At 37.3% G+C, this 72089-nt stretch overlaps 1 protein-coding gene across 8 annotated transcripts; it reads right to left on the bottom strand.

Moving 5' to 3' along the window:
- Window positions 1-32374: 32374 nt before the first annotated feature.
- On the bottom strand, window positions 32375-59168 carry SLC35B3 (solute carrier family 35 member B3). Of its 8 annotated transcripts, none has more exons than XM_062569983.1 (10): window positions 59068-59168; window positions 53820-54098; window positions 52332-52453; window positions 49257-49411; window positions 47845-47952; window positions 42830-42927; window positions 38510-38602; window positions 38005-38116; window positions 33553-33622; window positions 32375-33265 (listed from the first exon to the last, which is right to left on the bottom strand). In XM_062569983.1, exons 2-10 carry the CDS (start codon window positions 54018-54020, stop codon window positions 33115-33117), a joined length of 1110 nt encoding a protein of 369 aa, XP_062425967.1. In that variant the 5' UTR covers window positions 54021-54098; window positions 59068-59168; the 3' UTR covers window positions 32375-33114. The 8 variants fall into 8 exon arrangements, 6 of the variants coding, with proteins under 6 accessions (XP_062425967.1, XP_062425964.1, XP_062425965.1 ...); XM_062569980.1 differs by having other exon boundaries at window positions 58958-59152; XM_062569981.1 differs by lacking the exon at window positions 59068-59168 and adding an exon at window positions 57382-58093.
- Between the last annotated feature and the right edge of the window lie 12921 nt (window positions 59169-72089).

The raw sequence follows: 72089 nt of genomic DNA, 5'->3' as shown, positions 1-72089 counted from the left end.
TCACTGCCTTAAATGCAGCTGAATTGGTTAATACCGGATGAGGATACCGGATAAAGGCCCACTGTACCCTTGCAAACCAGCTTGCAGTGTTGCTCCTACTGATGAGCCACTGCCTCCTTTCCAGTGCTCTTACCCCGTGCCAGTATACTGAGAGCAAGCACGAAATCTTTGCACAGAGGTCTAAGGGCACTCTGAGCTACTAAATAGTACTTTAAACATGGTCCTGTAATCATTCACGAGACTGCATCTCGAGCACTGTGTCTGGTTTTGGGCTTTGCAATACATGGAAGACACTGATATACTGACAGAAGTCCAAAGGAGTGTGAACAAGATGGTTGGGGGCAGAAGCACATGAGACGTATGGTGAGAGGCTGAGGGAACCTGATCTGTTCAGCTTGGAAGGAGGAGGTTTTCAGAAGAGGGTGAATATTATTGCCATTTTCTACTGCCTGAGAGGATACAAGAAGGAGCAGCCAGTCTCTTTTTGAAGGTACATAGTGAAAGGATGACGGGCCCAAGCTCCAACAAGGAAAATTCTGATTAAGGGTTAGGAAGCCATTTTTCACATTAAGAGTGGACAAACGCTGGAACAGGTTGCTAGAGGGGCTGTACCCTCTCCATCCTTGGAGATATTCTGAACTTGTTTGGCCAAGGCTTATAGCAGATCTAGTTAGACCTGCTTTGTGCCAGGGGTTGAACCCTGTGACTCACAGAGAACTCTTACATCCTAAATTATTCTATGCCTCTGTATAAGTACCTTTCATCTCAGAAGCAGCAATTTGCTGTAACAGAATTTTTCACATATCTTGCATGTATAATCATGAATTGAAATAACAGATGTTTATCTGGTGGGCTTTCACTGGGTTCAAGTTCTGTTTAAGTGATTTTCAGTGCATTTTCTTAAGAGTAGCTAGTATTGTAATTAAGTATTTCTATTCATTTTTTACTGTGCCACATGCAATAAAGTTTTCAAAGAAAATAGAAGAGAGTGTAAGATGTGAATTGATAACTGTTGTGTATTTTGCTTATGCACAATAAAAATGATTCAAAAAAAGCAAGCATACATACAATGCTGAGCTACATATTAGGTGAAACAAACCAATGTTAAAACTTAAGACTATGGAATGAAGTGCTCTTGAATTTAAAAATACTCAAATCAAGACAGCCTATGCAGAATTAAAATTAAGAGCATAATGTTCATCTAAAGGGAAGAGGAAATTCAATGTAAACACATGTAACTGGCATGTGAAAAAAACCCAGCACAATACTAGATTCATATATAAAATGATGGGCTCTGAGCTGTTTATTATCTCAGGAACAAGATCTTGTGATTATAAAATCAATGTTTTCATGAAAAAACCCCAAGAGTTTTTTTCCCCCAAGCCCCAAATAATCAAAGAAATCATCCAAATGTTAGCACTAGTAAGAACTAGACATGAAACCAGAACCATGAAACCATGCTATCCTCTGTAGATAGCAAGTTTGTATCTTGAATACCGTGTGCAATTCTGGTCTCTACTTTCAAGAATACACAACAGATCTGGAGGGTCTCCAGAAGAGCACAACACAGGTGATAACCTATGTGATGGACAGTCCATATAGGGAATATTAAGAACCCAGTTCATTTGCCCACATGTAGGCATCAAGTAGCAGTTGAGATGCCTTTGAATATCCAACACATTCACACATTGCTGATAGACATAATACAGAACTTGCTGTATCCTTTTGGTGTGGCAGCTAGGATATGTGTAACAGGACATCTCAGGTGGCACTAGAAGCCAGTGAGAGGGCAACTGAATCAAGCCCAAGTTCATTGGTCCTGGAGCTCTATTTAAGCTTAAGCCAAGACACCCAGTCCCTACCTGAACTACATCATAGGCATACCTGTCTCCAGTCTTATCTCTGGCCCTGTCACATGGATGAACCTTGGACCTACACTGGTAGCCTTGACTCCAGTCTCATCTCTGGCTCTGTCCCCTGCCGCTTCTCAGTGAATCCTCTGGCAGGATTGTGCAGTCTCTTTCCTTGGAGGTTTTCAAAACCAGGCTGCCTAAAACCCTGACTAACTTGGCCTGACCTTTGCAGAGGATGTTGATCTAGATGGACTTCTGAGAGCCCCTCCAACCTGCATTACCCTGTTAATAGAGATTGGATAGAGATTGATTGTTGACCTCCTCTTCCAGTACAAAAATTAAGAGAGTATCAAAGGAATCTGGCAGATGGCAAGCTCAAAACAGAGGAAAGGTGTTTTTTTTTTTTTTTCATAGAATTTCTTGTGATAGGATGTTGTGGAAGCTTGCAGTTTACATGGATTCAAAAACTTGACAAGCTTGAGGAGGAGAAATCCTCTGAGGATTTCATATCCAGAAACCACTTCTGAATCTGGATGCTCCAGAGTTCCAGATTTTTGGAGCCCGGAAGGATACTCAGGGGTACTGCTAGTTTGTATTTACTTCTTTCTTTTCCCTATGCATGCACTACTGGTTGCTGTTAGAACTAGGTTATTGGTTAGATGGACTTTGGATCTGACTCAGTATAGCTGTTCCTTTGATCTTCTTTCTTTTTCTGGCATGTTGACAGAATTCTCTGCCCTGCTTTTGGCTAGAGCATGCACTGCTCTCTGGGAAAGGTGCATGTACCTCTTGGTCAGTGTATAAGCCTACATAATGCAGTCAGACTCTTCAGAGACTTCAGCTGCCAAAATCTTTCAAATTCTTGACAGCAGACTTTACAGGAGGTTTATAGAGATTTAAGATTTGATCAAATCTGTGCTAAAGGCATATAGCTAGCAGCCCATTTTCAGATGGGCACTAGGGCATAAAATGTGCGCCATCCTTATTAGAATCAGAAAAGCATATTTTCCCCCACAGATAACTAGCCATCTTCACTTTTAAAAAGTCAGTGAGACCCAGAAGTTTGCCCTGAAAAATTTCAACTTCACTCCAAATAATTAATTTCTAGCAAGATGATGAACAAATGGAATAAAAAGGTTTGCTACTCAAGATGTTCGATAAGTTTAATGCTAGGTGCCACTTGTTACATATTCCATTGCTGTGACTTCTACTGTCTTCTAAAATAGATAAATTAGTGTGGACTTTCAGGGCTCACAAACTATACAAAAGAAAGCATTTCAACTCCCAAGATACAGAACAGCACCAAGGCACTGGGATAAAGAAGCTACAGAGGAAGAAAGAAGAAAAATAAGGGAAATAAGGAAAAAAAGCTTTTAAGCTTTGTGCTGTTGGTCGCTATCCAGTAACCGTTGAATCATGGCCAGTTTTGGACATATTTGGCAGCATAGGAGAGATACTCCTATGCTAGTTCTACATAATACTTGCCTGGGGGTTGGGGTTGAGAGGAGGAAAGAAGACTTTGTGAATCCTCTGAAGCTATTTTTTTGGACTACATTCTGTTGAGAAGCTGAATGATTTATAAGCTAGCCCAGAGCCAAGAGACCCAAAGCAGTCTGTCAATCAGCATATATGGTACTGACCAGCCAGTCTGCACCCCATGGGTTCAAATTTGTCACAGAAAATATAGATTCTTTCCCAGCCTGCAGGCCAACCAAAGGGAGATGGAAACAACAGGAAAAAACTGAGGTTACTGCAGTTGCACAACATGACCCAATGTGATAGGCAACCAGGCTTCATTACATCTGTTCATCATGAAACTGCCTGCTGCTGAAAGACCTTCGTGGGGTCCTGGAGAGTACATTTAAATTACTGACTTTTTGAGAGTTTTCTTGCATTTATGTCATGCAAGAATGATAACACTCAATTTCTCTTAGTTCTTCTCTTTGTGTCACCAACCTACCGGGTTCCTTTGTACCAGGAAATAATTCTTAATAGATTTTCATTTTGCACATATCACATTAGGATGTTGATTTCAATTAAAGCCTTTATATACAACAATAACCCAAGTAAATTAGCAAATATGTGGTGCAGGTAACATTTTGGGTAGGTGAAAGGGCAAATCAAGCAGTCTGATCCTATATTATTTAATTAAACATTTCCCACTTGGGAGGCATCTCTTGATGTGCAGTTCCTGTGGCCCAATCTTCCAGGCTGTTCTTTGTGAAATGCTATGAAAACTACCGGTCATCCAGTCAGGCGCATGGAAGCAAACATTTCGCAGAACAAGGAACAATTAAAAACTGTTTGTAGCACTTGTTTAGAAACAAGTATTTCTCTTGTTTTTACTTTGTTTCTAATTCTGCCAACCGTTAAAATGAGAATAGATTTTGGTAGTGGCCTACCATCATTCATATAAAAATAACAAGAAAAAGAGACATTCAGTTTGTTCAGTTCTCTACCTCTGGATCCCAGTTTCCGTTTTCAAGGGTTCATCTTTTGGTCTGCAAAACAAAAAGAAATTGGACAAATTATGCCACACCGGAATAAGTCTCTGTCATAAAAAAAGTATTCATAGCATAAAGTGAGAAATATGTTAAAACTGGTATATCCAAAGTGTCCGTGCACATTCCTGAGCTATATATCTATACATTTTTTTTTATTATTAATACTAATAAAGGCAGGGCACGGGTGCAGCAGGCCTTAGTTTCTGTCTTTGGGGACTTTCATCTTTAATATAGTCTCTTAAAAATACATGCATTGCTACATTTTTCATTACCCTTAATTTTTTCATCAATCACGTTAATTTATACAGGGGGCACTTAATAATAGCTAATTAACACTTATGACTTTTTAAATTAAAAGACCTTTGGAGAGATTACTGCTGATTGCGAAAGGTTTTTGTTCCTCCCATTAAAAAGAGGAAGAAAGAAAGACTGAAGATCTGGCTTGGGCATATGAGGGGAACTTCTCTTTTGCTTAACCGGTCATACAACAAATGAAAACAGCAAAGGCCTGCACAAAAGCAGTAGTGCTATTAGCCTCCACTCCTGAAAGGTGCCATTATTTTAACTGATTATTAAGCAGCGTATATATTATTCAGAGTGACCTTTAAATAGCTGAAAATTAAATTATAATTTACTGGTGAGATATCTAAAACCATGTAGCTATTATTACCAAAAAAAGGGCCATGTGCTGGTACATTCTTCTAAAAATATATTTTTATTATTAACAAATGCAGTGAGGAGAAAAAAGCATTGAATTCTGACAGTCAGTAAGAGGGCTTTCATGGATATAAATAATATTTTTGAGTAAAATCTCTGTTCTTACAGTGAAAACTTGGCCATGTCTAATTTTCAGTGACGTTCACTTTTGCATATATGAAGCAGTTGTTCAGGTTTACACTTCCTTCCCACTCTAGTAACAACGGCATGATTTCCTCCTTGGAAAAAACAAAAGCATATCTCATCTAATGAGCATATCTCATTATGAGTCCATCACTGTGTTTGTGGGTTAGATGTGTGAGTATATGTGTTAAACACTCACCATGTTGCCTAAATCTGTAGGACAGTGAGGGATTATTTTTATTGTTGTTGTTGTTGTTATTATGTCCCACCAGTAGATATCTCTGTTTCCTGATGGACTCCCCAGAAATACTCAGCCTACCCAACATTGTACATAAGTCTAGTGATGATGGGAAGGAATGTGTTTTGGAAAGACAATATTCCACACCTAAAGTAGCATCTTTCACCTGCTTTTGATTCTGCATCAGTATTATTGCTCCAGAGCCTGAGGGAAGGCTGTTTTATGTGTTTTGCACTTCCTCCTACATCATCCATGGCCATGATGATTTTGCTTGGTAACTGTGAGAAGACACAACTGTCTACAGCAAATAGCGATTTTGGATATGTTTTCTGGATAATGTGAAGGCAGGTCTCTGTAGGATAAAAAGGCAAATTACTCATGCTTAAGAATCTCCCAGTTGTTCCCACCTTTTTTTTTTTTTTTTTTAGCTGTAGAGCAATATGGCACCTTGGCAGCAGCATGTTGTAGTCCACATCTTACATTAAACCCCGTGTTTTACTGCTTCCTGTCACTAATTCCAGTCATGAAGAATGTCTTTCTGTTACAAATCAAACCCAAAATATCTAACCCACAAAAGCACTGATGGACTGTATGAAAAAAAAACCCCATAGCCTATGTGTTTATGAAGTTGCTTGAGTACAACAGTGTTTGTTTAATAACCTTCTGTGAATTGTTTGGGGGCTTTAGAGTATCACTTCGGCAGTTAACTACAACTGCACAAGTCCATACACTATCAGAGAGATCAAAATCTACGTGTACAGTCAGTCTACAGTGTCGATGATCAGCAGTCTAAAGGAATGATTAAGAAAATAAAAAAATACATCCAGCCTAGCTATAGACATCTTGCTCCACAAAACTGGTAAAGTAGCTATCCATTTAACTGCAGATGCGAGTACAAGTGATTTTCAAATTGAAAAATACTTTTTCATTCCAGATATATCTATGTTTGTTTTGAAATGTGTGTATTACTTCCACAAATTAGATTTGTCCTCTGAAAAAGCACAGTGGAACTGATAAAAATTAAAATCTTATGTCTTTAGAAAACTCTTAAACCAACCTATAAAAAGTAGTTTAAATAATTCAATATTGAACCTTAATTTCTATTGCATTCCACTAAAATATGTAGGAAATTCTGTAACAAAAAATTCTAAAAAAAAAAAAAAAAAAAGGTTTACACTGAGAGTACTTGCTTTTCCTTTATCAGAACAGTATTCATTACAATTGTCCAATCCACAGTCATCTTACCACTAAGCATGATGGAAATGAGTCCACTGATTCCTTAAGACTGTTTGTAGACTTAAACCAAAAGTAGAACCCAGGCTAATCTTACCTCTAATTTTTGTAGAACTTTTAAAATTCCGGTTGGCACTGGCTGACAATAAAAAACAGTTGAAACAAGAAGTGACACATTTTATTGATGAAATAATTTATAATTTGTAAATATAAGACATAAGTACATTCTGAGGGAATGTCTAGATATAAAATTCTAATTAGATAAGGTTTTTAGTGAGTTATTTACTCATTTAGAAAGGAGAGGTGACTCTACATGCACAGAGAACAGGATTCAACTTCAGGCACATTTAAACAATATTATAAAAAAACTTTAGCTGAACCAATATTGTTGTATGGTTTACATTTTCACTGAAGCCCACAGAACTCACCTGCTACACAGTGATCAATTTTCTGCCTCATGACTAATGACTCTTGCAGATGCCTATAAATGTTTGTCAAAGACACAAAAATACCTTATCAGAAATAATATGCTAATCATTGTAATAATGTGAACAGATAGTCAAAATCTGATATAATACAGGTGAAGCCTAATAAGTTTGCAGCCAAACCCTTTAGCACAAATGGTGAGAAATATGGTAGGTTTTTGTTCTACCATTGCTTCTCCACTGGCACCAGCTGACTTTGGAGGAGGCCCTACGGGCTGAACATCCCAGGTGATCATGCTAGGTGTGATATTCACTGCTTACCTGGAATAACAACCCCCTTACCCATACTAGTTTCAGGCCCTTTGAGAAGATGCTCTTCTGTGACTCTCTTAACCTTTGCCACAGGAGGTGACATTTCAGCTCTCTCACAGCACCGATCCGGAGAAAGAAGCTAACCAACAGCAGTGCTGTGTTGTTGGTGCTTCTGAATACCGCATGTTTTCCCCTTCCAATTAAGATTTTCTACTGTAAGGAAATATTGAGCCATTGAACAACATACAGGGAAATGTGTCTCATATCATGACAATTTTAGAGCTGAGGGAGCAAAAGGGAGCACCAGCACTATCAGAAGTAATGCTTGCTAGTATCTTTGAACATAGGGGGGGGATTTGCTCACCTCTCACCAGCGGAAGCAGGTCAGTTTGCATCAGGAACCAGCACAGCACAATGGAAGAAACTCCTCTGATGGAGCAGCAAAGCAGTGCAATATGACTTTGAAATTGCTTAACATCCTGATGAACTGGAGCAGGATTTACATATAAATGATGTCACATGAGTTTATTCTCCATAACGCTTTGCCAGTAACTACCTCAGCATTATTCATTTTGATATCACCCCATGCTGTGACAAAGCACATGAACCAAGAGAGTTTTACGATGTTCTGCTGAGTAGAAAAAATAATTATAAATAAGAATAAAAAGCAAACACTCATTATTATATAATGGCAATTTACTTGATAATGGCAAACACAGTTACAGACAACATTCCTCATGTTAGAATTTCATGCTACAAGTGGCTGCATAGTTTAAAATAAAACTACTGTGGCATACTGTGTTGAATTACCAAATATCTGAATCATATTAATTAAAAAGGAACTTGAAAGAGCTAAGCTCAATTTACAATGATTTTCAGTGGAACAAAGCAATTTTAAAATCTATTTCTGTAAACCACATGTCTAGAAGGCTACTGATTTTTCCTCTCCCTACCACAGAGGGTAAACACTTTAACATCATTATCAGTAATAATAAATGATTCATATTTACTTTATTCTCTCAGAAGCCCTCAAAATTTAAATCCTGATCCTGCAAATAACCACAGGCACTGTAAACGCTATTCCTAAATATCAGGAGGAAGGACAAATGTATAATCCCTTGATTTTGTATTTACGTGAAAGGCAATAGCTCACGTAACTTGAGATGACAAAAATTCACAGGAAGTTAAGAAAGATTGTACCACAAACCCTCATACACCCTAAAAGTGGATAGCATATGCTTTTCACTTAATTCCTGCCATATTCAGACTGAGGCTTGAAGAGGCAGAGAAAGCATACCATTATTTTCATCTGAGCAACTGAGGAAAGGCCAGTGGTAGTTTGCTCTCAAAGAGAGAAGAGATGTTTCCCCAGAGTGTTTTTGTAAGTAAACATTAGAATCAGTTTATCAGCTAATTAATCTACTTACTTCTCTATTCAAAAATTTTAAATCATCCCCAATTGCTTTTCACATGAAAGCAATAGCAATGGTGAAGCCCCTAGCACATTTCATTAACTCTTTGGCAAGTCTTCCCTTTTGGGGAGCAAATATCTTCTCCAATTCTTTTGGGGAAGTGGGTATATGTTTAAAGTTCAGAGTGGGTAGACATTTGAGATTCAGGTGTTCAAACTACATGTATGACTCAGAGTGGAAATGTTTCTCAGATGGCTTGGCAGTTCTCCCTAAAGACTTAACATTTGTTTCATCTCCTTTGGAAGACTGTCCAATTGTAGGAGCTTCTTAACTGAAGCTGTCCCCAGCTCTTATATGCTACTTCTATAGCATATAAGCTTTGTGAACAACCTTGTCCCAGAGGAGCACAGCTATCATGGCAGTGCATAAATCAGAGCTGGAATTTTGATGTAAATGGGGCTGAATCCATTAATTGCTTTAAAAGTCTCTTGATTTGCATTGTCCCAGAGGACTTCCAGTTATAGTGGTTCAAAGATCATACCATGGCTTTGATGTTGGCAGGGATGGATTCATTATTGCTTGAAAGTGGAAGGACAAAGCTTTATGTGGACATTGGAAATGGGCTGGGAGCCAGTGGTGGGGTGTGATCATTCTCCTGAAGTGCTCACATCAGGCTGAACCGAACTCTGAAAAGTCACAGCTATATTCTGTGCCAGCTTCAGTCCCGTCACATTTTCTACACTCGGAGGTGATGAGCTTCAGTTACCCAAGGGACATTTGCCAGTGGCCAGACTGTCAGACGGCAAATGGGAGAAAATTTTCCCTTTAGCTTGAGGGTGAGGGAAAGCCCTTTTGGAAACAGGTACTGTTTCCTTTTTAATGAGCTTAATGAGCCTTAGGAAACCCCAGCAGTTTCCTGACGCGTGGGAGTTGGTTATTGCTGGCAGGAGTGGACTGAGACTGTTACCTGGCTTCAGCTAGAGCCAGCATCTTCATCCTGAAGCTACCTCTGGGGAGATGTTCTGACATTTGAGAAAGGCTTAGGTATTGCTAGCCTTTGGCCTATGGGAGAATCGCATGTGGCCAGTTTACTAGGCTATGTGGCTGCTGTTACGGTCAGATGGGCTCTCACAGCTTAACAGGCGCTACAGGTTGACAGACGTCCCAAATAATAGGTATTTACATTGTACTGTCAAACTCCATGTCCCACAGGAAAACTGTATAGGGCCCAGGTCTTCCTGCACTGTTTTGGTTATGGTTATCCATTGCTTTTCTGGATAGCTGGCAGCCTGGTTTGCAATGTGTCAGAAATAACAGCTACTGCACAGGTCTGAATTGCTCACTGCACACACGAGCTAACCACTCTGTGCATGCATCATTTGTCTATCTGGAACTGTCAAAAGCCTCCGTTCCTCAGAAACTACACCCAGACTTCAGAGCCTTAAGTTCTAGTGTATCTGCAAATTTTAGATTAGCTCTGTGGATCAGCAAAACAAATCTACTAACTTTGTAGGATGAGGAAAATGAAGCTGACTCCGTATCAGTCAGCACAATTCCTCTTATATAAAACCAGTGGAAGTTAGCAAAAAAACCCAGTGATGCAGTGATGCTATCACTGTAGGATGAGCAGTTTCATTCACTGCTTATAGAGCTCAAGTACCTGTATGGAAGAAATCAGGGATTTTTCTCAAGAGCTATACAGAAACAATTTTAAAATACACAACATGGAAAAATAGGCAATATAATAATAACAATACAATCCATAATATTAATAGTAATTAAAAATTCTTTTCTCTTTTCCTGATCAGGCAAGGAAGAGTTAAAACAGTTTGTACCAATTATTGACTAAAATATCTGCAAATGATTGCATAAAATTTCCAAAATATGCCTGCAAGCTTCTATTATTGATGTTGTGCCCCGGGACATGCACATATGGATTTAATTGTCTAAAGTGTTTTATTAATTAAATTGCTATGATTTACCTCTCCCATGTTAGCATTTACAGTTTATGAAACAGCTCGTAATTAGGAAATGACTATACTGATGTTGCTTGTTTACTTTGCAAGCAGTACATAATAGCACCACATTCCTCTTTTAGACCTATCCTCCCAGGCTACCTTTTTTCGAGCCCGATTAATAGGCAACTGCTGCTGGTGCGTTAAATTGCTTTTTGGATATGTGCAGGGGGGAAGATATCAGTTAGGGTTACTGTTTCTGTTGAAGTGCACTGTAGCATTCGTTCTCTTAGACCAGAAGCTCGATCCAGAGCCCCCCAAAGTTGATGGAAATCTTCTCACTCACTTTAGTGAGTTTTGAATTGGTTCCAACAAGCGAAGATCAGGAAATTTCTCTAAATACAGTAAAACTAGTTGATTGTGGAAATCCCAGAACACTCTATCCAGGCAAATGCTACTTTATTTTCATAGGTAAGGGTCTGAAATTTCTTTACTGACTATCATATAGGGTTTTTTAAAATACTTAAAGCTGGATACTCTGAAGTTGTGCACAACTAGATCTATTCAAATTACAGAAAGTGAATATATTTTATTCATAACAATACTTACTCTTGAGTAGCTGTATATTGCTGAAACAAAAGGTTACTGAACTGATCTAAATGGTAACTCCTCTCTGCCTGAAAATTATTATTTAACCTATAATTAATTTATTAGGTCCCAAATTTTGTACATGTTTTTTGCATACATGGAGAATGCAGGCACTGTGTGTCACATGCACACATGGAGGAAGAGAGAAGGAGAGAATATTACAGATGATAGATTTTAAGATGAGAATGAAAGAGGATGATCTCTTGAGTAAAATATGTCACAAAATGTCACTCAGTAATTCCTATAAATATTCTTACTTTGCTTCCACTCTGCTGCTTTTCACATTGGGATAAGATCTTACATATTCATGACATCTTACACTCCCATCAGTTCCAAAGAGCTTTACAATCTTTGCTAATAATGCCTATAAACTCAGTGCTCTACCCTCTCCAGCTTCTTACTGACTTCAGTGAGAGCAGGAACAGGCACAGTGCAAATTAAGGCATTGACTCAATGACAACATGTGCTGGCTTGTTTGTGAGGCAAACTGAAACCTACCTGTATCTTTGGTTTAGAGTTGCATCTTAAAAACCCCCAAGTAACTGGAATTTTGCAGAGAAAACAAGAATGAATGTACCCAAGACTTGAGATGTTTGCTTGGGAACTGATAATTCCTTGCAAAAAATCAAATTCACACTTTCCTAAGTAACAGAAGTCTTGTCCAGTTTAAGACTTAGTTTTGCTAGTCTAGCAAGATAGGGCATGTCTGGAAAATGCCACATCTTAGCTTTCCTGCCAATGTAATGGATGGTTAACAGAGGGCTTTTGGAATGCAAAGCAGCCTTTGGGATAACTACCATAACTGGTCTTAGAGTCAAAAGCAGCCTTGGACTATTTTAGTGGTTTTGGTGAAACATGAAGTTGTCTTACAAATATTTCCTGCCCCTGTAGCTTATTGAGCATTGGTGTATAGTTAAGTTGTATTTCAAAGAGGTAAATTGATAATGGATTTTTACATATAAAAGCTCTTTGGGGAGAGAGCATTAAATGTATATAATGTAAATATCAGTAAACTACATTTACTGACACTGTTGCATTCAAGGCTTTTGACACTGTCTCCCATAACATCCTCCTAGGCAAGCTCTGGAAGTGTGGGTTAGACGAGTGGACAGTGAGGTGGATTGAGAACTGGCTGAAAGGCAGAGCTCAGAGGGTCGTCGTCAGTGGCGTGGAGTCTACGTGGAGGCCTGTGGCTAGCAGAGTCCCCCGGGGCTCAGTATTGGGTCCTATCCTGTTCAACTTCTTCATCAATGACCTGGATGAGGGGACAGAGTGCCTCCCCAGCAAGTTTGCTGATGATACCAAGCTGGGAGGAGTGGCCGATCCACCTAAGGGCTGTGCTGCCATTCAGAGAGACCTGGACAGGCTGGAGAGGTGGGCAGAGAGGAACCTCATGAGGTGCAACAAGGGCAAGTGCAGAGGAGTCCTGCACCTAGCGAGAAATAACCTTAGGCACCAGTACAAGCTGAGGGCTGACTTTCTGGAGAGCAGCTCTGCAGAGAAAGACCTGGGAGTGCTGGTGGATGACAAGTTGACCATGAGCCAGCAATGTGCCCTTGTGGCCAGAAAGGCCAATGTTATGCTGGGGTGCATTAGGAAGAGTGCTGCCAGCAGGTCGAGCGAGGTGATCCTGCCCCTCTGCTCAGCCCTGGGGAGGCCTCATCTCGAGTCCTGTGTCCAGTTCTGGGCTCCCCAGTATAAGAGAGACATGGAGCTACTGGAGAGAGTCCAGCATAGGGCTACGAAGATGATCAGAGGGCTGGAGCATCTGCCCTATGAGGAACGGCTGCGAGAGCTTGGCCTCTTCAGCCTGGGGAAGAGAAGACTGAGGGGGGATCTTATCAGTGTGTACAAGTACCTGAAGGGAGGGTGTCAAGGGGACGGGGACAAACTTTTCAGTTGTCCCATGTGACAGAACAACGGGCACAAACTGAACCACAGTAAGTTCCGCCTGAATGTGAGGGGGAATTTCTTCACTGTGAGAGTGACGGAGCACTGGACCAGGTTGCCCAGAGAGGTTGTGGAGTCTCCTTCTCTGGAGATATTCAAAGCCCACCTGGAAGCAACCCTGTCTAACATGCTCTAGGTGACCCTGCTTGAGCAGGGGGGTTGGACTAGATGATCTCCAGAGGTCCCTGGCAACCTTATCGATTCTATAGTTCTATGATTCTATCTGATGAATGAGTGAGGTCACGTTCACCTTCAATTTGATTCACAAGTTGTTTTCTTTCTCCTTTGCTCTCTGGGTGATAAAAACAGGGTATAACTGTGATGTAGCATAAGATAACCAAAATCAAATAAAAAGGGAGCTTGCAAGGTAGGCTTCTAGAGCCTTAGGTAAGCTTCCTCTAGACAGCCTTATAGTTTTCAAAAATATTTATCCAAGCAGTTCTGCTTGGTTCTATGGGACCTAGTAGGCAGACAGCACCTTCAAAAACCAGATGCTTTCTCTAGGTGCAACTATATGGACATGAGGATGCTGAACAAAATATCTTTGTTCCTTCAAAAGCAGAGTTGTGTGTGACACAGTTATTCATTATTCCAGACTCAACTTTTCAAACATCAAAATGTTAAGTCTGATTCTGTTTTACTAGTGCAAGTATAGTAGTACTCTTACTAGTACACTCAAATTAAGGTAAATGAAGCATAACTCCGTATCAGTCAGCATAGTTCCTCTTACATAAAACCAGTAGAAGTCAGCAAAAAAAAATAACCTTCTCTGCCACTTCCCGAGTTGCAGTGAACTACAAAACCTTGGACTTGTCTGTTCTTGGGAAATGTAAATGCTGGCTACTACCCTTCTAAAACACTTTCAAGAGTATGCAAGCCACCCTGTTGAGATGTTTCTCCTTATGCTTTCTCTTCGATTGCTTGATGGGGACAGATAGCAAGGTAATCCAGAACAGAGGCCTTCCCTCAGTCTAGCTCTTTACTGTGGAACCAGGGAGAGCATCCCTCAGCCATCACACTGTCTTCGATGTAAGCAGCAGTTGCCAATATTGTGCTTGTCTGTTCCAGTCAGTTCTGGTGCAGAGACATCAGGGGTAGAGAGACCAGCAACCTGGTCTAGCAATAGGGTTTGTTAATAGTCTTGCCTCTTCATAATACTAATTGATTAAATTTAAATTGGTGACATCAGTGTCAGCATGACATCCTCAAATCCGTGCTATGATTTTCAGTATGTGTACAGAGCAAATGCTGACTGCAGGAGCAGGTGAACAGCCCCTGGCTGGTGCAGAGCTGCGTGATCAGCTGTGCTCGGCTGCCGTAAGCCCTGAAGTACTTCCTCCTTATGGAACAACTCACTTTTGCTCCTGCATCTATCATGGACCATGCAACCAGCAGCCATTTCTGAATTTGGGTAATGCTGCTGTGCACTCCAATGCCTTGTTGCAGCTGTTGAGTTCTAAACTAAAAATGACACAGGAAAATTAAGGAAGTATGTATGAAAAGAAGATAGTTTCTGAAGGCATGCATGAGAATCCTGCAAGCAAACTATGATGTCCTTCACTGTGGCCATAAGTTTAAAAGACGCTCAACCACTTATATGCAAGGCCAGCTTTTCAGAAATTCTCGGTTTGCATATAAGGACCAACCTAAGTAACTTGAGCCATGAAATGAATCCTCAGATGACACATATTGTTACAATTCTGCCATAGTATTAGGACAGTATATGCCTGCTGTGGACCTGCCCCAAAGCTTCTAGATTACCATACCACATTAGGTGCATATCGACTTTGAACTCTTTCATAGGTCACAGCAGAAGCTGGCTCATTTCAGATGCCTAGAAACATAAGCTGAGCCCTTTCTGTGAGCCTTCACTTCAAACTTTGGCCCCATAGACCATGACTGTCCGCCAAGTAGCCCCAAATTAATACTGTATTATTAGTGAGATTGTGGGAAAAGTGGGAGCCACACTTGGCACCCATGAAAAGATAAATTTATGTCTTTTTCCTTTTCAATTTTATCTCTTGTGACAATATTAACCAGCCCCAAGTGACATATTTTATGATGGCTTTTTTTTATTAAGTGCTAAGCAAAACCTGTATTTCTCCAGAGCACTAAGGGGCCACTAGTGTGAATTTGTCATTAACATGCTAAAGAGTTCTGCTCCAAGAATAGTGTGACCTGTTCGTTTGTATGTTAATAGAACTCGCGTCTAGAAAGATTTGAAGGCAACCTTCCACCAGACACAGATTGCTCATTAGAAAAAAAGAAAAGGGCTCCTGTGAAATAATAATAATAATTAATACTTTTCCACTTCTGTCGCGCCTTTCATTCAAACAACTCAAAGCACCCTGCAAATTAATTAGGCCTCTCAGCAATTCTGGGAAGCAGTATCCCCAACCGATCTGTCTCAGGAAGTTAGAGGGTGCAGATGGAGAAAGAGAACGATTTGCCTTAGACTTCATATGAAGTAAATGGGAGAGCTCTGAATGCAAATTAGAGATCTGGCTTGCACTCCCCTGTAGCCTGACTATAGGAGAACATGCTGTATACAATGCAAAGATGCACAGTGGTTTTCAAGATCAAGAAAAGATGCATCAGTTAATATTTTTCAGTCTGTATTCTTGAAGTTAGCTTCTGTACAAGCATTGAAATAAAAAAGTGGACTGATCTGCGGTGACACTGACCGCATGCAACTAAACGTCAGCTCAAATTTAGGTACCTCAGTATGAGTTTAGGTACCGGATTGCAGCCATCTGAGTTTCAAATGGTTAGCAATATAGTGTCTTAGGAAATGGAAACTGCGTTCCTGGCTTTTATTTGGCTGTGAGATTTTTGTATCAACATTAAGGTGTAACACATCTAGGTTACGCCTTCTCACAGGACCATGTTCTGAAGATGTACTTCTGACAGAGAGACAGACTAACAAGAAAGGCTTGAAAATGTTGGATGCTGAAGGCTATGGCTAGTAACATATTTCTCCAGGAGACATTTCGTAACTTCCTCACAGTCACACTGTCTGCACATAGAAAGCTATGTAGCCCCACACAAATTCATGGAATTTTTCACTTTTATATCAGAAGTGAATTTAGCTCCTACATTTTATCCCATCATCAAGGAATCACCCACCAGAAGTTTTCTGTGTGTTGAGATGGCCTGTCAAAGAGAGGATGACATGGAAATCAGGACTGGAATGAGTGTCCCTGCACCTTCTGATCTTCCATGCCTTTTCTGTGATTCCTAATCCTATGCACCTTGGGAAGAGTCACCTGAGTGCAAGAGTGAGAGGTCCACACAAATACCTAGTAACTATTTTCCCCACTGACTGAAAAGCCTAAATACTTCTGCTAAGCATACACCCTTGCGGTAAGAACATCTGTTCTATCTAGCTTAACCACTACAGGATTTAAATAGATATATAAGTTCACTCCTATCAGTTCTATTAAACACTTCTGAAATAAATTCAAAAGGCCCATTGGAGAGAATGGAAAAGGTTGTTTGTCTGCCTCTTCCCCGGATATTTGCTTATCATCTAGGTAGAAGTATGGGGAAGGGAGTGAAAAACAATTGCTTTTTCTCATTGGGTCCAGATTTTAAATGCATTTCTCCAGCAAAGCTGCAAGTTGTACATGCTCAGCTCAGTCCATATTCTAGAGAGCTTTTCCTATCACACGAACTGTGTAAATGAGCTCAATTAAATTTAGTAGGTCAGGGCAGGATAATAAAGTTCATCTTGCAGCTTTTTTTGCTCTGCCTCCAGTTTTGCAGATCAAGGAATCTTTAATTCCCTTTGTCAGACATTCATGCAAACTGATAAACACAACAAATTAATTGCATGTATACAGTTGAAACAGCTACATATTTAATCAGAGGGAGAGTATGTGGCCCGTCTCTGTACCTGTGCTTATTTGTGCATTTGCTGTTGCCTTGCAGTGGACGTGGCACAGACCAACAGGAACAAACAGCATCTTTGCCCTGAAGATCACCTGATCTGAGGGACACGGAGAAACAACAAATCAGACATGTAATTACTTTCCCATAGGAATGGAACAGCTTCAGCTGGCAAATTACATGAAAACATATTTGAGGGAAGAATTTATGGGAAGGTAGAAACTTGCTTTACTGAAATAATGGCAGGTACATGGGAACAGAGACATAAAAAAAGACTAAAAACGATTCTTTAGATAGGATTTGGAAAAGGCCTAGAACATACCAAGGATTTTTTCACTGGCGGGCCTCTCAGGAATACACTGATGCCCTTTCGATTTGCCAATATTATCAAATTAATTGTGCTTTTTGTTTGATCGGTGATTTTAGCTTGCCTTAAACTTGCAACTTCAGATGAAGCCAGAAGTTAACACTGTATAGTAACAAGGTAGATTTTTTTAAAAATCAGATGGGAAGAGTGTAAGTATCTAAAATGGATGTATATTCTGTAGTTCAGGCTCTCATTTGGGACAAGATTTAACCACTTCATGTAGAAATTCTATTTTTCTTAAAGGATTTCCTATCTTTGCAAAGGATTAAAGTTGTCTGTTGCTCAACATAATATGTTGAATGATATCACTTATCTAGCAAAATAAATGTCAGACAATGCCCAGAAATACCACTTGGTAAATTATCAGTGAGTCTAATAACCACAAGGATTTTTTAAGTTAAAAGAAAACAAAAAAGGAGAAGAATAGAAGGAATTGGGTAATTTCTAATTGGTTCCCTTTATCATTCAAGCAATGGGTTGGAGTTTACTTGAGTTCACGATGGTAAAATTAAACAAATCATATTCTGTCTACATGGACTGGAAACTACACATCCACCAAAAGGGGAAATGTATTGAAAGCTCAAGAAGTTTGAAAGAGAAAGGAAGCATAAAAGAAAAAAAAAAAGCATAAGGGAGGAGATCCAGAAACTGAAAACTGGGAGAGAACACAGCATTATGGAGTGGGCTCTCTATAAATCAATGCTTTTTGGGGGGGGCATCTTGCCTTATATCCATGTTCATGTGATACTGAGTTCTTCCAGATTAAGGATTGTAGCTATAAACAATTTCAAAACAGGGAAATTTTGAAAGGCGTTCTACTAATTACAGCAGTCAGTTTCCCATTAGCCATGCAAGCATATGTCACATTAGTTTATTGTAGGTGCCTCAGCTTAATGGCAAAACTATAAACAAACTTTTCTTAACTGATAGTGTCATGCCAAAATCAGCAATACACCACTTATTTCAATAACTCAGTTTAGAATTGATGGAGCAGTCAACGGAAAGTTAGCATTAGCTCACAAAAGTGCTTACAACCTGTGTCCAAATGGCAATGACAGAGCATTCTGGTAAAAGAATTAATACAACTTAGAGTTGAAAGTGACTCTGGGAATTACCTGTCAGCTAAAAGAAAAAGAGCTGCTATCTATCTTACTAAAATTCAGAAATGTAAATTTTGTTGTAGGTTGTGTGTGTGAACTTATTTCCTTATGCATTCTTTTCCTGAAAAAAAAAGTATTTTTACATTATTTAAATAGCATGTAATTAAGTGGCAAGGTTCTCTTCTAGCTCAGAGAGAGGAAAAACCCACAAAAAGCCCCTGCCTGTTGCGTGTGCCAGGCTCAAAGGGCTACACAGAAGCACAGCGAGTGGAAAAGAGAAGGCAGGACCCGATAATGTTTAACATTCACAATTTGTCCACAGCTGATAATTTATTGGAACTCATCTGTAACAAGGCCTGGCACTGATTTATAAGTTGATTTGAAAAATAAATACAAGTGATAGAAACCTGCATTTGGTTTTAATGATAGACTGTTGCAGCGTGAAAAGTAAGGATATGAAACATTACAAGGAAATTAGATATTATGCCCTGAAGACAATTGCAGCTACTAGCCCATTAATTGTTAGATATTTATTATTAAAAATTTCTTTTCATGAGTGACTGCAGAATATTTGCGCTGCTACAGTTGTTGAGTTCTGACATGAACGAAGCACATGAAGCTCATTTTCTTACCGTGGGTGCGTGTTTGTGGAGCCGACAGGTGACCGACCACAAAGCGTGATGAATTTCTACTGCACAAACGCATGCACGCAAGTGCTGCCTCGAAACTGGTACCGAATGGGGCAGGAAACGCTCGGATGCTTGTTACCGTTCTGCATCTCCGTAGCGAGGGGCTTGACAGTGCCCTGAACACATCTCTCAGGTAGCAGAGGGCCCACTTCTGCTGCCAGTGCATCTCTAAGGAGCTCGGACAGTGTACAGCAGTAGCTTACGTTTTTATCATTTCTTTAAAATATAGAGGAAATGATAAACTCCAAACCAAAAAGCGTTCAAAGACAAGACCTCCGAATATGTCCTCCTGCTTCTCCACACTCAAACTACAAAATAACCAGCAGAGCTGGTTACGGATGTCGTTTCTAAGAGAAAAAGCATGCGTGCGATTGAGGCGTCTCCAGCATGGCACGGGGAGCTGCGCGCCCGCAGGCTGGTTGCCACGTTGACCTGTTGCGTTGACTGTGGGTGCTGACTTGTCTGTAGAAATACAGGCAATAACACGCCGTTTCTTTTAAAAGCACATTGAGGTCAACTAATGAAAATGAAGATGGGAAAAAGGGAGAGAAAAACAGCGCTATATTGTTACTATGTGGTAGTTACACTGCAGTAGTGTCTGGTGCTACCAAACATTGCACAAATGGGCCCTGTCTCAAACAGCCTGTGATATAACTCTCTCAGACTTTGGTATGAATTATTAATAGCTGTGATAGTAATTACGTAAAATGATGTGGCTACAGACACATAACAGAGAAAGACCAGACTGATTTAAAACGTTTGCTCTTTGGCTGTCTGAGGCAAAGATAACATTACCATCTTACACTTGTACAGTGTTTAGATCATAAATGGGAGCTCTTGACTCCACTGCAAGCAAAACAACACACACATCCTTGTTTCTCTTTTCCCTTCCAGATTACATAAAGCAGCTTAACCCCATTTCTCTGTCCTAAGTTCACTTGGAAACTCTGTCTCTGTAAATCCACTTGCACTATACAAACGAGATTTTCAATACCGGTGCAGGGATGCGTTCAGGTCATAGTCAAAAGTCTCTGGTACTTCAGCTGGCCTTCTGATATGAGCATCTCTTTCTCCATAATGAAATATAATTTACAGTCTACATTAGCGTTTTTTTCTCATAGGTATTTCTTTGGTGTTTCTAATGATCATAAAATCTGAGAGGCCACATACTTCCTTTTCAAAACACAGATTTAAACAGGGGAACATTTTATGGAGCGCAAGGAAGACAGACAGCTATTAAAGAAGATTCACGGTTATTGGCTAGTATATTAATGGTGGGGTCGGCTCTTGAAATGAGAATTTATAACATGCCTTAACCTAATCCCTCATTAAGATAATTTATTCCCACCCTCAAGGTCTCACATCACAGCTAGCACTAGGCAAATAATTAGAAACAAACAATTCATTTGATCAATTTCAGCTCTTCTTTTTTAATGAATTGTCAGCCAACACTGTACAATTTTCTCAAATATATTTATTATTCAACATTATTTGCCAATGTCTGTGATGAATCTGTAGTCTGTTGTTTATCTGGGAGGAGCTGGGTTCTGTATGGTAACTAGTCAAGGCATTTTTAGTGGATGCAAAGTCACGTGGTATAATTCTGGTCTCTGGCTGGAAGGTGGGATGTACAGAATGAGTTTTATGTTGTGAATACCTAGGCTTTCAAAATTGAAACTTTATTTTGCCATAATTTATTTTCCATATTTTTCTGCCGCAAGATAGCATCCTGGCACAGAGAAGGCCACAAGCCTCTGGGCTACGTCAGGCCGGCTCAGGAGTTCCTACGTCAGCAGCACTCACTGACGAATCTCCAGCGAGCACCCAGGCACATTCTGGTGACATCCTCACTAAGCTCTTCGCGCAAGCACCCTTCTGCCTGCTGGGGAAAAACCCGTGGGACTCTACTTGGTAAACGTGGCAGCTAGAGGACTACAAAGCTGTGAAATGAACTGGGGTTTCTGACACGGCCGTATCTGGGCCACCAGGGCAGCCCTGGAAGGTATTTTTAAACTAAGTTTCCCATGTCACATCAGCGAGAACGAGAGCAGCCTGCAGGCTAATGAAATTCTTACATCCCTCTGTCAGCTGACGGCAATAAGGCCACGCAACACCATTTCCTAAACCAGCAGCATAAAACCCACCAATTAAAAGCTCAACCTGCAAGACACATGAAGAGAAACACAGAGACTGAAGCGTACAGGCAGGAGACGGGGACCCACGAGGCCCGTGCTATGGTGACCCTGGGCAGCCTTGCAGTGTCAGCTCTCCTCTCTGTCGGTGAAATGCAGAGAAATGTTTGTCACTTCATTTCAAGGCAAGGACAACTTCTTACTACATGGTTGCCTAGGAATCAGTGAGGCAGCGGTAGGTATTTGCTACCCCTATACAAACAGCGATAGCTCGGTTTAAATACTGTCTCTAAATCAAGTACCGTAAATCCAGAAAAATTCAATTAAGGTTACACTTACAAGAAAACGGAGAGCAAAGCAGAGAATGTCACTAAAGCTCTCAGCCTCACCTCTGCCCTGGAGTGATGGAAAGCTATAACCAGTCAATGACAGCAAGGCATTTTAGTACTTGAAATTAAGCACTCTTTAAACGATGCAATACATTTTCCTCCAGTGTTTTATCCTCTGCATGTCTGATTCAGGGTTGAAGAAGGTGTGTGTGGGGTTTATTGGGAGGGAAAAGCTGCAAGCTCTACTGCTCTGAAAGGGATGGTTAGGACTTCCTTGGAGAATTTATGTTTTTTACATTACACTATCAAAACATTAATGTAACTTTAATTTTTGGGGGCTCAGGCATTTTCTTAAGATAAACTATTAAAAATCTGTTGTACAAACATCTGTTAAGAAATTAGAGTAGCAGCACGCAATATTTCTAATGAAGCCATCATTAAAAAATAAAAAGACAACACACCCACACAGCCCCCAAAAGTTAGACATTAAAGAAAACCGTGTTAGCATTTTGACAATCTTTTTTTCCCTTCAACTTGCAACTGACTCACTTTTTTAGAGGATTTTTAGAGTGAACAGCTCTCTAAAGGGTGGACTAAACAGGATCCAGTATTTCTCCTCTTTGAGAATACACTTGTGACCTCCTCCTGAATTCCTGTGACAACATTACTTTGGAGGAGAGACAGAAATGTTAGGAACAGATTCTCAAGTATTGATGCATTCAGCTAGAATGCTGGGGAAATGTAAAAAATGAACAGAATCATTTGTAAATGTTCTGACTTAATTTTGTATTTATATATCCCATAAAACTGGTGAAATATGCTATATCTTCTATAAAAAAGCCGGAGATCTAGTTCTATGGTTTTTCACTTTTCTCATACTTGCATCAAAAATGTCTGAGTAGATTTTGCTATACAATGTGGTGGGACAGTGCCCCTCAATCCTTCCTTCCTCATACCACAACATACTCTGAAAATTAGTATCTCTGGCAATGTTATAGCCTTCTCAAGACAAAGAGATCTTCAGCAGCCAAGACGACCGGTCTGATAACTAGACTCCTGGATTAAAGACTCCTGCTCCAACACCTTAGTGCATCTAACTTGTTTCTTTTAGCCCTTTTACATTTTTAGTTAATGACACCATTAAAAGTCATTTTACATCAAATGCATTTTTTTTAATTAAGCAAATTGTTCTTCCTCAGGTTTTGTTTTTCAGGAAAAAACCCCGTCTTTCCTACCACCAAAATTCTTCCGATATCTCCCCCAAAAAACAAATCTGTCTCCGCTCAAGCCAAATACATACACTTAAGTGTTCCAGTTTGGCTGTTGAATTTGAATCAGTTGATATTTCTGAAACTCAGTCTTAGAGAGGAGCAAATAGATTTCCTTTTGTAGTAACTTGTCCATTTTTGCTTTTCAAATATTTCTAGAAACCATAGTTTGTATTCAATTTTCTTTAAAAATTATTAATTTCTGCTAATTCTTCTGCACAAGAACCCAGTTGTTTCATGCATATTAAACACATGAGCTCATGGTAGTGGCTCCGTCCTTCATCTACTAGGAAAAGTCATCTCTTCAGGAAAGATGAGTTTTTTTGGCAGCACAGTACCGCTAGCTCTTCTGTTTCAACAGAAAATCCAAAGGGCAAGAAGGCATTACTTTCGTTCAAAGAGAAGCGCTCCTTCATCTTGGAGTTCTGGGGTTATGAGACTACAGAAGTATTCAAGGAAGTATCACTGCATTTCTCTGCTCAGTCCCAGATTTACTCTAGCTTCTTGTAAAATCCTCACTCATAGATCCATAATGTGTTCAGATCATAGACACATCAAAGTTATGGCCAGGCAGGAAGAATGTGATCTTACAGGGTCAACTATTCCACAGTAACAACCTACATACTCAATACATACAAGATCACTTATGCTTTTTCACTGAGAAAAGTATGTGCATACAGGCAGTTTCTATGGAAAAGCTGCCACATGGTAAGTTCAAAGCCTCACATCACAGAAATTTGTGTATGGACACAAACTCTTAAGCATCTAATACTCATTTAAAGTAGATCAGTTGGAACAAAATGTTTATGTATTTTAGGGGATCTAGTACTTACTATCTTAATAATTCAAGACTCTCTTTGCTTAAAAATACATACAAAAATGTGTATTTCCTTTCCCCAAAAGGATAACATAGGAATAAGACTATGAACACTAGGTACTTGATGAGAGGAACACAAAATGACAGGAAAATTGTGTAGTATAAAACTAGTAGTTAGCATAATACATTTTAAATTGTTAGACAAAAGGAATGAAAAAGAAAAGGCCGTGGACAGGCAAGAAAATATGGAGCTAAAACTATAAGCAACACTCTGGGTTGCTCATCTAACAAGAGGAATAACATTTTTGTGTAGGCTCACTTTTTCATGTAGCTACCTCAGCTTTTTTTCTGCTGCTGCATTACAACATCTGTGGGTAGAAATGTTAAAGTTTTTGTGGTAAGTAACAGAGGTAATGGATGGGCTGCCAGTCCTCCCTGCTGTGGCAATTTTGAAAAGATGATGCGTTATATGCCATCCTATTGCTGTTGTGACGAGCTTCGTACTTCTAACATTATTTATTACATGAGACTGAGAAAATACAAGTCACCAGTTCTATTGAGGAGAGATTCTAATAATAGAATGGACAAATGGATGAAGAGATATAGAAAGCTCTTTTTACAAGCAAGCCTCAAAAAAATACTTGCAATACTGCAAGTTATTTACAAAGAATCCCCTGTCCCACAGAACAAGAATTTTACAAAATGCAAAGAACAGGGAAAAAAAAAATCAACCTGAAGCGCTCTCCAAACTGTGCAAATACAAATATCAGTACTTTCTAAGAAGTATTTTAATACTTTAAGTCATTACTTAAAAGAGAATAGTGGTGCAGTTAAACCGATCAACATTCAGAACTCTGGAAGACAAAATCTAGCAAACTGAAGAAACCATGTTCTACAAACACATTCTTAACACCTTGATGTCAAAAAATACATTATTGTAGGGTAATGAGAAGAAAGTTAGCTGAATGATGCAAGGATGCAAACACTAGCTGCTTGTATTTTTGGAGATACAGTACGAATAGTTCACATACAAAACTTTTTGGAACTTGAATTCTTCATGTTCACATCCTATACGGTTTCCTTCTTCAGCCAGCTGCACATCTATCAAACCTGACTCATTCATTTTCCCTATGGCACAGCTATTCTCAACTTTGAGGGGCTTCCAGGGAAGACGACTGACAGGGACCATTCATGAAATCTCAGCATGCCTAAAACAAATGTCTTTGTTACTGTTGGTCTGTCGATCAAGGTACGTACTTAGGATGAATCTTTCTTCACAATGAATCTCCACAGAGAGCATTTTACCCAGTGAGAGGCATTCTCTCATGCGGTGATTGAATTTGTATTTTCAGGATAGTGAAGCAGTTAAGGCTCAATAGAATTTGGCTTGTCTTAGATTCTTTTGAAAAATCCCTGTCCTGATTCCTAGTATGATTACTGAGCTACCTGCTTTTTATCTGTTGTATTCAATCTTATATAGTGGAAAAAAATCGGCTTGCCAAAAATTAAACCTATTGCTGGTTCTTCTCTAGCTCATCCAGGTTTTCTTTTTTTCTCCTTTATCATTCCCTTTCCTCACCCCACCACAGTGCACTTCCTTCACATTCCTTTTGTCTTTTTCTTGGCTACAGCCAGTAGTGACACAGACTAGCACTACTACCTAAACTGTCAACACTGGACATTCTGCTACATGTCTATGAAGAGGAGGAACAAAACAGTTGTTATTCAACCCAGAATGACAGAAGAGTCAGGAAGACTTCAAACTGATGTTTATAAGGTATGCTTTGCAACCAAAACACTTATTTGTATATATTTTCACAGAACGCTCATATTCTGCTGAACATAGGTAATTCATATGTATTCACGCTGAAAATGACACCGAATTGTCATAGATTTTCACCCTTGTTCCACTACAAATTTGTCATTCTATACATTAATATTAAACAGTAAAGAAGTTTATTCCTCCAAATATTCAAGGTTACAAATCCTACAGATTTTTGAAGATTTTAAGAAAAGCTTGTCCAAATTTATTATTTAGCTTCTCTACAATCTACTGAGATATTGCAATTCCAGTATTATATTTAGAAAAAAGAAATACGATCTGGGAAAAGACACTGCACCTTTTAGGTACACAGCTACAACCCTGTTGTCCACAAAAATTTCTCCCTCAACACAAAAAAATGCTATCTACCCCAATTAACAACATTTCTATTTAGAAACCAAATGTACATAAACTTGTACACAGTCTATGCTTCAAGCTGTTGGAAACAAAATCAGGTGTTATTTGGGAGTGAACAGCTGATATTGAAGCTGTCCTGGAACGTAAAATTAAACAAGTCTAAGATGGTGAATCCAATCTTCCGTTTGGATGCCTGGGGATCCAAAAGCATTAAGCAATAGCTGGTCTTACCCCAGGCAAACTGCAAGCGTGATTTCTTAATCTCAAACCATTTTAATCCCAGGAAAGATGGAGCTCGCAAACCGAGTTTGTATAGCTGGGCATGAGTCATTTATTAAGGATGAGGAGTCAGGGGAAATCAGGTGCGATTCATACTAGGGATTAGTTACTCTCAAATCACTTCTTACCTATGTAGTTAGATATACAGAATTTTTGGAGGGTTTTTTTCGGTTGTTGTTGTTTCTTCTTTTTAAAGTATGCAGCCTCATTTCAAGGAGCATGAACAATCATTTAGATTTTACCATTAATTGCACTGCACAGAATGGTGTAAACTGGGGACAGAAGTAGTTAACTTGAACTATATATTAAGGACATTTTTTAGCATACTTCTCACTAAAATGATTTTACAGTATCAAAATTTGGATAGTATGCAGAGTAAGTAATCCTAACTTTAGGCTAGAGCAAGAGAAGATTAAAGGAGTGTTAAAGCCTGAAGTGCTTAAATTCCGTTCAGTTGCTGCCTAAAGCCTACATAAACTCCATTGTACACATTAAAGTCTTTCAGGGGCCCCAAATCCTCTTTGTGGACATGTCCACAATTGTCCAAATCTTTTGACTGCAACATCAAATCCATCAAGTTCAAAAAAATAGAAAATATCTTTACGTGTGTTTTAAGAACAAGCAGATTTGCTTGATTAGACAGGGGAATATTATTATAGCAGGCTACGTGTAAAGACACACTGAGTGGACATGTCATTTCTATCTTTTAACAGCACCATTCATCATTGGATAATATGGCTTCTTTTCTTGCTTCAGTCACAGGAGTCAGAGCCATATGTTCCTTCCAAACCTCTTCAACTACTTCGACTTTTAAGCTACAAATGATTCTGAAATTCAAGATGGAGCACTTGCAATTTCTAGTTCCAGTACTGCTTTGCTCCTGGAGGAACAATTAGTTGGACCTGGTCATTCAAATGAAGGCTGAGATGGGTTTGAGCAATTTGCCTACCTGCAGACCACTGCAACGGTTCTCACATAATGAGACTAGTATGAGGACTTGCAGATATGAAGACATGGAGGGTACATGAAGAAGTACTCCTGTAATATGTGGCAAACAATATCACCTTACACGAAAGACTGCGCTGTAGAGCTTTCACAATGCTTGGTCACTGAAATATCACTGCTGCCTCATTCTTTTCCATTAGTTAAGAGGAAAAAAATCCTCACATTTTCTTAAGAACCCTAGGGGCATTTCCTCAAGACAGACTTCACAGGAAGTAGGCACAAACACTCTTCTTAAACCACATCTAAGATTTGGTTTTGTAGTTCCTGTTTCCTGCTAGTGCTATCCACAAAATTCAGTAAGTTAAGGACAGACAGACTTGCCTTAATAGAGAGTAGAGCAGCCATGCTGACACCACAAAACCAACTAGATTTAGAGCATATGCAGAGTCTGTTGTCTTGCAGCTCTTTCCCATACCTGATGGGATGCTTGACACAGGACATGTCACCAACTTTATTCTAGGAGACAGCTTGCAGAGGAAGTCAGACTTACAACATCATGGATTCAGATGTGCCCTATTAATAGAAGCACACGGGATATTTGATTTCTCTTTCCTGCTGCAGTTACAGGGGAAAAAAAAAAGAGCTTACCATGTGACAGATAGATTGTAAAACAGTTACAGTAGCATCTATTGTCAGAAAATAAGCCAGCATACTTTCTTTGGCTTCAGTGGAGTAACCACAGCTGACCCAAACTGAGATACTAACTCCACGCATGTTCATGAATGCTCAGAAGCCAGGAGAATTAGTGGCAATATATGAACCTGGATAGGGAAAGATCGTTAAGTTCTAGGATTATGATTATGTCTTAAGGAAAATTACAAGCTAAAAATTGACATGTAAAATGAAATAGTAAGAGAAAAGAAAAGAAAGCTGAGAAAACTAACAAAGATAAAAAAATATTTAACTAACAGTGCAAAGAAGCAATATATAACTATCATATCTCAAGAATAAGCAGAACTGATCCAGGTATAGAAAAGAAGTGTTAAGTCCATATTATCTTCTACGCTAACTCAATATTCACACATGGATATTCTTTATTGCTTTCTTTATAAAGTTTCTTTGCTTCATTATCAGGGAATGACAGAAGGATGTAGCTCTGGCACGACAACATTACATTCAGATGACAGTCCTATATAGCTACCAAATGGCAGCAGCTTTTGACCATTAGCAAGGCAGTCAACATTTAGAAGAGCCATCTGAAAGTGAATGATGTTATGCTTTTCCTGTGATGCTTGCTTTTTTTGTTTCATTGCATAGCACTGTTCACAAAAACCAGAACAAATCAAAAAGACTCAGATAGTGTGACTCAGACTGTGACTATAGTAAAAAGAAGCTCAAACAAAATACAGGAAGCCTACTCTATGGCTGTCTGGATTTCCCTTTGAGTTATGCTAGCATAGAACACAACACAGAGGCAATTTAAAATCTCCAGGGTAAAAGAAAAACAAGTTGATGTTGGTATTGTTTTGTTTCCGGTTAGAAGACCTCTTGGACTTTGGTCACAGGACAACTGAGGATATTACCGTCTATTCCCTGTCCATCACAGACTTACTAAAGCAACTTTGTGCAAGTTACCATCTCTGTTTCATCAGTGAAATGGAGACAGAATTTTTCTGCCTCACAGGCATGACTAAAATTAATGTCTATAAACTGCCAGAACAGTCAGGAGTTCTGTATTAAATATTAAAATTAATACAAAGCTTTTTTAAAATAGATAAAATATAAAAACTTTTCTAATAAAAGTCAAGCTGTTGCCTACCTATACTGTATGCAAAATCCTTTTGGAAAAAAGCATGAGTAATTCATTTAATTATTTCACTAACTTGTGAAGTTTAATTTTCTTCTTATTTCCTGTCCTCCAGGGTATAAATGGAGTTGTGTACATCTTTTCAGAACAACAAAAATCTAAAAAACTTTCCATGACTGAACAAGCAGTGGCCAAACATAAAGAAGGGCTTGCTTGTGGCTGGGAGCACAGGTGGCAGAAAGAAAGAAAAACAAAATAATTAAATCAGCTTATTATGGAAGGCACTCAAAGAAAAAGGGCACTTGCAGTAATTTATTTCCTCTTTCTTTAGTTCTTAAAGGAAAGCAAAAGAGATGAGAGATATTCTGTGAAGATGGAATGAGGTTAAGGAGTTAACTCAAAAATGCACTTGGCAAGACTTCTTTCAAAAATATGGGAAAGTACAGAAGCAAAGAATTTTGGGGAAGTGAGGGCGGGAAAAGGGTTTAAAATAATCCAGATTGTCATAACTGATATAAAGCAAAAAAAAAAAAAAAAAAAAAAAAAAAAAAAAAAATGGAATATGGCCAATTTGTAACAGTATGATATGAGCCCTTAAAAGCAGGAACAGAAAGCTGAAACAATTCATAGTGCTGGATGTTAATAACAGAAAGAGTTAGCATTCAAGAAGTAATGAAAGACAAATGCTATACACCTAAATTTTAGACTAAAACACTTAGTGAATAAGCTCACAGCATATGAAAAGAGGAAAAAAAAGACTAAAAACATTAGTTTTTTCACAGCTGCATTCACATACAGATATTAGAATAATTAGCAGTTTGTTGGTACTGACATAATGACATACTGAAGTAGTCCACTGCACAGTCAATTATTTTGGTACTCAGGAGTGCCAAGTAAATGCAAAAATGCAATGTGAAAACAATTGCAAACGTGCTAATCTAGGCAAATAAAGCTCCCTCAGTCCTCCAAGGATGAAGATGGAGGATGTTACAGAGAAAACTTGAACAGCTTTAAATTTTACTGTGAACTTCAGCCCCATTGGTAGTCATTGCAACTAATTCTTCTATCACATTTTTTCCTGGTAGGAGAAGGAAGTTGTGTAGTATGAAAATAAAAAACAACTAATTCACAACTCCAGTATTTCAGAATTAAAGAACTAGGAGTTACTTTGTGGACAATTCCTTACTCACATTTAATAGACAACACAAAAACAATATACACATACAGTAGAAAAGTTTCTATAACAAAAAATTATAAAAGAATACTTGAAGGTTTGTAAGTTTCTTTTTATTTGCATAAAGATTATTGTGCTATAAAGTGTATTATAAAAAAAAATACAGTGATTCACTGAAATTTGTTTTCTTAATGTCTCAGTGAAAGCATGAAACTGCAAAGACCATGACAGGTGACAAATTATGGACTTCTTGCACTTCTGTAAGTATTTTCTTTAACATAGTTGCATATTGGTGATTAACGAGTATTAAACTCACACCTATGAAAATAAAAACTTGACTCTTAAATTTATGCTATTAACAATAAAATCTACAATATTGGTTTGTCTATAAAATCCAATTTTTAAAAATTTTTTAGAATACCTATAAGACAAAACAAACCTTTCTGTAGTTAAAATATATCAAAATTTTGCTTACTGTATACTCCATTAACTCAGTCTTGTATACATTAGAGAATAAATTATAAGGCAAATAATTCTGAATACAGAATAATTCCGAAGAGAGAAAATTCAGACAAAATTGGATGATATAAACAGTTCTTCAACCTACATACTACGTTTTAATTTTATTCAGACACACTGGGAGTGACTTCTTGTCTATTTACATAAAACCAGTCCCAAATGAATTATTTTTATTATTACTTTCTACATATATGGTAGCTTTCATATAGTTTGGCTCCCTGGAAGTTCAGTAAAGTTTAGCAACAGACAGTTTACACAGGCATGTATGTTTAGGGAAGGGAATATAAAGAACAGAAGAGCTGATAAAAATCATGGAAAAAAAAAACACATGCCAGTCCTTTGACTTGGTCCAAATCCACTCCAGCATCAAATCTGAAATTGTAACCCTTTTCATACCTTACCATAAAACTTTAGTTTGCCACGGTTACCGCCACTATCCATCCTAGCGTTGCGGCCATCTTCCTCTTTCAAGGGGTATCCGTTTGTCACATTCGCGCCTTCCTCCCTTGTCCAGGAGGCAAATCAGTCAACACAGCTGCTGGGAATTTAAGAGAACAAAATTGCCACACATAATAAAGGGTCATGACTTAGCAACATTGGGTATGTCTTTACAAGTTGAAGGGCTATGCTGACATACCAGAAGCAGCTTGAGTGCTGGAAGCACTGCAGTTACGCTAGTGCAGCTCTCCACTCATTTGTTCCATCATACTAACACAGCTACATTATTCTATGTCCTGCTGCGCGACATACCTACCAGGGCATATGCTAAGTCAGCAGCAAAACTTAAGGTATGTTTTGTATCTGTGCTTTGATTAAAGGCTCCTTAGAGTAGCAATTGTCTTCCTAAATTTCTGGAAAATATTTTGCACTTCTTAGACATTTTCATAAATAATGTTTTTGGTAGTAAATCCTGTGAGATTCTTCTATTCTTTGTACAATCTTCTTAAGTACACAAGTTTAGACTTGTCCAATTTGAATAAATCATTCATATCGTATGAATGAACGTGAGACTGAGATGCAGTTAAGGCATATACTAAAATAAATCATGCCTACATGAGAACATTGAGTTATACAGTAATTAGTATTTTAACATGCTATTAGTAAATACATGAAATAAAAAGAGTGCAAATGGTTCAAAAGTGAGTTGAATTTGAAAGTAAGACAGAGAAACAGACTGTATGATAAGAATACTGGGATCTTCCTAAATTCAAAATGAAAGAGAAATGGTGGTAGAACATTGTCTCTTCCTGTTATTAAATAATAATAATAAAAAAAAATCTAATCTGTACCCTAATCCTCTTAAACGCATCATAGAAGCAGACAAATATTGACACAATACGTATCCCAAGTATCCCAAATATATTAACAGATACTGTTACTCTTTACTCCAACATTGAAAGTGAAGAGTTTTGATTTGAGGATATTAAAAGATTTTCCTCAGTGTGTCTTTACATACACGATGGTGACATGGAGGGCCACAGATAACTAAAATACACCACAGAATAAGCAGATTACAGCTTCTTGTATCATTGTTTCAATCATGATTTTTTCCATTCTATATTCACAGCCAGTTCAGGCCCAAAAAAACACCCCACCCTTGTAAAAGCACAGGTGGTGACTGCACCAAATCAATCTCATTTCCATTACTTGCAAGCAGTAACTGCAAAGAATAACACACCTTGACATTTCAACAAAAATTTCAATTATGTTAATAAATACTAAGTTCTGGGATGATATGATCAAGAACTTTAAAAAAACAGGACTTTTATTTAAAATAAGAATGACAACATACCATATTCTAAATCTTCCAGGATTAAAAAATGCAATTTCGTCAAGCAGTTGCTGATTAGTTTCCATTAAATGTCAATACAGTATTACTTTTAAATAATCCCACTCAAACAATTAATAAAGACAAAGAACCACTAATCTCAATCAGCCACATGGCCAGTATTATTAAAATGCCCAAATTATACTTCTACGGCGTCTCTCTTGGAGTGAGGCTCCTCAGCAGTCTGCCAGGAGCTGCTGTCCTTCATGGCCTGATAATGCCTTCTGACAATGGTCTGTAACACCTTTTATGATGAATTCAAAGTGCTCTGAAGAAAGGGCTCACAAAAACGTGCATTTCTAGCCCTCTGCGAGTGGACAATATGCCTTCAGCTCCTTTGGTTTTAATAATGTTCCCTTTGGAAAGTGAATCAGTTGAAGACTGTTCTAAGAAAATAGTAAGTTATACTTAGACATGACATGTCTATACGGTTTGTGACAACGTCCTTGTTTTTCTTTCTTCCACGCTTTTTTTCCAAAGACCATGCAGTGAAGGTAGTTTGATTTTATCCATATTCTTACTGTAAACATTAAGAAATATACCAAGGACAACCAGTAAGCCTGACCACACGTACCTAAAGCAAAGGGAAAGGAGAGACAAGAAAAAGTTATTAACACTTCATTTGTAATGATTACATACCAGTATTTGTAGATTAAATAAAAACAAAGCCTCTGCCTTAAGGGGAGAATACTAGAATTTTAGACAGAAAAAGGATGAATTAGTGGACTCAGAGGAAGTCTGAATTTGTTTTTACTATCCTCTCAACTTTGTCTTTCTTGTGCAGGATGGACAGTTTACTAAGGTGTATTTATAGTTAAATGACAATTAAACAGCAACTCATTAAAAATTATAAATACTTACTGGAAAGTGAATGGCTTTGCAAAGAACAAAAAAGAAAGCACAATGGTCATCGCTTTTCTTCCTGTTGTTACTGCAGAGGAAAAGAAATATTAAGTTCTTCAAGAATCTGTTCAGAGCATAAGAACATAAGACAGTTTTCAATATTAGTATATAGCCAAACTACATAATTAAACTCCCTGACTGTACTGATTACCAGCCTGATGCAAACAGACTGTAGATGCACTGGCTTAGTGTAAAATAAAATCAGAATCACACCTGTTCGAAATGCGCACAATGTATTAGTAATATCAGCTCCAGCAGCAGAGAAACATCCAAAACAAAGCTTGCTATTCAATACCTTTACTCTAATCAATTCACAATATCTGAAAGTGATGAACAATCCTTGTAAATAACTGACTACATACACTAAAAAGTAAACAGTCTGTTAAAGCAGAAAGAAGGGCTACCAAGACAAATAAGATTTGGATATACCAAACCTCTTACTATTTCCACCTCATTTGATTACAATTCAGTGGCACAGAGGATTGCTTTTGGCTTCATTTTGAAGTGGAGAGGGATTAACATCTACTAATTCTTCTGAAGCTATTGAAAGCTCTTGAAATATTTACCTAACAGCACAGAGAAATATAACTTTGGCTAGAAGCCTAATGACCAGGGATGTTAGACTTCAACAACTGCAACTTGTGTTTTCATTGAAACCTTAAAAAAACCCCTTCTAAATGTGATCTCTTCTACACATGATCTCTTCACTGAAAAGTATCAAGGTCGTAACAGGCATTGAGAATATAATCCCACTAGCAAAATGGGAATAAAATACCTGTATGGGTTACTCCCAAATGAACTACGACATCTAACAATTATTTGAACAATTTCAATTGTATCCACTATGAACAACAATAAAACACTGCCAGTAAATTAGGTACTGGGAAATGAAAAAAAATTATCATTGAAGCATGCAATCTCTAAAGAAGTAAGTTATACAAAAACATTAAAGATGTAATAATGCAGCCAGGCCTACAAACTCAGCTGTGGAGATTAGGGGCCTGAGAAGATGTTATATGACAGTGCAGCTAATACTTAAGCAAAACACTTAAGATAGACCCTAACACAATCGTCTCCATAAGAAAACTATGCTTTTTTTTTTTTTTTTTTTTTTTTAAACATAAAATGTTTTGTTCACCATGAATTACTTTTTACTATACCAGAAAGAAGCTTTGCTTGTTTACCACATCCACATGAGTATGATTGTAACATACTGACATAAGGAAGCAATGACTACTGACATAAGTAGTTTCAGGCTATTATGATGAGTAAAGTGAGTTACATTCTCTCCCATTCCTCCCCTATAAAAAGTATTTCCTTAAAAGCATGTTTAGCATTGGAAGAAACATCTGTCACCACTGCTTAATCTGCATCAATCTCAACTTTTTGGTAATAATTTTCTCTACATTTTAAGAAATTTATGCACATCAAATAAAATGATTTTCTATTACATGAAAAATTAAAGGAGAATGAAAAAGAAAATTGAGTTTTAATTAGAAAACAGTTTACAGATGAATAATTTAAAAAATGGTTAAATTACTTCAGTTTTTCTAATTACGATTATTTCTGTTCTTTCAAATCAGTTATTAATTAAAATATTTATGTAACCATTTCCTTCTAAATTAAGTGCCTTTTCTTCTTTTTCCCAATTAAGTCTGATAATTTCTCATTCTGCTAATAGAAATACAATTTTCATTAAACTCCTTCACCCAACTACCCCAGTAAGGGGGAGGGTAAATTGTGGGGGGAAGACAGTAATGAATATGGTGTTCTTCCAAAGCATGATAAACATTTTCACATTGCTACAGGCAAGACAAAAAGGGCTTGAGTGTTAGGATTGCCAAGGTCAGGCACAAGAAAACCTGGGAAGGGTTTGCTATTACACAGTATTTTTAACAACTTTAGCACAATAAGATTTGTTTTAAGACCTAATACCTGAACCAATACTCTCAGCTGTGGTAATTTCCAGCCAACAGATGTACTGAACTTTGTTAAGAACAAACAAAGTGCTACAGCAGCAATAAATGACAGGAAATCAGAGCATGCATTTTTTAGGTCAGAATAAAACTGTCTTTTCCTCTCCACTAATGTGAATGAAGTAGAGCATTACCTGACAGAAACCAGCTTTTGGGGGCACAGGGAGGAGAGGAAAGCAGTTCCATGGCATCTTGCTACACCTCCCCCCCCAAGTCCCTTGTGACTGATGTTTGTAGTTATAAGAAAAGGTAACCTGAGGAAGGAATGAGCCTGATGTAACTGTTCTTGGCAGACTACTATGATGAGTATATAAACGATAAGAGAGAGTAGGTAGACAATGCCTCAATCTTGAAAAATACATAAAAATAACATTTTAAGTTTGGAAGCAACAATTTTCTTCAGAATAACAATTCTATGTTCTGTAACAATTGCATATAGCAAAGAATAATAATTTGGGGATTACTCTGAAAATAAGAGTACAAAAAAAAGATGCTAAAAAAAAATCAAGTGTCTTACATTTCTTTAGTGTTGTTAGGCACATCAAAAATACTAACTTTAACTGCTGTTAAAATGAATTACAGAGTCATTTCCCCTTATTCAAAATCAAGGATATTCTGATATGCAAACAATTCTGATACTTGACTGTTCACAAACTCAAAATAATACAGGTTAAAAGCATTCACTTGTAATACAGTTATGTGATTTTCACCTAGGTAGCTTTGCCATACTCAAGTAACATGGCGTACTTAAAATATTTCACAGCCTCACAAATACAGATGTAAGCCACAGTAAACCAGTGCAATTAATATTTGAGTCACAATTTCTGTCATATTTGTCTTACCAGCAGTTCCTTTGGTTTAATCATACTCTATACTACTCCTTCTATTAAGGAGCTCAGGCAGACAAACTATCAATAGGCTCTTAGCATGCCTCCTTCTTTGAAGCCATACAGTTATTGTTCCACATAGAATAGGTTTAGTTTAAATACTTTGCTTTTAATGTGCACATCACCCAACACATTTGTAAAGACCATGCATAAAAAGATGACATTACTTGCCAGCATGGTGCTGAACTCATTGCGCTCAAGCAGCTTTCCTCATTCATACAGAGTCAACCAAGCTCAGCTACTGAGACTCCAATTTCTCGCTATGATTTTTTTCAGATGACTGATTACACAGTATGAAGAATATGTCCAGTTGCATATGGGATAAGGGTAAGGGGTAAAAATCTATAAAGGTTGAAAATCTGTAAAAGGTTGCAACTCTCTCTTGCCGCAAGTTGTCTTTTTTCTCATCAATCTGGGTATATTCTTGTGGCATGCTACTGTGGACAGGTCTGACTTGCATTTATGGCCAGAAAATGATCACACTATTAGGTGAGAACACTAGATTACAGAAACTCTTAATTTGCACATGAACCGTCACAAGAGCAGACATGATGGCATTTGGTGACTTTCTAACCTGGAGAGGATTCCAGTAACTTTTGACATATATTAGGGGTTTATATTGTTCCACATTCACATGTGGCTAACTAATAGGTGCTCCTGTGATAGGCCCAAATGTTTTCAATACACTGATCATGGTTCTATGCATTTGTTTCTTCTGACCTGGCTGACGCAGTCACATGCTAGGAAAATGAGGCAAGACTTGCTTCCATTTATTGCAGGACAGTTATATTGAAAGAACAGAAGAACAACTGAAAGACTGTTTTTGTCTTTAACAGAAGGTTTATATCTACTCAGTGTCATCATAACTTTAAGCTACAGAAAATGCAGCAATAGTTACACAGAAGCTTGCTTAGCTTAAATCATGACTTCTATAATGCATTCACACCCATTACTCGATTCAGTTTCATTAAAACAACCGAGATTGTCATGGAAGTCACTATTTGAGCCTATTATTTTGATCTGAATTTGAAATGTACATTTAACACTGCTACAGCAGCATTCATCATCAAGTAACTGGACATTAAGAAGTTTCGGAGGAGTTCATCGTTTTTCTAGCAATAACATTTGCTGAAAGTCTCCATAAATTGGATATTTAGAGGCTAGGATATCGCCTACATTGCCTCACTTGAATATGTGCATGTTTCAGATAATACCTATTTTTTTCTTACACCTTGATGTATGTTTCCATTGCCTGTCTTCTTATACAGAACAATATTGTTTCTATGCTAAAACAAAGCACTGGCTATATGCACAAGATTACTTAACAGGCTCTTCAGGGTTGAAAAAGTGGCCTATAAAGAATGAGGAAGCTCTCAATCACATACTACAAGAGAGGATCTCTGCTACAGAAATCAAGACCAGCCAGCAAAAAGAAAAGAAAAAAGAGCCAGAGTGAGAACAACTCTTAGAAGCTCTGTCCTAAACAGAAAGATAGGATCACTTCATGTTTTTATATTAAAAACAGTAAAGGTATCATTCGTTCATACCTGTTACAGCCAGAAGGGCACCAAAGATTTTAATCAAAGCTAGAACAAAGGATATTCCAAAATATCCCGTCAGGGAGAAAAAGAATGCATAACCGTAAGTCTGAACTGGATGCTGCAACAATAACAACAAACTGTTAGGAAAAGGCAAAACAAACCCTGAGGTATTGCAAAATGACACAGAACTTCAGACTTTAATCAACCACTTGAGCAATAATAAGCTGTTCAACAATGCATTCATGCAAAGATCCTTATTTAATTTTAGTTAAATAACATAAAAACAATAATGAAATCAAACTCACAAGTCTGGCCTCGTGGTTTTGTTTTGTTTTTAAAACATTACTTTGTACATCAAAAAATGTAACAACTTAGTTAATGTATGAATTATACAAGTCAACTGCTTTACATGACGAAAACAAATAGCAAAGGGGTGAGATTTTCAAAACTATACAGAGCAGTGTTTCCCAATGAAGTTGTTCATAGGGATAAAGGAAATCTTTACACCTACCTTTGAGCAAAACGTCACTGCAGGGCTTAATCCACTAGTGCATGTTAATCCCAATAAAATATATGCAAAACCTATTGAATAGGAATACAAAACCTGGAATAGTTTAAGAGAAAATAGTTACCTGTAGGTACTATACCAAAGTAATAAATTAAATGTTTTCAAAAATATGGCCCTATTAATATATTAAATTTATCTGAGTTGAATTTGTAGTGTTAAAGATATTTTTACTAGCATGTCTATAACAAATGAGGTACAATTGAAAGTGAGTAATATGAGTTAGAGATATTCTTATGGTCCACATTAAAAAAAAAGTTTTGTAAGCTTGTAGTTAATAATATCCTGAAGTCAATGCCATTGTAGCAAAGCCTTCAAATTCAGGATTTCATTGCCTAAACAAAATACAACTATATTGTCTGAATAGCATGTAAAACTTATTTAGACTTTTGCTACTTATCCAACACATTAAAGAGCCATGTTACATTAAATGCACAAAGTTAAGCACTCAGTCACGATGAGATGCCAGGTTAAGTGTTACCTGTGCTATTTCAGTTCATCAACATTGTGCACCTGCTTATGCACGGTTATAGGATATAAAATCTTCACATAGGACAAGCTCTAGCCTAACTCAACATTCAAGAGAAACTATACTTGGTAAATAGGTACACTTTTCTCTCTCTCTCTCTCTCTCTTTTTTTTTTTTTCCTATTCTCATTTAATACACAGCCTCACACAGGGGCAAAAGAGTCTTCATCCTACCCTCTTCCATGTAAGGACAGCAGTCCAAGCTGGAACTACCAGTCTCTACACAGACACAGCAGGAGGCATTCAGGTGTCGGGGGAGCATTCGGTAACCAGTTCTCATGGAAAAGGGGGCCACAGTGAACGAGTCTATCCTACAGGTTACCCCCTAAAACATACTGATTTGATACACTTCCAAAATTTGGTGTCAATTACAGAGCTACTTCTTTCTGCACACCTTTTTTTCCCCCCAATTGTTTCTTCATTGTAGTTATCTTAATTATTTGCAAAAATAGATCTATTAACAATTGATTAACAATGCCATAAGAAGACTAAACACATATTTCTGATTTACACTAAAGGACGAATAGGTATTTCAAGAGCAGAATTGTTCTCAACCTCTAACTTTAAAAACCAATGACCTGAATTTCAGAGTACTTAACGCAGTGTTTACACATGAAGAGATTAACCCTCAGTTCTACCTTGCAAGTATCCAGCTTTTCTTCCAAACTATCTCAAAGATCTCACTTTACACAGTGAGCAACACATAGACAATTCCTTGTCTGGAAGTGTTACATCAATCACTTGCTTAGAATCACATCAAAGGAAAAATCAAGTGCAATTTTCCAGAGCAGGGTTTAGTGTTTTAGCTACAAGACATCTTTTCTCTTTTCAGAATTGCTTAATTCAGGGCAAGTTTCAAATTCTGTAATGAATCAGAGATCCTACCGATGACAGGCTGCTTTACTATTCAATTTTATTTCACCATCAAGACTATTAATGGAATATATGTATTAATGATAGCAACTTTAAGAGTGGCTATATATACTCTGATATTGTGTATTAAAAAGCTATATTAATACCATTAAGAAAAATAGTTCTTTTCACAAATAATTCTCAGAATCATATTTAACATATATTAATGATCCATTGATTTTTAAGTAAGAATATGTTCATTACTGATGAATATTGTTATTTTAAACTCTTACTCTGAATTCAGTTTACCTTTTAATCTCATTAGCCTCAGATAACTCTTACTGCAATTCCACACAAATTCTCTTGCTTTTGAAGTTTGACTATACTCTGTTTTCTCCCATTCTCTCTTTTATCCTTGTTACAAAGCAACAAGGCAGAAAGCAATGAAAAAATAACTGAAATTACATAAACTTTATTGATCACTGTTTCTTCTGAACAGCTCAGTTCCTGAGTGGACAAGACCTTTAAAAATTGACTGATTACTGCCATGAAAAAAAAATTTAGGTTTCAAATGGAATTTGAAATTCCATAATGTTCATTATTACAGCACAGTTCATTTTACAGGCTCCAATTATTTTCTTAAGTGATTTCTAATGGGGTTAGTCAGAATGCCTATGTTCTGTACTAAGAACCAACCATTGAACTCTGAGGAAGTGAGGTTTTAACAAGGTTCAGAACTCTCTCATGATCTCAAACTCTTCAGCTGCACCTGCTGTTCCTTTTATTAAAAAAAAAAAAAAAAAAAATCCATGAAATTGAACTCATCATTAGGGCCTGATGTTAACATTTCTTTTTAAAAATTTTTTTAGCCTTAATATTAATGCCAGTTAGACCCACGAAAACTCTAAGGGTTTTCAGCAGTTTAAAGTAACACAAGCTACATTTGGTTTCTCAAACTGTTCAGGACAATAATACCTTTGTAATATCTACCTAGGAGCTCTTCATATAGCTGTTAGTGCATTTTGAGTAACACTGCTTACTCCCACTTTCCCTTACAACAAGAAAATCTGAAGTTACGGTTGATACTGCAATTCCATTTTGTCCCTTTCAAAAAAATTAAATGTAGGTTTAATATTGCTAAGTATTTAAGTCAAATTTTTGAAGATATTTTTAGATAGCTGAAGACAGAGTCTCCTGAAACACTAATCGTTGCAATTGGTAGCAGTGGAAGTTAAAGACTTACTAACTTCAGAATATTCAAGAAATGCCCAACTATCTAAAAATTAGGTCCTGAACTGAAATTTGATTATGCAAAGCAAAAAATTAGATGAAGTTAAACATGATGTCTGATTCAGAAGGCCTTTTAAATTTTCACCCACAGTCTCAGGTCTACAAAAGTGATTTCTGAAATTCTGCTGGTATTAACTGCACAAAATTCTTTGAACAGAATTCAAGAGTGTCATTTCTAGGCCTCAGACAAAACCTACACTGATTCTCTACAAAAAGTATGAATATACAAAAGCAAGATCAACATCTGTCAGACTAACATGAATAAAAATCAAAGCTCTGGAAATAACAGAAGTATCATAGTTCGTAGTTACCAACTATCAAATGAACACTGGCAAAAGGCAAATGGGCAAGAAAGCAGTTACAGACTGTACTTTGTTCTGGACCTCTGACATTACAGCTATAAGGCTGTACTGAGTCAGTCTAGCAAAATAACTGTCTCTGGCAGCAGTTAAACAGTGGATACTGAGGAAAAAGACAAAAATAGAAACAAGAATACCGTGATACTTTTCTGGAAGGTGGAAGAAGATACCTGAAACCTGCAGCTCAAACCTGCAGCTCAAACTTCTTGAGCCAAACTAATGATTTTGAGGCATAATCCAAGCTTTCTTCTAATTAATTTTATCTTCATAATGAAGCTATATTTACTTGAACTTCATTTTTCATAAAAAGAGACTAGATTGTCTACTCATATCCTACAAGCTATATGCCACACACATCAAATATTTGAATAAAAATTTCAAGAATTATTTGTGTTCTTGGCAATTTCAGAAAATGTGTGCTATAATAAAAGGTCTGTTTGTATTTACTTTAGAGAAAAAGATGTGAAATTCAGAACAAGCTTGCCAAAGGGGAAAAAAAAAGTCAAACAGTCAGATAATCTATATTCTTAAGTATATAAAAAATACTAACATAAAAAAATGAGAAAGATTTTTTCAAAACAATGTATTTTGCCAAATCAAGAAGAGGCATATCTATCTACTTAAGAAGAGAGAGAAGTTTTTACTGATTTCAACATAATGGCTTTTACAGCTCTGAAAGAAAGCTATGTTTCTGAAATGCTAGCACACTGTCTAGAATTGTAAGTCTAGCAAGTGATTAAGAAAAGCAATTCCAATAAACAATAAGGAGTTATGTGTAGCATACACTCATCCATATCAGAAGAACAGTATATATTTTAGTAAATTGCAAGTGTCTGATCACAGAAAACAATCCATTGATTTTTGGGGCTGCATAGCAGAGTTTTCTCTGTGTCTCTCTCTCTCTCTCTCTACATATCTATATAAAATTGTTGCTAGAAAGTAGATGCTTTTGTAGCTGCAATATACATTTGAAACAGTGTACAGAAAGCAGCACCCCTGAAAGGTAAAAAAATGAACACCAAGAGCTATTATTTCCACATGCAAAAGAAAAGCAGATTAATTCACATTTTGTCATTGTATGTCTCATCTTTGATGAAATACACCCTTAAAATTGCCAAGAATTTCAATTGTGTATTAATTGAGGCCTTTATCTCCCCACAAATAGGTGATCAATTTGATGACTTAAGTACTTTCAGAGTTTGTGTGACAGAGCACTAAATTAGAATCTGGTATTTACCATTTCTGAATTAGAACCATTGTGCAACTTCATAGCTTTTTCCTGTACATTTCCTATAACTGCATCTGCGCAGAGGGCAAGGGATATTAGGACCACACCTAATGTAAGAAAGCAAGAAAAAAAAAATATGTTCAGAATATTTATCAACAAAACAGAGTAGTGATAAAAACCACTCTGTATTTATTCTGAAAAAAACTCAGGAATAAGTAATAAAAAAATATTTATATCATATTCCAAAAGTCAACAAAACTACTTGGTTACACTGATATAAGTTTTAACAATTTATGAAGCATTTATTTTCCTGGTTAAGTCCAGAACATTATGTGTGTCTAATCTTGACAGAAACATCTGGGCATTGCTGAAACACAAGTTAACCGTAATTTATGCAGTAATAAGAGTGATAGAATATAAAAAAGTAGTACTCAAATAAGTGCACTTTATGAAGATAAATTATATCCTGTTAAGGAAGAAATGTTAGATTATTTTCTCTGACAAAGGACAAAATATACCATGCATTTAACAGTGAAGTATATTGATGATAGAACAAATGCAGTAGACCTCATAGTGAAAAATCTTCTATTGCTAAAGTATTCCTGTTCAAAAAGTACCGTTCAGGTACAAACCCCATGTTTTTATATTGTCATACTTAACAAAGTCACTGTGCAGTTAATAATGTAATCAGCTTTCCAGTAACAAAAATTATTAACTACCCATGCCAGTCACAATTCATTTCTCAACCTCTAAACTTTGATTCTTTCATGACTGTAGCAACCGTTGCATTTAACGTTGCAAGAGGTTGAAATTAATGATGCACATAAGTGAAATCCCAGTTTTAACAAAGCATACAATATGACATTAACTTGCTGCACAAGAGATCAGTAGTTAAAAATCATGTCTACTGTATATTCTAGTCTCAGTTTCTTAAAAATCATAAGTGTCAGAAGAATGATAAGCAGAAGACAAGAAACAACCAGTACAGTACTTTATATTCTCAAAATCAGAGATCTCAAACAGGCATTCTGATAGACCAAATGGCCAATAAAATCCTGTCAGACAGACAAAACAAACCAAAAATCTCCCTAAACTTTTCTGAAATAAAAGGTATAACGTATTTAAAACAAGTGAAGCTTAACACAGTATCTCATTGGTAAATTGCTAAATAAAAGTGATTTTCTAAGCAAGCTTCTTTACTCAGGAACCATTCCCTCTCCCAGACTAGAGGCATGCTGCTGAAGCAACGCAAAAAGACTTATGTGGACAGCTCTTCACTACTCAAGCTTATCAGGCATTGATGAGTCAATAGAAATGATATAGTAGCATGAATACTATTTGTTACGCTAGAGACTACAGAATAGAGATATTAACCGCATGAAATCAGCTCTGGTCCAAAGGTCTATTACTCTAATGCAGCAACAGCCTTGCTGCAGATGACTTAGGTAAAGCGACCAAGTATCTTTCCACCTGCGTTCTCTACCATGCTGTTTCCGGCAAGACTTAAAGGGCCAAGCACATCACAGAACAAATGCACGGGCACAGCACTGGATTGAGATGAAACAGTTATTTGGGATCTGACGTGCAAGTGAGAATAGAAGACAGTTATGGAGGGACAAGATGTATGCTACTATTATGTACGTATACATGCTAGAATAGGAGAGAAAATTGTTCCACTCTTACTGGAATAGCACTGCATTTGGGAAGCAGTGGCAAAAATCAGGAATAAGAGCAATAACATTATGCAGCATGTAAAGCATGAGTAAAAATTATTGGAAGAACTGGTCCTAAACTAGTTCTAAAAAGGACAAGACCTGGATGACTTGCACCAACAACTTGTTGAGACACTACATTACATTGTACTTTACACTATTATTGTAATGCTTGAAGTTATTAAAATGCTAACACTGCAATACGTTCACAAGTGTATATACAATTGGTCACTTGCATAAGTTACTCAACAACACATCCTTGCACTTACAATCCCCACTGGGCAAATACGTTATTGAAGATTACTCAGACTATTGGAGTTTATCTGCCCACTAAGATCTGTTTAATAATCTGTGTTTTTTAAGCTTGCTGTACATAGGATTAGAAAACCACACTAGAGTTAACTAATGAAATAATATTATCTTAACAACAGTGAAGCAAGGTTTAGCTCAGTTGGTTAGAGCATGGTGCTGCTAATGCCAAGGTCGTGGGTCCAATCCCTGTATGGGCTACAGTAAGGGTTGGACTAGACGACCTCCAAAGGTCCCTTCCAATCTTACCAATCTATGATTCACACAGTGCACTGAAGCTAAGGACTAGTGTTCTAGGACAGAGGAATTCACACACAAGTCTTTTTTTTTTTTATTGTTTCTTCACCAAAAAAGTTAATTTCCATTTATACCTGTAATATCAGAACAATGGCAATTTCTATTGTACCAATGTTGCAAGATGGCCTCCTTCTGCACATTTCTCTCCTGGTCTGGTTTCTCTTTTGAAAATCCTGTATCTATTATTCATAGCTATTTAGACAACCTACCTCTGGCTCACCAATTTGATAGTACTAGTGGATATTTCTGAACTCTTACCACCAACCCCACCTTGAAAATATACAAATATGAGACTGCCTTGACACAGACCACAGTTACTGTTCACTTTGTTGACAAACTTTCTTATGCAAACAAAAACTGTGGATTTTATTATTATTATTATTTTGCCCAACAATACTGACGTTGGATTTTGGAAGCATTAGAAAACAACAACAACAAAAAAAAACACACAAAAAAACCCCAAAACACCCCCCCCCCCCCACACACACACACACAACTGGTAATATTCTTTATGGAACAATCTGGGCAAAACTGTTCATCCAGTTAATACTTTATACCTACTCATATTGTTTTCAGCATTTGCATCAGACAGTATTTTTTTCTGTTCAACTTCAGAGCATAGTTTTGCTTTCTTAGAACAGTAGCATGTAAACAGCTTTTTCCTTGACAACGAGCATGTTAATAGAATTTTGATGAAATCAGGCTAACTAGTTTGCATTTAAACAGTTCCAAATAAATGTGTATAAACCACTAAGAGGAACTCTGAAACTATTAATTAAATAGGCAGCAACATAAAGCAATTTAGTTTTTGAAAACTATCATTTTGAAGTTTAACACTTATTTTGCTGTTTATGTTTTCAAAAGCTTTAATATTCTTAGATACTTTGTTAGCTCTCTGTTTATGAAGATACTCTTCCTCTCCACTTTCAGTTCTTAATCTGTGATTTGCATTGGGGGGAAAAAAAAAGTGTAATTATTTTTAGAAAGTTTTTCTGCAGAGTGAGTGAGTGAGTGTAGTTTTCAATACGTCTTACCACTGACTTTACACTTCAGTAACTCTGTACTTCTGCAATACCAGATTCAATACATTTCTTGTAGGAAGGATTTTAAGGGTTTTTATGGGTTTTTAAGAACCATCCATCTCCACAATTTATGCAAAAGAAGAAAATATCCAGCTTTACCACTATGAAAAGTTTCTTATGGTTAAATTACATGATGTGGGAATAAAATAATGTAAAATAAGGGGCAAAGGGGAATAGAGAAATACAGAAAATACCTCCTCCAAAGGTCAGCAGGATAGTTTAGAACCAGAGTCCTAAATGGAAATCCAGACTTTGGAATTCTAGACTTATATTCTATGTAACTTAAGTATATACAGATTTGTTTGAAATTCAAAATAAGTCAACAATGAAAGACAACCCTGTTTATCCTGTAAAAGATATTTAAAAGCTTTTATCTTGGGTTTTGCAGACCTTTGAGGATGTCAGCACTTTAGCTGCACATACGTCTGTGTCCTTCAATTGAGGAGGCAAGTTTCAAAGTCTTGAAAATTAAGTCATAGTATACATTTAAAATAATTCACATTTTACAAAATGAGTTTATGAAGATATGAATGCACTTAGAAACCATATGCTAAAACAGCTGTGATTATAACAAAACCAGAGTATCCTAGAACAATTACTTGCATATCAACTTCACATCATACTCAAAATCTATATTTATTTTGTTAAAATGGCCATCCAGCTACACCACATACATATACAACATACTGTGTATTTAATGTGTAATTCACAGATTTTTGTAATTTCTGGCCTGGGCAATAGCACTAAAATGACATTAAAAGGTATGAAGTCTAAATTATGAACAAGACAAAAAATATAGTTTAAATGACATCACAAGTTCTTCCCATTAGACTACTACTTATCTCTAGAAGAAATAACATTTTGTGAGGACAAGAAGAGAGAATATTTAAGAGAGAATGTAATCATTATTTTTAGGAACAAAATTCTAAATTGATGCTTCCACTATTAAGAAATAATGAGCATCTGCTGCAACACTTACTATACCTCAACCTAAAATTTTAAATGAAAAAAAATACTAAAAGTAAACTATTCAAAAATCTTCTGCTCTACAGTACTAATCCAAACACTGGCCAATTATATAGCATATATTTTTTTTAGGAATAACTAATTCTTCCATGTCATTTGAGACAGAAGTTCCACAAAGTTTCTAAACATAAGATTGGAATCTTTTAGTTCTTATTTTATACAATATAGAGAAGTTAAATAGTGGGTACCCAGAGTTAGATCTGCAGTAAATGCAAAGTAAACAATTCTTGAAAAGACTGAAAGGTTTAACCAGAAAAATAAAACCCCTCACCCTTCTAAGGATTCAAAATGTTCAAATGGGATTATGACAAATTTATTTTAGTAACCCTATTCAGAAAAAATAATCTCCTGAGAACAAGGATAGGATATTTCAACCTAAAGGGTGACATTTTCAGAAAGTTAAGAACCTAAAAACTAAAGTTTCGAAAAAAATGCCTCTTCTGCCACAGATGTAGCCCTGCCAATAAAACGACACAATGAAATCTGCATTTTCGTTATGATACCTGAAAGACACTACACAAGAAACACTTAGATCCTTTATAGAATGCTTACTGTAGATAAAATAAGCATTTTGTGAAACTATAAAATATATCTTTACCTGTTAAGTTGAAGTTTGGTGCAACCGTGCTGTCAGCTAAAGTAAACCATATTAATCCAAGACTCATACACAAGGCAGCAGAAACATCTACAATGTTATAACGTTTTCCTACAAAAGCAATACAAAGAACATGAGTAAGGCTGTAATACTCAGTATTTTGTGTTTATCCTATCAGCAGGCTAAAAGGAAAAAATTGTTCCAGTGTCATTCTTCTGTTAAAGTGCATGGCCTAAAGTCCTTGCCTTTCATGGCCAGGATCAGCTTCCTCTACAGCAGCAATTCCTAACATGAAAGAAGGTATTTGCAGATGTTAGCTAATTTTTGTGGCCAATTTTAATTTTACTCTCACTGATGTGAAGTACATACTCCCTCACAAATCCCCATCTCAGCAACTTCAAGACAGCTTGGATGCTTTCTGAAGACCACTTTCTCATGCAAGACATTTCAGCTGTTTTACTGATTAAAGAGAAGTCATATTCAAGCATTTAGTTGTCCAGTTGGGAACCAGTACTTTTAGAACCCTGCATTATTTTTCAGTTTGGGGAAAAAAGAACATGAAGGGGAGAGGAATAAGAAAGAGAGAAGGAAAACAGAAAGGCAGGAGCTAGAATGTCTTGTTCTAAGTAACCTGTTATTTTCTTCAGAAGACATAGCTTCTATATAAGTGTCCAAGGAAATTTTTCTAAGGAAAACTGACTGAAAAGTATTTCTCAACTTCTGAGAATATTACACATATAAAAACTGTGTCTGTATAATGTGTGCGCGTTTGTGCATGTGTATATACTCACACACTACAAAGTTTTAGAAAGTGTTCAGAGACACTATTCCCTTAATTCAATGATACATAATGACTCTTAATAAAGGGTAAATAGCGTGTGTGTGCGTGCATGCATGCGTGTGTGCATGTGTGAGTTGCATATAAAATTGTAAGGTTAACAAGCCTGGATAGAATGTTGTTTTCTTTAAATGCATTTACTGGCTCAGATAAAGTCCTCAGGAAGTTCAATTTTCTGTTGTGAGTAGAAGGACAGAACTAACTACAATAACAGAAATGAACCATTTTAGATTCCATAACACTTTCATACACAGAGTTTTATTGACTTAATGAATCCTTACGTACCACAGAACCAAAAACTTTCATACTATACTTAAAACTTACCACAACAGAAGCACTGAGGTATGTTTGTTCACATAATTATAGTGTTTCCTGTTATTTTACAGATCCCTTCTTATGTTCTTGGAATATGAACAACAACTTTAGGATTAGGCATACAACATTTGTGTGTGCAGAATTAAAAAGAGGCGCATTTCTCATTAAAAACTGGGGGGTGAGGGGAAGAAGGACATGATTGTCTCCCAAGCAAACAAACAAAAAAATCTAATATTGATCTAACAGCAAAACTAACACTTACCTTGTATAAAAACCCCACCTATCATGACTGGAATCAGTTTACAGCACTTGAAGATGACTTGAGTAGGGTAATTCAGATATCCTAAAGAGGTATTTGACAAACCCATAGTTCCCACTGTTAAAAAGGCTATTATCATGTAAGTTTTTCCAGGAATTCTACAAAATATAAACATATAAATTTTGGTATTACAGACATGCTGCAATTCTAAAAGAGACTTAGCTTGGACAATCCAGATAAAAGAATAACTTCATATTAGAAATTGACTATTTTTCCCACTGATTTTCACCCCCATAATAGAAACTTAATAATGCATGAAAATGACTGTTTTCAAATTTAATGTATTTTAATTACCTCTAATAATTTATGTTCAAATACAAGATTGTAAGATCTTCAAGGTTCATGAAGTATTCAAGCAATAACTCTTTAATCTCCTTCTGAGGAAGTATATTATTTACAAAAGAATCAAGACATAGGCTTTAAGTTATCTGGCAAAGGAGACAGAGAAGATTTGCATACCTAGATATTCTGAATCTCAGTCCTGTCATGGTCTCTGAGTCAATTTTTTTGGTGATGTTTCAGAAAAACTCTGGCATTTTTAGAGTGGAGAAAGTGGGAAAATGTAAAATTATTTAATTAAACTCTACAGAAATAAATGATAAGTGACTCAAGTACCCTCAGGTGACAGGCTCCTTGAACATTTTCAGATGTATTGTTTGATGAAATTATCACCTGATGACAGGTGATCCAGCAGTAATTTTTAATGACGACTGTGTTGTATTTGTGAAGTGACTTTCTACATTATTGTGCATTATTGTGCATATGTTCAGCTAATTTTTCTGCATACTCAAAGCCAAATTAAGCAACATAAGGAGATGTCTTGCTGTAAAACCCTGTCTTATTCATAACTCAGTCTGTGATGTAGGCATACTCTGAGGCATGCAAGAAAAATAATTGTATAAGAAGATTTAAGAAAGACAGAATTCAAAATAAAAATTAGAGAACAGATTTTTAACATCTACAAGAGGATGCACAGATTAAAGAAAACAAAATGTAAAATATATTTAAGATCTCTCCCAAACAACTTACGTGGAGGGCCACATTACATAAAGTTTAGCAACTGTTTTGGTAATCAAAATATAAAGTATCAACTATAGAAAGCCAGACAGGTAGAAATTTTGCATTATCTGAAACATCTGAAAGAGTCAGATATCTCAAAATATAAGCTGTCAGTGTTTAAAATACAAATTATAATTTTTCAAAGTTGCATTGTTTCACTACAGAAAAATTCTACAACCTAAAATAAGTATATAAAATACCAGCGAAGGATGACTACAAGGAAGGAAAACTGAGTATGTTCAACTAAGAAATAATGATTTTAATGCACTTTTTAAAAAATTGCATACATTATGGCAGCTTCTTTCCAGGCTGCAAAGAACATACAGTTTGAAGGGGCTGTAGTTGGAGAGGGAACCATAAGAATAGCCGCACCTAGTCAGATCAAACTATCTCATTTCCAAAGGATTCAAGACAGAAAGAATCTCCTTGCTCAACTATATTGAAGAATGGTTTTGTGGCAAGGTATTTTGCATGGAACTTGAAATGAAAAAACATAAAACCTAGAAACAGCCTTTGAGGAAAACCTAAACAATCACATTGAACATGCACCAGACCTGTGATGCTCCAAGACACATAGCTTGCTAGAGGAATTTACTGCTGAAGAGGTACAAAGGTCTGAGGAAAATGTATTGCATGAGAAATGGCTTCAGGTGCTATGAAGTGCAGTCTGCCTGTTCTGGATATGATAACCCAAAGTAGCACATACATGAGTTAGTCCGCACCAACTAGCTTTAGGATGGAAACTGCTCCATGACTGAGTCAAAATGGCAATACAGACACAGTCAACAAGACTACTTACGAGTCTGAAATCTACACAGGCACATTATGTGGTTATCTGCATGTTCTATCAAGGTCAATGCCAAAGGCTTCAATTTATTTATTTTGCTTAAATATATAGAATATATTCTACATACTACTATGGAGCTGTACTTTAAAAGTGGCAGAATCTATGCTGTAAATAATCCTACTTTATATAATATCCAAGTACTGAAGCAGAAAGCTTCACATCTGGAAAGTTGTTTGTTTGTTCATATAAGAATCTCAGTTTAAAAGCATCCTAATTCCAAGTTTAAGAATTAGTGATAGGACTTACCACTCCCTAGCTTTAACATAGTTATTCTCACTGTGTATCAAAGAGGGCAGCTTACCTTACACATATGAGAAAGTGAGACAACAAAAAACCCCCGAAACAATAGGCCAAATGGCTTTTGCCAGATCCGAAAGGTTATGTAAGTAAAAGCAAAGAATTAAAATTCAGGAATTTCTAACTCTAATTCACTAACCACAGCATATTAGTGCAGTTCTGGGCTCCCCAGTACAAGAGAGACATAGAGCTACTGGAGAGAGTCCAGCGTAGGGCTACAAAGATGATCAGAGGGCTGGAGCATCTGCCCTGTGAGGAACGGCTGTGAGAGCTGGGCCTCTTCAGCCTGGGGAAGGGAAGACTGAGGGGGGATCTTAGCAGTGTGTACAAGTACCTGAAGGGAGGGTGTCAAGGGGATGGGGACAAACTTTTCAGTTGTCCCATGGGACAGGACAAGAGGCAATGGGCAGAAATTGAAGCATAGGAAGTTCCACCTGAACGTGAGGGGGAATTTCTTCACTCTGAGAGTGACAGAGCACTGGACCAGGTTGCCCAGAGAGGTTATGGAGTCTCCTTCTCTGGAGATATTCAAGGCCCACCTGGAAGCAACCCTGTCTAATGTACTCTAGGTGACCCTGCTTGAGCAGGGGGGTTGGACTAGATGTTCTCCAGAGGTCCCTTCCAACCTTACTGATTCTACGACAGAAACTAAAGGGCACTAGTACACAGTTTGAAGATGCATGTTGTTTTTTTACTAATCATAAGTTTATTTACGAAATATTTTCTAACACTGCCCAATAAGTTAGTTTAACTACGGAACTGCTACCAATGCCTCACAATATTCAAACAACAGATGTTAGATTTATCATACATACCTTCTCCTTTTGTCCTGAATCAACTGCAATTCTATTAATCCAAATATGGAATAAAATCCAAATTGCACTAAAGTAAGGTACCAACCAAAGGGTTTAAAGCCTTCTACTGAAAATATCAGTTCCTATAAAAACAAAAATACACCAAGGTCATATGCATTTACAAAACAGTAAATCAAAATAAAATCCAGAAATTTATTTTTTCTTCATATACATGCAAATCTATCCTTTACAGCTATTAATTATTAACTAGAATTCACCTGCCACATATTTTTTTAGGACTTGCAGAGTACTGAAAGAGACAATTCAGTTTCTGCAAAATACAATGAGAAAATTTATTGCTGAAATGAAAATTAATGGTCTGATTCCTCAAGGGAATACATTTGATCCATGAATATTCATCTCAAATTATAGATGGTTTCCTGTCTACTTTTCACTTGGTTTTCTATTCATTTATTCAGACTTTGTTTTTAGCTAGAGTTTATAAATAGCTCAAAATAATTAAATAGGAACTTTCTCTAAAAGACAATTTTACTGGTGATCTTTATTTCTTAGGAACATGCACTTAATATTTTGACTGTCTACATTAAATAGCTCTTGTGAGCTTATAAATTAGTGAGTTATATGGATATTTAAAATCAGAGTGATTTTTTAATGGAAAAATATACACAGTGCATAAGGAATTATGTAGCTGTGTCAATTAGAGGCAGAGATATCAGCAGGGCTTATAGTTTTAAAAACCCCAACTGCCTAAATATTTTCCTTTTTAAGATTCTGCTTTCAATTACTGACAACTTTGTCAAATAACTGTTTAGAATTTTTTTAACAAGCTTCTCGGATGTTTTTGAAAACAGCACTAGAAAAATATGACGATTTGACAAGTTCTGAGAAGATTAAGCTGAATTTCAAAAAAAGGAACAGAAATGCAACTGGTCAAGATGAGAGAAAAACGGTTAGCAGAAATAGAAATACTTCCAGAAATGCTTAACTTGAACTGGTATAAAACTTAGTATTTGTCTAAACATTACTCTTCTGCTTAACAACCATATTTCAGCCTGCTCAAGCATTAAGAGCAGAGAGAAAAACAAACTATTACTATTGTAACGGACTTGCTGAACTCAAGCTGATCTAAAGGTTTCAACTTCAATAAGGACTTACATGCAGTCAGTATGGTGGTACAGTTCATTTATTTTTAGAAGACTATGAAATCACATACAAAAATATATGTTAAAAACAATATTGAAATGTAAGTCATGCACATAGGAGTTAAAAAAAGAAAAAAACAAAGTCCAGTTCAACCAAACCTCACAGACAAAGAGTAAATTCATAAATTATACATTTACTGCCCTTAACTTCTGAAACCTTGACTTTGCAATTGATATTTGTTTTAGATGCCTTTACATATTAAATTAGCTACTACATTATTATGCTATTAAAAAGAAAGTGGAGACATAGGGGAAGTGGCCTAAGACACAAGTTCATAGCATTTACCTGTAAATATCCGTAGATTAGATAAAACATAAAAACTCCAGAAACACAGATGAAAAATTGAGTAGGCTTGTTAAATTTGCTGAGATTCATGCCAAGAACTATAATGTCATCTACTGATTTGATATGAGGTGACATAGCCTGAGATTTGGAAGGTACACTGATGGAAATATATTTTCTTGACGAATTAAATTTCAGATCCATGATTCCTAGGTCGCTGCATTTGGTGCTACTGTTATGTTCTTTCTGTTGTTCTTCCTCGTTTTGTCCTTTGTCTGAAAGCTGAAAGAAATGCCAAAGTCAGATAAGACAAAGCATATAACCTTCCAACAAGAACAGTAAACAAGTGTGGAGTTTATACAGAAAATGTAAAGGTTCAAGGCTTCCTTTCTGCTGTCCAAAGTTAAAAGGCCTCTCAGCACGCTTACTTCCATTCATGTGGAAAGTAGCACTTCTATACTGGCCCCCCACCCCCCACCCCCCCCAAAAAAAGGCAACAGTAGAAGAACAGCCTCTGTTTCACAACAGCTCAAAGCAGCTTTTTTATGTTAGTACTAAGAGGAGTGACTGCTTGAGACAGAAGTGATCTCCATACTCATATCATAATGAAAGTAAGGTATGGAGGCACTGCAGTTCTGTCTAGTTTACTTCATTTTCACAGTAGGATATACCAAATTACCCTATTATATATGAAAATTTGCTAAGAGCTATAGTCCTGAGTCTGTGATTGGTTACAAGTGTTGAACTGAAAGAACTTCTGACTCGTTCTCACTTTGGCTCAGTATTTCTTATACATCTTTAAGAAAAAGGACATGAAGATAAAAACAAAGATTAAGAAGCTAGCTAGAAAGAATGTTTATCTGATAAATTATATAGAATAGCAATACCTTTAACATTAACCACATGTAGCCATTTCCACATGTAATGTAAAACAAAACTGGATGACTGAAGCCCAGAGAAGGAATTCAGCAGCTCACTAGATTGACAGGCAAATAATTCTTTTCTACAGTTCAGCAGAGAGTGTGATGTTTTAGGGAGCAGTTTTTCTTTTTTCCTCTCCCCTGCTCCCCCTTTTCTTCTTTTCAGCCTCAAGCTGCACAAACTGGTCAGTCAGTCCTCCCATGATTTTTAGGTGTAGGTCAGCAGCTAGTTCAGTCAGCAGTCAGTAATTAAATTTTATTTAACTATTTAATGTTTTATTTTCCGCAACTCAAAAATACTTCTCATCTCACATCTATAAAAATTCCTTTTCTCACAATTTTCAAATGGCAAGTATGCTAACATATGAAAGGCAGATCATGTCACCTTAACCCAGTATCTTCCCTTGAATTTATTTTCCAGGCAAAGAAAATACAGCAAGTCTAGTATATACAGACCTCAGTGAGTCATTATGCAATATGAAAAAAATTACAAGTTTAGGTGAAAAATGAAGGATTAGTATAAAACTCGCAATGCCATTAAGTTTTCTTTTCTGATACAACCTAACATCGGGCTAGAATACGATTCCTACTGAAGTTCAGAAAGAATAGCTTAGGGACTATAATAACAATTCGGGACCCACGATAACAATTCCTGCTTAAATTCAGAGCTCCGCAGTTGAAAACCAAAGCAGGAGATAGAAAGCTCACCCTCACGGATTTTTAATTAATCACAAAATGAGGTGGCCATTAAAAGAAGGGTGTGTGGGGGGGGGGTGTCAGGGAAGAATAAAGAAAAGGTTAAGCAGCCTCGTTTCAGCACAGATAGGAACGATGGGACAGAGTGTACCCTCAGCAAATTTTCTAATGATACAAAAATGGTTGTGTTGCCATTCAGAGGGACCGCAACAGGTGGGGAAAATGGGCAGAGAAGAACCTCAGGAAGGTCCACAAAGGGAAGTGCAAAGTCCCGTGCCTGGAGAGAAACAGTCCCATGCACCAGGACAGGCTCAGGACTCACTGGCTGGAGAGCAGTTCTGCAGAGAACCACCTGGGTGTCCTGGTGGACAAGCTGATCATGAGCCAGGCCCTCTCAGCAACAAAAAGCAATGATACCCCCTGGGTTGCATTAGGCAAGGCATTGCCAGCAGGTTGCCGGTAGTGGTCCTTCTCCTCTGCTCAGACACTGCGAGGCTCCTAGGCCTCCAGCACTTGAAATGCTGTGTCCAGTTCTGGGCTCCTCAACACAGGAGGAATACAGAGCCACTGGAGCAAGTCCAGTGAAGGGCTACTGAGGTGAATAAGGGACTAGAGCATTTTTCATACGAGGAAAGGTGGAGAGAGCTGGGAATGTTTAGCTGAGAAGAGAGAAGATTGAGGTAGGATCTCATCCATGTGTATAAACGTCTGAAGGGTAGGTGTAAAGAGGATGAGGCCAGATTCTTCTCAGAGGTGCTGAGCAAAAGGATTAGGCAATGGGTACAAACTGAAAAACAGGAAGTTCTGTTGCTCCCTACAAAGAAAACTTCTTTACCTTAAGGGTGATTGAGCACTGGAGCAGAGAGGTTGTGGAGTCTCCATCACTGGAATTATTCAAAAGCCATCTGGACACAGTCCTGGGCAGCCTGCTCTAGGTGACCCTGCTTGAGCAGGATGATTGGACTAGATGATCTCTAAAGGTTTCTTCCAACCTTGACCATTCTGTGAAGTATCAGCATCATCCTACAAGGCACTAGTAAGACTATGTGGAATATCATTGCTCTGATCATCCTCAAGGAAAGATGAATTAAGAGAATAGCTGCAGAAAAGTGTTATCAGGATGACTAGGGGAATAGAGAGCCCACCTTATGAAATGAAATGAGATGACAGCTAAACTTGTTTAGCCTAGCAAAAAAAAAAAAAGTATAAAAAAGGGGATGAACTTACTTTCAATAAAAGCATCACAGAGGTTACCACTAAGGAAGGAAAACAACACTAATTTTAAGGACAGTAGCATGAGAACAAATGGGCATGAACTAATCATCCACAAACTTTACTAGAAATTACCTTCTGACTTCTCATCTATCAGCGTTCTGTAATAGCCTAAAAATAAAAGAAGAAACAACTCAACTGTTTTAAGATGAGAAGTTTACAGAAGTGATGATTTACACCTGTTAAGATCGGGTTTTAAAATCAAGCAGCTTCCCTTCAGTCCTGTTTATAGCATATATCCACTGAAGAAAGTATAGCAAAGATGCCTTCTGCAGACACTCAAGAATCCTTACTTGAGCATCAAAAAAAAGATTACTAAAACAATGTATGACTTATCCCTTTCCCCAGAAAAGGATGTGCTAGGTTAGGGCTCTAAATTTCAAGTGCAAGTAGTAAATCACTATGAAGACAGGGCAAGGTATTTAGAAATATATCCATTGTTGACATCTTGGCTGATCCCATGTTCTCATTAGCACCTGTTCAGATCTCTCCTAGCCAATGTACACTTTCCCTACATAGGGCATTTGTTAAGGTCACACTTTCTCAGTAGGATCAAGAGCTACTGAAATAATTTGAGTTTCATTTTTCACTTAAACAGTAACACAGAGAAGGCACAGTCATGTACTGTTATGTGTACTTCTGGAGTCCCGCAATACGGTGAACTGTACAATACATACTTTTGTACCTAAGTTTTCCACTTTTGCCACTACTTCAGGTATTATTTAATAGCTGCATCAGTGGGACAGAACACCAGAGCTAGATCAGAAGAAGTAGAGAACAGAGAGTAACAAGTTTATTATACAGTTTTGAATTTTCAACTATTTATATTCAAACTGTTTAATCAGCAGCAATATCAGCTTTTATGATCTATCCATATAGCCTTCTGAAGATTACTAAGTCTGCCACTAAAGCAGTAAGAAAGAGAGCTGATAGCCATGCTCAAGGCTGTCCCCAAGATGAGGCATAACAACTGTTTTGCCTGTATTATCTTCTAAATTAAACAAAAAAATTGATCATGATCCAGAAACACTTCAAGAGAACACTGTTTAAAAACTGGAGAAACAGTAAATATATGTACCCATTTGAAAAACTCTACTGCAAGTGATTTCATTACCAACAGTGATGGAACACTTCTGATGGCCATTACGACTTCTCAATTTGTTCTTTTTTTTTAAAAAAAAAAAGCTTCAAAAATGCTATTCATCATCCTCCCACTAAAATCTCTTAAGTAACTGATTCATTTTTTGAATAAACATGCAGCAAAAATCCATTTAAGAATCTAGTAGCTTCTCTTAAAGTCTCCCTGATTTACGTAACATAACACACTCCTCTCCTTTTCTTCTTGTTGGTGTAAAACAAAAAACAACACATTCCTTACATTGAAGATACTTTTTGCTTCTTCCCCTTTCAACAAAATCCTAGGCAGAACAAGAAGACTTTAACCTAATGCAGTGGTAAAGAAATAAAAGAAATAGTTCAGGGTGATTAATGCATAGAAAAGAAGCAAAAGGTAAAAGCAAGATTTCTTTAGCTTCTGAAAAGTTAATGACTTGTAACAACAATCATGGAAGAATATTTTAAGTGACAGAGGGAGCTTTTTTTTTTTTTTTTTTTTTTTTTAAATCCTGAAGAGTATCCTTTTTTTAAAAACAGCCTAGGCGGAAGCAGGCTGTGAACTTCAGCTCCACAACTTCACCTGTTTCACAGAAAGAAGCACCTCAATACTTTTTCAGGCAGATTACTTGCATGAACTGCCCCAGGCAATGGCAGACCTAAATTCCAACCCCAGCCCTGACCAGGACTCATTTCCTTTGGAACCAATTCCACAAGCGCCTGGTAGGCATAGCCGGAGCAGACAATGTAACAGCAGCTCCCCGCAAGGATGCTCCAGGTTGCAGGGCCTCAAAAACACACATCCGCTGGAAAACGGAACGAAACCGTTGCTTAGCGGTGGGTACCTGGCTCCTGCCCAGAAGGCAGGAGAGGGTCAGGGAGCAGAGTGACCCCCTGCTTCCCGCGCCTCCCTGGGCGGGGTAGGTCGGGCCTACGCCACCGTCCGACGTGGCTGTCCCAGCACCTGCCACCGCCCCGGGCATGGGGGAAGGGAGGAGGAAGGGAGTGGAAGGACCCTCTGCTCGCCAGCCCGCGGGGCCCGGCGCAGCACGAGACACCTTCCCCTGCGGCCGAGCCGATCCCGCCCGCGAGACAGAACCAACCGCCCCCGCCGGGCCGGGCCCGGCGCCCACTGCTCACCGCCGCGCCCATGGCACCCGTTACCGGGCGACGCTCCCCAGGAAGCGACCCCGCCTCCTCCCGCCACGGCCCGGGGCGTGAGGAGGGGCAGCCCCGGCCCCGCCCCCTACCTGTCGGCACCGGGGGGGGGGGCGTGCGGGGAGGGGCCGGCGACAACTACCCGCCGCCGCCAACCACCGCGGCCCCACCGCCGCTCTCCCCTGCTCTCCGCCCCCGCGCGCCGCCGGAAGTGCCGAAGGGGGTGGTTGGGGTCAGTGCGAACACCACGCGCATCGAGCGAACGCCGCTCGCTCGGCGCTCCTCTACTCGTCCTGAGGCCCGTCGGCGCGGCCGCTTGCACCGCCCCGCTCGTGGCTCGCCCCTCCCCCTGGGGGGCGGGGCCTCCGCGGGAACCGCCCGCCCCTCCGCGCTGGCGTCGGGGCCGCGCCGCGGGAAGGCGGGGGTGTTGGGGCACCCTCTGCCCTCCCCCGGGCGGGGCGGGAGCTCCCGGGGAGGCGTGCTGTTCCCCTGCAGGAAACCCGCGAGGCACGGGCTTCCCCGGCGTGGGGGAGCCGCACCGAGCGGCAGGAGGCTCGCTCTAGCTTCACGGCGCCTGCTCCAGCGCTGTAGGGTCTCCCGGCGGCGAGCGGCCGCCCCGCAGCGGTGGGGGAGCGGCCGCAGGGCGAGCCCCCGTGCCACGGGACAGGTGGGGGAGGCGGGGCCAACGGCCGCCGCCAACCGCCGCCCTCGCGCCTGGCGGCGGCAGATTCTTGCGATCCGAAGGGTCGGAAGTGAGGGCTCTGCGGTGGTGAGGGGCGTCTCTTCGCGTGGGTTAGGTGGACGCTGCTTCAGGTCCGCCGTGAGCAGGACGATCTTAAAACACTCAGAAAAAACTCGGGGAAAAAATACGGCTGTATTTCTCGTCACAGTGAAATCAAAATAGTCGGTTCCCCAATAAAGTTTGATATTTTCAATGAGTTCTGTTCCATTTGGCTAGTACTCTTGATAAGTAGTAAGTCCCCGCGTGAAACTGGCTTCGTAAAAGTCACAAAAATGCGTTTAACTCTGCAGGGAGACACTTTTGTGATCTTTCCGCATGAGACTCCGGAAAGAAAATCAAACGTTTAATAACAACAAGCAAAAAGGCAAATGAAAGCAATAACAGCAAAAGGCATAAAGAATATAACAGCCAAAACAACCAGGTAAAAGGCTTAGAAGGAATGTAGCTGAAGGCATTTTTGTGAAAATACATGAATTAGATAAAACTTGAAAATATATAAAGTTAGTTATTAATCATACTAGGCCATGAAATGGAAGTGTTGTGTTTCTAGTAACAATGTGCAAAAAATACATTTATATATAGATATATATGTGTGTATATAGAAAAAAATATATAAATTTTATACATGAACTTCCTGTAGTGTTTGGGAAATTCAGAGTTTTGTTCACAGAGTTTTAAAAGTTTTATCTTTGCCAGAGTTAGCACAATAAATCGGTATGTATTATAGATATTACTGACAAATAACACCCACCACCATTAAAGTTAGCATTTTTAGGATCGTTTTTAAGTGCCAAACACCAAAAACAAAGTGTGTGCTTGAGGCTGACTTAAAAAAAAACTTCAAAATCTTTCAGCAGAATGGCTTTCTGGGAAGAGATAGCTATTAGTAGTTGCTAAGAAAATAGAGCAACGATCTTGTTGAGAGGTTCTAGTGCTTCTGGGTTTGGGTTTTATTTGTTTAGGTTGAGGGATTTCGCATTTAACAAACCATAATAGGGGTAATGCTTTTTGCTGTCTCCATAAAGAAGTAACTATCCCAGTAACTCAAGTAAGTATATGCAAGCTTTCTCATGGTCAGTACGGATTTCCTAGCTTGCTATAGCTAAATTCTCTAAACATGTCATGCTTAATGATCTCTCCTATTATTGATATAGTAGAGTGATCACTTCTCTACCATCTTGGTTTTTTTCAGCTGCTACTAGGTGGGGAAGAGGTGTCAAAATGGAAAACGTGCTTGTGCCGTTAATGACAACAAAGCACCGTCCATGCTAAGTTTGGACTTTGATGAGTGCTGGTGAATGTGCTGGAATGACTGAGTAGAAGTAGGCAGATAGGAGGAAAAAACAAACCATGCTACTAAATAGGCTGAGTAAGTAACCTGTAATTGGAATGAAGAACCTGAGGGTGTAGAGATATTGTCTAAGAAGAAGGTTGTGGAGAGGCACACTGGCAAATGTAAATCTGGTGTCACTAATGTTTGAGACTTTACAGTCTTGTTGTTGTTTTAGTGTAAATTTTATTGAGAAATGTATGAATTTGACTGCTTAATTTAGTTGTCAAATGTCTTCTGCCTGTTCCTGAAGAATACGTATTTTTTTCCATTTCCAGAGCAATATTCCATTGCCATTACCCAAATTCCATCATTCAACTTGGCAAAAGTGCTGAGTAGGGTGTATACTGGTGAATGTATTTTTTAAATAAAGTGGAAGAATGGACCATGAGTAGGATATTTATTATTGATCTCGCAGATGTTTTCACAGTCTGCAATATGAGCACATATGGATTACTGATAAAGCTGGAAAGTAAATCACATTTTCTTTTATCGTTTTAAAAAATGAAGTTAGGACTTATGAAAGGTACCAAATTCAGACTCTGGAGACTGAACTTCTCTGTTTATCCATGAAATAAATATTGTACATCACTAGCAGAGGCAGTGGAAGTACCAAAGATCTCAAAGTTCTCATGCTGCCTGTCTGTGATTTTCATTCTTGAACAAGTGAAGTACCAAAGGGAAAGTTCACTCTGTGCACAAAGTAGAAACTTAATTTTATGGCTTTCTTCTAGTATGGAGAATAATGATGGTCGTAATTATTACTGACAGAAACTTTTGTTTGCTATAGTCAAAATTAGAAATGCCAACTTTATTGTGGTGGACCATGTTGTTTTTCTGGCCTTGCCTAGATTGTTTCTGTATTTTCCTACTTTTTGAAACTCCTTGGATATAAGCATTTCAGATTATAAGCATTTCAGATTTCTCAACTGTAAAATGATATCCATGTACCCATTCTCCATTTAGTGATTTGTGAATTAACTGGAACAGAGGTTTTTTTCTTGTTTGCAGAGGGAATGCAAATACAGAATGTTGCACATCCTGCTTTTTGCTAGTAGATTATGGACAGTAATATGCTTGTAGCATAGTATGTTTTACTATTAAGATTTAATGGGGTAAAAGCTTCTGTGTATCTGCAAAAATTACCCACTACTGCGGGCATATTTCCTCATGAAACATGTAAATAGGCATAGCATTAGTGACACAAGTATGCACACATATTGTTACCTGACTAATAAGTAAAAGAAGTTAATGAAGCAAAATAATGTATTTTTTCTTATGTTCAGCATGAAAGGCAAATTAATACTGCTTTCAAAAGCTTTAAACATCCTCTCAGAACGGTAAGTTTTTTTAGCTTTATATAAATTTGAGAATCTACCATGCTGACTGAAACATGCTATATGTAAATCAGAATGCAGTTTGTGATGCTTGGTACAGCTAACACTAGTGTAATTTACTGCTTCTAATGTCTTTGCCAAAAATGATGGGATATTACAAAGCTTTCTATTTTTATATAAATCTTACTTTGGAGTGCACATAAGATGACTAAGTATTATGCAGAAGTTAGTATTGGTTAGATAAAAGTGTTTTTTGGCTGTCAGAACTTGTCCCCTGGTTTGTGGGAATTAGATGAATGTGGAAACTTGATTGACAAAAGAAGAAAGGGTGTTTATCTTCATAGTTGGGGGGGGGGGAGTAGCAATGGTTCCCTTCTCCTACTGATGAATATAATGCTGTTTTTAATACTGTAGTACAGTACATTTCAGAGTAAGATTTTCCTACCAGCCTTGTACAGATTTTTACTGCTGTTATTCTTGGAGTGTGCTGCTGCAGAATGAGAACAAAATAATGAGGCACATACAGAAGAAAGACTTGCTTGTTTTTTGCTGGAAATGTTTTTTAAATTAGGTGTATGTTCCTGTCCAAGCTGAGGATACCTAGTCAGGTATCACAATATTAATGAAATTTTTGAAAGGTCATATTTTACCCTGTAAATGTATATTCTGTAATAGGTGTTTTCTGAATCTTTTCCTGACATTTTCTACACTTAAGTTCTGGCTGAGATGATTTTTCTTAGCCTAATTCTTAAAAATTTTTAATGTATACCATGTAGTATTGCACTTTACTAAATTGCAGTTTCAATAGTAACAAAAAGCTCTATGATTATAGAATACCTCATTTGAAATGTCTGATACCTCACTTTATATTCAAGCTATTGTTTCTAGAATTATAAAGTTAAATTAAGTTCTGCCTCTGACATTACAAAGTACTGTAATACTGGTTTTTAAATTTTTAAATTGCACTTAAAACATGTTACCATATGACTAGACATATAATCTATTAAGCGTTGATAACTCTCTAGATATGACTTCATTATTTTTGCCTTGTCACTGGTGCATACACATGCTAGAACTTAGAAACTCAAATAATACGTAATTTTTTCAGAAAGAGTGGGCTTGCATATGTATATTTTATCATTTGTTTGGAATAATATCATTGAAAATTTTGCACTCATAACTGATTTGCTATTAGGAAATTTGTTGTGCTTAAGGCAAACTGTATTCAAATTGCTTTGAAATCTGTTGAGGAGGTTAAAGTAACATTACCAGTCAGTTTAGGTCACAAATAGTCTTCTTTAAAATAACTTTTTATTCATAGGCAGTTCTGAGCAGACAGTAAGGCCCAGATTTGACTGTGTTACACTTACGACACTCTAGACTGAGCAAGTGAAAGCTGTTCCACTGTGCCTAGTAGTCTTTTGTTACACCGGAGACAATGGCAGAGTAAGTACCAAGAGGGCAGGTTAATTGATTTTCTATTTAAAAACTTCTTGCTGTCCTATCACATGTTGTTTGTAATAGTTTGTGGCCTTCTAGGCTATAAATAATGAGTGTCATGGCTGTGCAAAGTTTGAATTTGGGCTCTGCTTCTGCGAACTGAAGATGTGGTGGAAGTATTTTCTTGAGATGTACGATTTGGGCAGTTTGCTGGATAAGAATACAGAATTTTATACATCCTAAAGATAAATGATGTGTACTGTGATGACATATGAAATGGGAACTCTGAGCTTGAGAGTTAATCTGAGAACAAGTATTGGGCCAGATCAAAGGTCAATTTAGTCACCCTCCTTTGACATAGTAGGGAAGAGCATAATAACTGGGGACACATTAAATAGTCCTTCTCTTAACATAGCCTTCTAACTTTTGGTAGTAATTTGTATGGAGTTTGTCCGGATTGTTTAGTAGCCACTACGAGAAAATTCTTCTCTCACTTTTTCTATTTTGTGGCTTACATGGCTTCAAAGCTATCTGAGTTTTTGAGTTTCATAACATTCAAGGAGACGCCATAGAGAATTTAAATATATCCCAGCTGAGAATGTGTTTTGGGACATAAAATACAGTAAAGGTTGTGAAATAGATAAGTGAAGACATGATACAGTATTGTGGGAGTGATAAATGAACTTCAAAGGGAGACATTTGACAAGCAAAGTATGTTCCTGGAAGAGAAAATAATTAAAATTGTCTTGGTGAAAAGTAGTGCTGGAAAGGAAGGATTGGTATTACTCAGAAAAAGGAATGAAGAGCATGAGGTCTGTTTCAGGCTTCTGGTTGGCGGCTTTAGGGAGAGAATAGGTTTGTACAAACATGGCTGGAGAATGATACCTTGAGATAAACATCAAAATATTTTCTATTTTATATTGTTTTATTTTGAAATAAATTTGAATAATAAATCTGAAGCTTCTGAAGCTCATTCATCACTGTGTTTTAATTTGGCTTAAAAGGGGATTGAAATAATTTTTATGTTTCAATAGTTTCTTCTGCTGAATTAGTTAATAATATTAGTTAATAACTTGGGTCAAAGAACTCCATATACCTTGCTGATACGCTAGAAAAATTGTCGGCTGGGAATTAGTCACAATAGCAGTTAATAGCAATATACTATATTTATTACTAAAGACTTGGTGCAATAAATAATGAGTTTTATGTGTATTCTCAAGTTTTCTGAAGGCAAAAAAGATTTGTGAAAAACACCTTAACATAATATAATTTGAAGAAACTAACATGTTACACATGGGAAGGTTTTGAAATGAATTCTCACATCATTTGTTTTGTATTCATGGGTGTTTTTGTGATACTTTTATAATGGCTTGTGTGAGTACCTTGCAAATACAAATTAATGGATAAAACAGCACTCCTGTGAAGCAGAGATTTGTGACCATTTTATTGTCATCAGAACTGGTATGCTGCAAAGTGCAATGATATACCCAAGATTATCTGCACTTCAGTGGGTGAGGTAAGAGTGATTGCAGATCTTCTTCTTATTTCAAGTCTTCCTTTTATTTTACAATGATAGCAAAGTTGTGATTTTTTTTTTTTTTTTGCGAAAAGTTCTACATTGTAATTAAGCTACTGTAATCTCTCTATCTTGTGTGTATTTGGACAGATCCATATAGCACACTAGGGCAAAGAGTCTCCACTTAAAATGTTTTATGGTTAAGCTATTTTTTCTCTATGCCAAATCAACATAAAACTTTATCTTCAGTACATGAAAATATATTTTGGAAAGTATGGCACATTTACTGTAGTAGCAAGAGAATTCCTCGTCAAAGATACTGTCCGTCAATGGATGAGGTCCCTTTTGGACTGCTTGGCTTAGCTTCCTGTCATTCTGTTCGTGAAAAAATCAGTTCAATTTCCGCAATAGGCTGGTGATAAAAAATGTAACTTTTGTAACTGTCAGCTTCACTCTCTGGGATCTTCTTTGCTTCCAAGTTGCGTTCTGGTTTGCTAGAATTTAGGATTTGGTGTCATCAGTACTATTTCCTGCTATAGGAGATAGCTCATGTATATTTTTTCCACATTGTGGAACTGATGATATGCAAGTGATTTGTTAAGCATGTTCTTCTATACAGCTCACTTACTTGCCATATTTCAACAGGCCAAAGGAAAACTTTGAGCAGCCTGATGATTATTGTTAACCAGGTGTCTGGACCACTGGTATGGGCCTGCAAGAGCATTGCTTTGTTTCTAAGTACTTATGTTAATCTGAAACCTTAGCATTCAAGATCTTACCTGCTCTTCTACACTAAAAGGGTGTAAAGACAATGCAAATGAGTAAGACACCTTTATTAACCTGAGAAATGCCTTTCGTAAGGCGGCAGTATGCTGTGTGCTTTTAAGTCTGATCATATGATCAGTGTGTGGCTGTTGACAAAGAAAAGCCATGGGCCAGCAGCTTTATGGCTTGTGATTTAGCACAAAATCTTTTCAGGTTGAAGATGATGCATCCATATGATACTGAAAATGAGCTAAGCTCACAAGAACTGGATCAGATAGAAGGACTATATATTGTAGCATTGTCTCTTTCAGCATTTGCTCCTTGCTAATTGTAAAGAAGAGTGTAAAAACAGAGTAAGCACACCCTTAATTTCCCAGAGTACTCTCTGAGTTCAGGTTTCTGTGTCATCTCTAATTACATCTCTAATAGGTCAGTGCCTTGTTTGGAGACACCTCTGAACGTGCAAGGTTCTGACATTCTTGCTGTTGCCCTTATGCCTCTGTAGAATGAGTGAAGCAGTATATTCATGATCTTACCTGGACAGCTGAATTTGTGCAGAACCCTTAACAGATCATCATAGCTGGTGATACTGGAGTCTTTAGCTAGGTCAGCAAAGACAGTGTATACTTGTTTATTCTGCTTGCTGTACTTTTTGGATTTTCCTCTTGGGGGGGAAAAAAAAAAAACATTTCTTCAGCAGTCTCTCTCTTTTTTTTTTTTTTTTTTTTCTTTTTTTTTTTTTTTCCCAGGGATTTTTTCAGCAGTGGAGAAAGAAGCTGAATCTCACTGTTTCTGTGACATAGATGGTCTTATTTCTCTTTCTGCAAGTAAGCACTATTTGAATCCTTGAACTCATAAAGAATCATTCCTTCTTCCCATATAATAGCAAACAGCTGCCTGTGTTTCCTAACTAGATGATACCCTGTGCATTGGAATATGTCATCAGGAATTTTACTGGAAATTGCCACCTTAAGAAAGTTGTAAGTCACTGGAGAGATGGATTTTGATTTAAAAAAACATGTTTGACTAGCTTAATTGTAGCACCAGTAAGAGTAGAAAATGTTTATTAGGTAAATATTTTGGAGGATAAAGAATGAATGTCACAAAAGACCTCTAAGCATTTTATTTCCATAATGCTCCCCTTTTATAGCATTTTTTCTAGAACATTCAACTTTTTTGCTATGTTAGAGGAATGTACTTCCTCTCCTGCTATTTCTGAATGTTGCAACAGCAAGTGGCAAATTTTCACTGCAGCAACAAAACGAGCTTGCATATTACACATATCTACCTAATAAGTCTTTTCTTTTTCCCATCAATAAGAAAATCCCCTAATCCAATTTGTGTCTTCTTATTTGTTTTTATTACTACAACATCTAGATTCTTCAAGCAGGACAGGGTTGCAGTTGTGCTAGAGTTTATACAAAGTTGTAATAAATAAACCTCTCTAGGGGAGTTTAAAATGTGAAATAACTTAGGGAAAGCTAGAAATAAATAACCTTAAGAGCATAATCTCCTTCTGTGGTGTCACTTTTTGTTTATGCTGAGCATGGAGACACTCTGCAAGCATATTGTATACAATTTAAAAGTATACAGCAATTATCAACCACTAATATGCATAGTGGATAGCTAACACTAACATGCTGTGAGGTGAAGCATTAATATCCTTGCCACCTTCAGTGGACACATCTGATGCAGCTGACCAGGAAGTTGTGAGATAGGCAAGTATTGGTCTCTGTTCCTTCTCAGAACAGGCTGATCCTTAATCTCCCAGAGTGTTTCTGTTCAGGCATTTTGGTTCTGTTGTTAGGCATTTCATGTTGGTATTTTTCACTTTAACTCTTAAGTTACTGTTACTATCTCAATACATTCACTTCAGTCTGTATTTTTACTTTTTTTGCGTGGGTCTAGCTTAGGAATTCTTTAACAGTTCAGTATAACTGAATTTAGATCACATCATGTGTTGCTCAAAACCTAGTTCTGGGTCACAGACATCTGAATCCCTGGCATTATACTGGGAATTTTACTGCTTGAAGAAGAACACAGTTAAGCAATGTGGTTAGATCCTGCAGTGTGCCAGCAAACATAATAACTTTTAACTTGGGAATATGTGATTTAAAAAACAACCAAAAATCTACCAACAAAAATTAGTGTTTCCATGCATTTTGATAAATAGGTGAAAGGATAAAATTTGTATTTATACTTGTAGACTGTGAGCATAGTTGTCTATTCCCATTCTGAACTTTATCTATGTAATTGCTGTTATGTAAATTTATTTTCTATTGGGATAAAATAACAAGTTTTCTTTTCTTTTTCCCTTTCTAAACATTGTGTATTGGCTGTTAGAAATAAGGTAAGATATCATGTATCAAGAGTCTATCTAAAATGCTTCATCAAAAAATATTTTGTGGCATAATTAATGCAGCTGACAAAGAGAAATTGTTATCTAGAAGCTATTTTCAGTGTCTTAAAAGTTGTCTCATGTCGTGCATGGCTTCCTTGGAAATCCTTGTGGATGAAGTCAACATTTACTTGTACAGACAACCTGGAATATTAGAGTCTTAATTTTGAGGGATGGTGTCCAACATTGGGCTCAGTTCATTAGATGAACATTCACTTTTGTTAGAAGATAAGAGGAGGGTTAAACAGTATTAAACCTGATTTAAGTTCTAGAACATAGAAGGAACTTGGAATACCCTAACGGAGTCCTAGAAAGATTTGGCTATTATTTATATTAAATTCTAAATGTTTTATTTTATAATTTGATTTGCATCATTTTTATAGCTAAGTTACTCCTGTAGGCATTAACTAATTAAAAAGCATGCATTTCTTTGAGTGTTTATTGAGTCATCATAGGTACTTTAATTTTTATTTCATTTTTATTAACAACTCATGCACTAAATGGAAGGAAAAAAGTTTACTGATTTTGCGTGAAATTGCTAATTCTACAGTCTGTGAGTACCCATTACAGCATGAAACAAAAAATACATTTCTCTTTACCTTCTACAGAAATGAGTACATTATTTTTTTGAAAAATCACCACAATTTTGCCCCTTAATTTTTCACTTGAAATAGTAATTGCAATAAAATAGCATACTATCTTTCCAAATATGCTGAAATGTCAGACCATTTACTACCATAGTAGAGAAGTATAAAGAAACCAGTTTTGCTTTTCTAAGTAAGCAACCAAGAACATTTTGATTACGAATAGGTAAGCATCGTTTATATGTCGGGTGACTGACTTTTTTTCTGTATGTTAAATCTATACAGATTAAGAGTCTGATGTAAATGTCAGTATGAATCCAGGTATGACAGTTCTATTTATTTCTAAACATGATGTACGGTGCGGTACTGTTTTTTGTAACGAGATGTGCTGGAAAATTGTGTGATATGCATTTATTTAAAGAATCAGCCTAGACTGTGGTAAAGACATCATATGGACAAAAATATCCTTTTCAAGAAGGAAATTTGTTACTTGGCTATTTTAATGTGAATTGTTTCTTCTTTGCAGCATGTCTACTATGTCTTTGGTAGCCAACCTGATTACCCCATATCATAAAAATTTAGTACCTTTCTACTGCAGTAGTTACTGGGTTATTGTTCATTTTGAAGGTATAATCAAGTCCATAAATTGCTAACTCTGCTGCTGAATTTAGGCCAATAATCTGAAGTCTTTTTTCCCCATGGTCCATCTTGCAAGTTTTTTTCCTTTGCTAAGCAGTTTAAAATGATACCTACAAACAAATTAAATAGCATTTTAACATGCCCATTATTTTCCATTTATTAATGTTGTATTCTAGCTTCTTGGCTGTACTGAAGGTGTTTTTTTCTTCTTCTCAAATTACAGCATTATTATTTTGAGCAATTTGGTCAATTCTACTAAGGCCTTCAGCATGTTCTTTATAGACCCAAATCACACTGCAACATGGTTACGTTACAGTGTACCATAATCACTGTAGCTGGGCTCCATTAATTATATTGTTTAGCAGTAACTGGAGCAGTAGCAATATTAATAGTGTGTGAGAAAGATGAAAATTACTTGGGGTGCAAAAGCTGACAGAAATTCCTTCTCAAAGCAAGAACCAACAGGATTTACTGTAAAGAATAAAAGGTAGCGTGGAACAATTTTCATTTAAATAAAGAATAGTAGCATTTAGTTCCAAGGTACCTAGTGCATTTAATTGTGGAGAGTAATCAATTCCTGTTTTTAATATTTACTAGAAAAGAGAAAAGGAAATTGAAGGGAAAAATAAATGTTTTGCAAATTTGATGAAGTGCTTACCTGTGGTTCTTACTATGTTTTTGGCTCTAGGGGGATGCCTTGACCTATGGTCATAGTTGGTATTATTTTATTCGTTTGTATAAGCATTAATCGCAGTCCACCATTCTGAAAACATACTCTACTGCATTAGAAAAGCACCTTGTTCTATTCACATGTTCAGTTCATGGTCCTTTACCTGTAAGATATAATGCTACATCTATCTTAAAGACCATTATGAGGAGTAAATAGAACTCTGCAAGTTTTGAACCTTCCTAAGAATTCTTTGAATGATAGTTCATTCATCAGTGTAATTTTTTCCAGAGCTCATCAGCCTGGATCATTGCTTTTGGCTGAAATGTGTGGACGTATTTGAGTGAGTCTTTTAAAACCAAAAGATACTAACTGAAAAAAAAAAGTTTCTCTGTGTAATTTTACCTAGGATTCTTCAATCTGTTAATGTTCAGTGTTTTACATGAAGGCATTTAAATTCCACGACTACAAAACTTAACGGAAGAGGAGTTTAGTTTTAAGTGACTGAGTGTGGTAGACATGACCTTAATAGGTGATTAACAGTGATATTTCATAACTTAGTCCACGCATTTGTAACATTTTCCTTTACTAAGGAATGGAAACTGTTCCATTTGCTTTGTTTCTTTAAGTAAAAAGTAACATCTGCATAGAAATGTGATCTTCTGGTCCAGTGATTTACCTGTAATATTTGGTACTAGTACAGTGTTTAATAATTTTTGAAGATGATGTAAGCTCTAGAAAGTTTTATGGTCAAAAATATGAAAGTGAACAGTACTGTGGGTTAAGTAAATTTTCCTAATAATAGTTGGTGGATTGAGGTACCTGTTCAATCAACAAAAGATGAAGCCCATGAATTAAGTCACGAGTTATAAGGGACGATAAATGCAACCAAATTACTGAATAAACTTTTCATATACATGTCAATTTTTGTAATGTTACTGAGGAGCAAAATGCCTGTTGTGCTCCAAACTGAAAAGAGAGTCTGAAAAATGGAGCTTTGGCCTTGTTCTTTGTTGTGGCTGTATGATCAAATGTCATAATGCTCAGAAAATATTCTCTGAATTTAATGTTCTTTGGCAAAACTATTTTTTATTTCAAGTGGTTGGATTATCAGTATGGCATTATTAACTGGCATTATGAGATGTTTTCACCTGATACTGAACTGAAAGTCTAAGAGCTGGGCAAATGTTTTCTGTATCACTGCTGCACACACTGCTTGGCAATCTACAGCTAGACTTTTGCTAGATTTAATTTTGCTGGATTTGATATTTTCTTGGCACTCAGTGATGCTCTGCAGACCCACAGAAAGACTTTTTCATGCAGCTGTTTTGTTGCAAATGCTGTTTTTTAAGGTGAAAATACTTCTCGCTGCACAGTTTGATTACATATTTTCATAGGCAGTAGATTTGGGTATATTATCCCTTATTCTTCAGAATCACTAAGTATCTGACATAATTTCAGCTTTGAATGTGTGCTCTGATATTGCTTGTTCACTTGGGGGCTTTGGTTATTTGGTTGGTTGAGCAAAAGGGACAGAAGGATTAGGATTATGTTTTTCCATGCTCTAGAAAGCTGCCCCTAGAGGCAGCTTTTGTATACCTTCTGGTGGCAACTAAAATGGATGTAATACCGAGTGACATAAAGTATTTTGCAGTGTATTTGTCATGAACATTTAAGAGAGTGCAGGCAATCTTCA

Source organism: Rhea pennata, chromosome 2, assembly GCF_028389875.1.
Source record: "Rhea pennata isolate bPtePen1 chromosome 2, bPtePen1.pri, whole genome shotgun sequence".
In the NCBI taxonomy this organism is placed as follows: domain Eukaryota; kingdom Metazoa; phylum Chordata; class Aves; order Rheiformes; family Rheidae; genus Rhea; species Rhea pennata.
Note: the sequence above shows the minus strand (reverse complement) of the source record. Positions and strands in the feature narration are given on the sequence as shown.

What these genes read in the sequence shown, in the direction of transcription:
- SLC35B3 (XM_062569979.1), bottom strand. An exon ending in ATTCAGGACAAAAGGAGAAG is followed by an intron (nt 49,412 to 52,331) that starts GTATGTATGATA and finishes TATATTTTGTAG; the next exon opens with AATTCCTGGAAAAACTTACA. An exon ending in CAGTGACGTTTTGCTCAAAG is followed by an intron (nt 38,117 to 38,509) that starts GTAGGTGTAAAG and finishes TTATTGTTGCAG; the next exon opens with CATCCAGTTCAGACTTACGG.